We start from the raw sequence: 72089 nt of genomic DNA, 5'->3' as shown, positions 1-72089 counted from the left end.
TCCTTCTTCTTATACTCGTTCCGCCGCTTACCTTTCCCTGTATTATCGCTGTCTTAGCATTTCATATCGCTGTCCCCTCGTTAAATGTCCCAAATACTGTAGTTTAAAAATTTAAGAAAATTTAACATGTTAATTTCCTCAAAATAGACAAAATGCATGGTTATAACAGCAGATCCAATAAGATGTAAATTGGAGCTGGAAGGTCAGATAATAGAACAAGTGATGGAGTTTAAATACCTAGGCATCACACTATCTAGCTACGGAGGGCTCGAAACAGAAGTGGAAGATCAAGTGAATAGAGCAAACAGAGCCGCAGGTTGCCTGAATGACACAATATGGAGAAATAAACATATCAGAAAAGAAATGAAAGGCAGAATTTACAAAACAGTGGTCAGACCAATAATGACATACGCGGCAGAACACGACCTGACACAGAGAGGACAAACAGATTGCTTGAAACAGCGGAGATGAAAACCCTTCGAAACATCGACGGTAAGACTCTATGGGACAGAGCTAGAAGTACAGATGTACGACGGAGATGCAAGGTGGATAGCATTAATAACTGGGTAAGAAACAGAAGATAAGAATGGAATGACCACATAAGCCGAATGACTACAAATAGGGTAGTCAGGACAGCGAGAGACGGTTCCCCAATAGGAAGACGATCAGTGCGAAGATCACGAAAACGATGGAACGACAACTTACTAGACATTGAAAAAACAGACAGAGTCATGTCTATACAAAAAGAAGAAGAAGATACTGTAGTTTTCTTATTTTTATTGTGTTTATTATTTCGTATTATTTGCTTATTTCTCGCAAAACTTCCGTGTTCGTTTTCTTCTGTGTCCATGCTATTCTAAACATCCTTCTGTAAAAAGGATGGCTACATCCTTTTGTGGAAAAGGACCACATTTCAAATGACTGTAGCTTATTTACAGTCGGAAAAATGAAAGAATACCCATGAACGAACATATAAAACACGCTGTATTTTCCTGTCACCGTGTCACAAAGAAAATTGTCCAGTGCAAGTACATGTAACAAAAATTTTTACATGTACTTGCGCTAGCCAAGTTTTTGTGTGACACGGTGACAGAAAAATACAGCGTGTTTTATATGTTCGTTCATGGGTATTCTTTCATTTTTCTTACTGTATGTGTTCTTGCTTCAATATCCAGCCTTCAAGTCCATTAGATTAGATTAGATTATGTGAGATCGTTAAGGCTATGCAGCCTCTTCGCACTTCGACTTATAGAGATGTGCATACCTTAACCTAGTTAAACTCTAGGATGTCAATACTTCTGATGAAATTGATTAGCATCCTAGGTGATTTGTTTCCTGTGTCGGAGGGCGCCAGGCCTCTTCTAGGAATTTTATTCGTTTGCAGAACAGTGCTACGCAGTTATATAGTATATGTATAATGTAGAAACTCTGGAAACTCGGGACATAGACTAAACACCGTTTTTTCTCCTTAAAGAACAAAATTTATTAATTTTGAATACAATTATGACAAAATATTTACATACCTTAAAGAAAATCGGTTTTATAAGTCTTTAACATTCTAATCTTTAAATTAACAATAACAAATAATACATTAACAAGTTTAAACGAAAAAAATTAACAAATATGTAAGAAAATATTAAATTAGATTTTAAAATTGACGGAACAAGATTTATGTCAATTTTGTGTCGGAATATTTATTATTCTTCTATTTCTTTATAAATAGCCTTTTAGACTTTTACATACCAGGTTTTCATTATTACATCTCCCCCCCTTGAAAAGGCAAGAGCTTACTGCTATGGACAAAATTTTTCTGATTCCGACGATAGCCTCCATTTATTTCATAAATTGATGACGAAAACCTGTTTAAAATTTTGAATGGCCCCTTTCTTACCGGATCAAGTTTGTTTCTGTTAAGACGGTTACCCATTTCGACATAGACTAAGTCTCCGACTTTAAATTCATAGTCTTGCTTCTTCTGGTCAACTCTAATTTTATTGTTATTGTGAGCTCTTTGTGAATTTTGGAATGCCAGAGTTTTGTTCTGAGCCAAATCTTGGGGCTGATTAAGATCTAAGGGCAAAATTGAAGATTGTTCACCCGTGAGTAAATAAAGTGGAGAGAATTTTGTTACGCTGTGTGTTGTCCGGTTGTATTCTTCTGTACATTCAATTGCGATATTGGACCATGGATGTCGTGGTTTCTCGTTAACCTTGCAGCGGATACGATTTACCAGCGTTTGGTTGAGACGCTCATTTAATCCGTTTGAAAAAGGACAGTCAACAGCCGTAAAAATTAAAGTTATGCCACAGTTTCGTATGAAGGATTTGAACTCATTTGAATTAATCGCTGCATAACGATAAGCCAGGAGAACTTTCACCTTATTCTTCTCAAAAATAGGACGTAAGAACCTGATTAGATCCTTAGCTTGTTGGCCTTTAGAAGGAAATGTATAAGCAAACCTACTAAAATGATCTACCAAAAGATGAAGATAACGTTTAGGTGAATGGTTGCCTGCAAACCCACCAATAGTGTCAAGTGACATGATTTCATATGGTTCCTTGGCTGGCCCTAACTGTGATAAACGACCAATGTCTCGGCTTCTTCTTGACTTGTTTTTCTTGCAAATATCACATTGGTTACAAAATTCTGCTATAACTGCATCCATATGTTTAAAATAATAAAAAGGTCGTATCTTTGCTATCATATGACCAGTTCCAATGTGGCCATAGTGAGAATGAATTTTTTTTACCAACTGTAAACCGAAGTTCTTAGATATAAAGATGCGTTCTTTGTTTCTTAGTTTTTTATAAAGAAGTTCGCCTTTTTTAACTATACGTTTGTCTAAAGAGAGCTCAGTGCTATTATTTTGTTGATCTTCTTTTAGGTCTTCGATGGTTATCAAATTAACCACTTGTAGTATATCATCAGTATTCTCAAATGATTCCAAAACAGGGTTTCTCGAAAGAGCATCTGCTTCTCGGTTCGTTTTGCCTGGAGAATATGTAATGGTAAAATCATATTGAGACATATAGTACACTAGGTCTCCAAGTTCTTCATCAGTTCGTGCTTTTATTTTAAGATTTTCTAATGGCTTATGATCTGTGATTACCTGAAACTTAAGCCCTATTAACCAATGCTGCCAATAACGTAGCGCTTCTCTTATTGCGAGACACTCCAAATAGACCGCTTTTTTCTTTGCTTGTGATGGCGTGAATTTCTTTGAAAAATATGCTACTGGGTGCAACTCACCATTGTCTTGTAACTGTTTCAAAACTGCCCCAACTCCTAAAGCACTAGCATCTGTAAATAAAAAAGTTCTTTTCTCTGGGTCAAAAATTGACAAGATGGGACTCTGGCAGAGATATTCTTTGATTCGAATAAATGTTGCCTCGCATTCATCTGTCCATTTAAACTCTGTTTTATTACGTAGAAGATTATGGATGGGCTCAAGAAACCTAGTATGATCTGGAATGTATTTATGGTAAAAATTTATTTTTCCTAGGAACTGACGAATATTTTTCTTATTTTGAGGTCTGGGAAAGTGCTTAATAGATTTTAAGTTATCATTATGTGGTCTAACAGAATTGTAAGAGAGAACATGGCCTAAATACTTCACAGAAAATTGAGCAAATTTACATTTTGATAGTTTCAGCAGGAACCCTTCTTGTTTAAGTGCATGAAGTAACTGTTCTATGTGATGTATGTGTTCTTCGAAATCAGAAGAAAAGATTAGAATATCATCAATATAATTTATGCAAAAGCCCTGAAGTCCGTTGCGTCGAATAGTAGTGGCTAGTATTCGTTGAAAAATCGCTGGAGATATTTTTAAACCAAAAGGTAATTTCTTCCATTGATAATGACCGCACTGTGTAACAAATGCCGTCTTATAACGATCTTTTTGCCTTACTGGTATTGTCCAAAATGCTGAATTAATATCCAAAACTGTATACCATTTGCAGTTTCGAGCCTTTACTATAATGTCTTCGATTCGTGGGAATGGTTGTGATTCCGGTACCAAAATTTTATTCAGTTCACGAAAATCAACACAGAGTCTCGATCGTCTTCCTTCATCTTTCTTATATGCCAAGGTCACTGGTGCAGCAAAAGGAGATTCAGATTCCTCTATCAATCCTGCTTCAAGTAACTTGGTTATCTGACTTTCAATTTCACGTTCATCAGGAATGGAACATCTATAAGGTTTCTTTGAAATATATTTATTTTCTAAGAGTTTAATGTGAGCTTCCTGATTTTTTACTTCTCCTACATCGTACTTGTGTTTTGCAAATATCGATAAGTTTTCATCCAAAATTTTAGAAATTTGTTTTATTTTAATGTTGTCTAGATGTTTTACTTTATCTAAATAGTCATAGGAATTTTCTTCGAAATGTCTTATCTGAACTTTATTGTTATCTAAAGTCTCGGTTGTACTATTATGACTATATCTTAAATTTTCCTCTAATATCTTAATATCTTCTATCTTATTTTCATCCACTCTTTGGAGAATATTCAAATTTTCATCTTGCAGCAAACGAAACTGTTTAATGGCATCTAATCCTAGCAATACGTCATAAGAAAAATTATCATTTTTAATCACAAAAGCATCTATTTCTTGTTCTATTTTATGGATTTTCATAGGTAACTTTATTTTATTATAACTTTTTTCCACACCACTAATTGTTCTAAATGTCTGTTCATTTTCCAACATATTATGTTTAACATCTTCAATAATCTTTGAATTTATCAGTGTTATATTAGATCCACTGTCATAAACTCCAGTAACTTTATTATTGTTTATTGTAACAGTTAATTTAATTAGTGGTGTATAATCTAGTTTTTTTGTTGTTCTTCCTCTTGAGCATTAACAGCAACTTCACCCACATCCGCTAGATTTACCCTTCTCGCCTCAGCGCTACGGGTTTTGTATCTGCAAATTTCAACTGGATGAAAACGTCCTGGGTACCCACGAGCCTCGCAGTTACTGCATGGTCGTTTTTCTATCGATTTTTGATTTCTACTTTCATTCAAACCAATATCAGTCTCATTAGTAACACTTAAAAATCTTCCTTGTCTTTTTTTGAATCTAGGAAATATTGATGTGTATCTACGTAGCTGATTCATAAGCTGTTCAGTAGTATTAATGGTCTCTTTGTCCAAGCGATCTTGAATGTCCAATGGCAGACCCACCACAATGTGATTTATGCGCGATTGATCTGACATAGATGGCTCAGTCTCTAACAACATCCTTTCTTTTTTTAGCGCATAGTCTAGAAAAGAACCGTTTATATACTTATAAGTATATGCTAGATATACTGTTCGCCAACTTTTATCGCCGTAAGTTTCTAAAAAAGAATTTTGCCATTCCAACCATGCTCCATGCATTGTTAATTTACATAAAGTTGAGCTATACCATTCTATAGCATTATGTTCCAGAAATAGACGTAATATTTGTATTTTAGCTTCATCTATTACTATTTCATGTCTTTTGCATTCATTTTCAAAATTACTCATCCACTGTCTAGCATTTTCTTTGCCTTGAAATTTATTTAAAACAAACTGACTTTGAATTTGGGAGATATCCAGCCCCCTGTTTACTTTTGTCTCGAGTTTATTACTTAATTTATCAATTAGTCTAATTAAATCTACTTTAGTTTTATCTGTTGCTTCTAATGAAACCGGAGTATTTATCAGCGTGCTATTCTCTACTAATTCCTCTAAATAACAATTTTTAAAAACAAAATTACAATCTTCATCTAAATACAAAGTAACAATCTCAGGATTTAATGTAATCGTGATGTTCCTATACTGACCTACTTTTGTCAAAGCTTTACTTGCCATTTTGACAGTACTACTTGTGTCAAATAAATCTTTATGATGTTTTAAATTTTGTAAATTTGTTGGAAAGAAATAAGTGATATCATCTGATAATAATCTAATTGTTGTTAATTTAACTACCTCTAAGCTATTTTCTTCACCAAGTTCCAAATGGATTCGTACCTTCTTTATCGACATCTTCCTGTTTTCAAGGTGACCAAAAACCGATTTATAATGTAGAAACTCTGGAAACTCGGGACATAGACTAAACACCGTTTTTTCTCCTTAAAGAACAAAATTTATTAATTTTGAATACAATTATGACAAAATATTTACATACCTTAAAGAAAATCGGTTTTATAAGTCTTTAACATTCTAATCTTTAAATTAACAATAACAAATAATACATTAACAAGTTTAAACGAAAAAAATTAACAAATATGTAAGAAAATATTAAATTAGATTTTAAAATTGACGGAACAAGATTTATGTCAATTTTGTGTCGGAATATTTATTATTCTTCTATTTCTTTATAAATAGCCTTTTAGACTTTTACATACCAGGTTTTCATTATTACATATGTTCTGTCGTTTCTTTTACGTTGTCATAGATTCTCACTATCTGATTTGCCCATTTTTGAAGTTATACTCTTAGGCGTGATATGAGGGTGAATTTTAATATGATTAAAACCTTCAATCTTGGCGCAGTCGCATTATAACTATGTTCTGATTGGATGTTCAAATGACATGTCAAAAATTATTCAATATGGCGGCTGTGGCACAGCTGTGGTTTGATTATTTATGGTTGTTGCGTTTTGAAATTTGTGGGAAAAGAAACAACAAACAAAAGTTAGTTAATAGTTATACTGCCTTTTTAAATAGTTTTCATATATATTTTTGGACTTTTGGACTATTTTGGACAAGGAAAACTCATTCTAATTTGGTAAGTAGTTTTTATTATAATCATATTGTAATTATACATTTGGATTACGTTGCAATAAATTTATTTTCTCAAGAATGGGGATTTTAGAGAGAAATCCGAAATTAGGTCCGATTTTTATTTTTAAATTATGATTTTTTGGCGTAGATTTATTTATCTAGTAGGTATGTAATGCTTTGATTTACATACTTAATTTGATTACCAACAAAAGTTCTACCAATCTTCATCTAATATATTGTTTTCTTACTGTTTTGTTATATTTTAATATTTTCTTCCACAAAAATCAAACTACATAATTTGATTAAATTCAGAACAACTGTCAAAAAGTAAAACGTTCAGTTGCCCTATTTTTCCACACGACAAATAATGTGTAATTGGATGAGTGAGTCTAGGCTTCGATTACGAATCAAAGCGCCCCCAAATTCGCGGGTTCGAATCCCGATGCAAGTTTTTATTTTTTTATTTTTTTATGCATTTTGTGATTGTAAGCATATTTGTTATATAATTTTTTTTTCAGAAAATGCGTATTTAAAGTTTTTGCCAACAATAATTATTATATCGTTCAGAAATAATTTTTTCTTTGTGGCATTTTTCAATGTGTTTGTGTGCGTTTTATTCTTTTATTTTTTTAAATTTTTGGTATTGTCTTAATAAAAAATTTTGGAAAGTAGTCAGTATTAAAATTAGTTTAATATTTAAATAAAATATAAATAAACTGTTTAAAGTACATTAAAATCACATAATATGTAATAGAAGTATAACTTCTTACGTGCGTACAAAGTACACGCACATTCTTTTTTTTTGAGATGATATACCAAAGGGCAGTGACCAGTGAGAAGGCCAGTGACCATTTTTATATATTTTTTACTCATTTCGAAAAGGCGGTTTGTTGCAGTAAGCGACACTTTTATGAGCCTATTTGCTTGCCTTGGTGTGTCCACCACTTGGTTGTCCTGGTGTGTTATATCAGTACAGTTGAAGTTGACTGAGTTCCCATATTCGGAGTTATTCTCTGATGTGTTTTTTTTTATAGTTCAAAGAAAGGATCTGAACCTTTGAATGAGGTATTGGCCCCTTTATTTCGCGAGGCTATCAGCTTTCTCATTTCCTGCAATTCCCTTGTGACCTGGCACCACATCAAAGTCACTTCGTTGCATTCCGCCAGCTTCTTGAGGGATTGTTCACAGTCCCAAACCAACTTTGACTCACAAGTAAATGACTTTAGAGCCTTTAAGGCAGCTTTGCTGTTTGATAAAATGAAGGATTTGCCTTACGAGTGTCTCGGTTGAGACATTCTTGGGCACTAATATGTATGGCATGTATTTCTGCCTGAAATATAGTTGGGGCGTTTCCAAGAGATTTGCATAGCCTGAAAATGAGCCCAGTAACTCCCACTCCTGCCGTTTCATCTATCTTAGATCCATCAAGAGTGAACCTTTTTCCAGTTTCAGTTCAACTGCTTCACCCATTTGGTGGTTTTTATGACCACTTCAAATTGTGTTTCGAAGTCGAATTTGACTGGCATGACATTAGGTCGGCTTATCCTTAGAATTAAAAGAATTTCTTTCAAGATTTTTAGATGACCCACTAGATAGCCAGGTTTTATTATTTGTGTCTGTCGCAGCTTTAAGGCGGTGGTTACTGCCTCCCTTCTTATGCAAAACTACAGGGGTGGAAGGTTCGGCATCGCCTCTAAATCTGCTTAACGATAAACTACTATGCCCCTTCTAGATTACCCCACTTTGCCACTACCCACATTGTAAGAATAATGACAACACTGTCTTAGCTTTTACATAAATACGATTTTCGTGGAGTGTATGTACCACTTTTTATTTTTATATATTTTTTATGTAGAGAAAAAGTAAACACACAAGTTTTAAAACGAGCTGCTGTGGAAATATTATATTATGTAACTCGGTTTGTTTAGAGTCAAAATAACCTCAAAAAAATGACAGCGTGATATCACACTAATGTGGCGTATTATAACATTGACTGTATCCACTACGTTACGCTGCTGTAAAGATAAATATTGAAACCCTGCTGAAACACGCTGACAACTGATGGAGTCTAGTCTATCGACTAATTGAGTGTAAATTAAATGTTGCTTTCATTACAGTAGAGAAATGTATGACAGAATCTTTGAATGCTCGTAGTTTCATATCAAGCATTTTTCTTTGTCTTTGAAAGCGAGTAGTATGCGGAAATGTTTTTGATACATTAGGATCTAAATATACATCAGTTTGTGAGTTGCTAAAATCAATCACTCTGAAGACAGAAGACTGTAACTAAGTAATTTCAGTTTAAGGTTTAACGGAGGTTTATTAATAGAACAAATTAATGCAGAAACTGAATCGATGGGAGGAGCACATTAGATGGTGAAAAAACGATCGAGTATACTTACTATCGTGGACTACAAACCAATACAGAACAGGAAGTAACACTGAATCGTATATTATTGTAAGGACTGTTTGAACAAATAAAAGAAGGCACTTCAGAAATGTTGGAAAATATACACAGTACCTATACAGTGTGAAAAATGAGAAGTGGTTTGTTGATTGTCAAGCGGAAGAGATCGACTTCCTAACGTTAAATTCACTGCAGTGTTGTCAAGTATTTGAATATTTCTTTGAAGCGGATCCCGCACATTTTGGAATTTACATAAGTAGAAAGTTCAGGGAAAAAATGTTTAAAATCTCAAGCAAGAGAAATTATTTTTAATGTAAACAAACTGAAAAGTCTTAGATTCAGAATTCACTATTATAATAAAAATTAAAATGGTAAATAGTTATGTAAATCTGAAACTTTTCTTGTTGAAAGTCCTTTCTGGTACATCCTTAATCTACGACTTTTACAATTTATAAGACAGCAGACGATGAATATAGAAAACAAAAGGGACTCCGTTATATGCACTCACATTCCGTTTTCCTAGACGAATGAAAACGGAATCTGACTGCATATAGTAGAGTCCTTTTTGTTTTCTATATTCGTCGTCTGCTGTCTTATAAATTGTAAAAATCGTAGATTAAGGATGTACTAGAAACAACTTTCAATAAGAAAACATCGATTTTTGTGTAAAGTGTGTTAATTTGGTGGCCGTGGAGTGGAAGCAGATTCGTGTTGAGACGAAATCGTGATCAAGTCGAGAAGTACAAACTCCTTGTGTCCGAATAGATTCCAGTTTCTGTCTGGAACGAGTAGCCGTTTTATACAAACTTTGCACGAGATACCGAGCTAAGAGAAAAATCTTGGAATTCTAAAAATTGATATTGTTTTTATCGAGTCAGAGATTAATTAAGGAGAGAATTCGAGCGAGTGCTGTTTTTTTTAACCGTTTGAAGGAGAAGGACAATTGCAGCATCCGAGGAGCACATTGTGGGAGAAATGAGGACAACACAATCCAGGAGAAAAAATAAGGACGATAGTAAAGGTTACTCAGATTATTTGTGAAAAGAGATAGTTGCTTTGTAATACATAGCATATTTGTTTTTTGTCAACTTAACAGTTTCACAGCATAAATTATTCATTCATAATTGTGACTAAGACGTGGAAAATTACATTGAATGAAAGCAAATCAGTACATGTTAATTTCACTAATAAAAAAATTCTCTACGCACCAATAAAAATTAATGGACAAGACATTCCTTATGCCAACACAGCCAAATACCTGGGCTTAACCCTAGACACGAAGCTTCGCTGGAAAGCACATGTAAAGAAAAAGAAAGAAGAATTAAATATCAAATATAAAAAATTGTACTGGCTACTGGGAAGATACTCAGGGTTGTCAACGTATAACAAGATGCTAATCTACAAACAAGTTATAAAACCAGTATAAACGTATGGTATCCAACTATGGGGATGTACAAAAAAGACAAACTTGAAAATAATACAGACTTTTCAAAACAAAGTATTAAGGGGCATAGTTAATGCACCCTGGTACATCCGTAATGACGACCTCCACAAGGATCTACGAATGGAGCCCGTCGACAACGAAATCAGAAAACACGCCGAAAGTAATGAAAAAAGACTTCTTCTCCACGAAAACATTGAGGCCATCCAGCTCCTGGATAACTCAAACCAGAAAAGAAGACTGAAGAGGACCAAACCTCACGAGTTGGTGTAGTGCGGTGCGACAAAGCTAATAGCGGAGCATTGGGCGACTAGTGTGCAAGCAACGTTTTGGTGCAGTGCGTGATAAAGTGAAAAGCAGCGCTTTGTGTGATGTTGCGCAAGCAAAAAGTGCCCCAGTAATAATAAAGACAACTAAGAAGACATCAAAGGGTGACTCTTAGATATTAAGTAGTTAGTAAGATAGGATAGATAAAAAGTTACTCATTGGTCAAAGACCAGATTGTAGCACTTAGCAAATAAAAAAAAATTCATAATTGTATAGAAGATATACGTAATCTATTTAAAAAGTGAAAATTAAATATTGTTTTTTTATAATAATAAGAAGAGTCTACCGATTGATTTGAATGAATTTTTGTTCAAAAAGGAGATAGTAGAATTAAAGATTTATTGTTGAGTAGATAAAAAATTTTTTTCAACAGAATAAAGTTAGCATAAATTTTTAACCTTTTATATTTATGGTATAGTATATAAATAAATAGTAGTTATACAATTTATATGATTTTGAGTATATTTATGTTCCCTGTTTTGTCCTGGATAAAGTAAGCAACGAGAAATACTAGAAGCCACAAAATGAAGGTAATACATCCAATCAATTAGCACGGAGAATATTTTTTATTGAAAAGTTTTATTAAATTTTGGTTTTGTTTTCATGGGTAGCAATTAAAATAATTAATTAATCGAATTAATAAGATGCTTATCAATCTCATAACAAGGAGAAATTACAGCGGATAATAATAATTATGTTGTAAATGCATATTTGCTTGAAACTCCATAGGATGGATAATATTTATAAGGAATTGCCCTTTGCCCTTTGGCAAAGTATGACTTTTACATCACGTGGGTTTTCAAATTGAGTTGTGTCTCTACATGACAACAGTTGCCATCTAGGTCAGCTAGGTCACCATTTATAACATAATTGTATGCCATTTAAAGGGTTCTAACCCTGGTATTTCTTTGGTGGCTCAGAGAGCATTTAACCTGTTAATTTTTTAACATTGGTGACGATTTTGTAAAAACGCGAAACTGTGCTGTGATGTAGCCCTTAAAGGGATTTTAATAAAATGCATATTTGCTTGAAATGCAATAGGATGGATAATATTTATGAGGAATAATTATGCCCTTTGGCAAAGTATGACTTTCCTATCACGTGGGTTTGCAAATTGAGTTGGTGTGTCTCTACATAACGACAGTTAGATGGCAACTGTTCAGATGACATCTAGGTCAGTTAAGTCACCATTTATAACATAATTATATACCATTTAAAGGGTTCTCATCCTGGTATTTCTGTTGTGGCTCAGCGAGCATTTAACTTGTTTATTTTTTAACACTGATGATGATTTTGTAGAAAATTGAAAACGTTCTGTGACGTAGCTCTTAAATGGATTTTAATAAAAGTTTGTATACCTTTTACAATGGATTTTTCAAAAAAAAATTTGTTATTGACGGTCAGTCAGCTACAGGAAAAATTATTTCATTTCCTTGTGAATTTTTAAATATTACCTAATAATTATACACTGTTCGGATCTATGATTTCTGATTGCATTTACTGTACTGTCAGATAAAAATGTTATTTATATTTAGAATAATAAATTTTACATATACATATATAGTCCATTTAAATGTTACATTTTTTAGGCCGTACCTTGCATTTCTTAGAGGAGTCAATTTTATTTCTTTAATGTGTAGGGGGATCAGTAGAAGCTTAAGTTCAAGTTTTTGGGGCGCCATCCTTGTCCCCCGGTCGCCATCTTGGAAATGGGGTGCAAAGGGGTTTCGCGCTATATCTCGTAAACTACCAACCCTACGGAAAATCTAATTAAACATAAAATGTAGCAAATTAAATTTTCCATAATTTTGTTTCTATTACCTTTTATCATCAAGTGACCAACAAAAAAGATATAACCAAAAATATGTAAATTTTTTTTAACAAGTTTCCTTTTGGATGTTATAACTTGTTTTCAGTTCATTTTAAAATAAAATAACATTATAGCAATTTTGTAGAGGGTTTTTCAGCGAACAATTTTCACTATAAAGTTGTTTAATTCTATTTATTTATATAGGTTTTACAGCGCTCCAAACTTGACCAGATTCTCGAACGCTCATAGGGATACAATAAAAACAAAAGTTAGGCTTACTTTTCTATCTATATATATATATATTTTTTATTCATACAATTTGTTATGATTTTAACATTCCTATGCTATTATTAATCTGTTTTTGAACTTTCTTCCCACTATAAAACTTATAACTTTAAGCATATATAGAAAAGGCCCAAGAAGTTGTTTGAGGACAAATTCGCCGCTTCAAAAGAAGAATGACGCAACCGCAAAATGAAAAATTCTTAAGCAGAGCAAAAAAAAACGATTTTTGATATCAAAATCATAAAGTATGATAAAAATTAGCCATTCACCACACCGTGGTCAGGATCTCGAGATATAAGCGTTTTTTGGAGTGTGCCGCTTGTATATGAAGTAACATAACTTTTTTCCTATTATATATTTTGACTTAAAATTTTCCAAAAAACTTCTTCATGAACTATATTTTATTGTTGTGTTGGTTAAAATTATAAACTAAAAAGTTTGTCACTCAACTTTTTTAAGTAAGTAAACATGAAACTAACGAAATATGATGACAAAATGTTAATAAATTAACAACTCCTTTTTTAATGTGTATAAACATTTGGAACAAATTTCATTGTTATCTACATACTTCAAAGATGACACAGTAAAATTTTTGAAAGGAAATATTTACAGCGACCAGAGATACAGCGAGGTAAATTTGAAAAATCATCAAAATTGATTTTTGGCATTTTTGTATAAAATTTATTTTTTTAACTTGTTCCACCAACTCTAGATAAAAATAAACTTCATATTCGGATTCAGCGACCTCGAAAACATAAAAATAGACCAAAATTGATCATTCACCTTAAGTTTGATTTTCGTGGTTGGCATAACGGTTAATGCCGCTCGTCTAATTTATAGATAGAGAAAGCATTATTTTTCTACGAGAATTCGAGAATCTGGTCAAGTTTGGAGCGCTGTAAAACCTAGATAATAAATAAAATTAAACAACTTTATAGTGAAAATTGTTTATTGAAAAATCCTCTACAAAATCGCTATGATGTTATTTTATTGTGAAATGAACGTAAAAAAAGTTATAACCTCCAAAAGAAAATTTCTTACAAAATTTTCTCTTATTTTTATTTATAACTTTTTTGTTGGTCACTTTACGATAAAAAGTAATAGATATAAAATTGTAGAAAATTTAATTTGCTTCATTTTATGTGAGATTAAATTTTCTGTAGGGTAGCTAGTTTACGAGATACAGCGCGAGAGCCCTTTGCACCTCTTTTTCCAAGATGGCGGCCGGGGGACAAGGGCCTCAACCCCAAAAACTTGAACTTAAGCTTCTACTGAACTCCCCTACACATTAAAAAAATAAAATTGACTCCTCTAAGAAATGCACACTAAATGTAACATTTCAATGGACTAATACATGTTTGTATGAAAATAATTGTGGGAGTGCACGTGCACATGTACACTTATGAAGAAACCGCCACTACCCTTAATTGAAAAGCACGGGTCCTAATAATATAGACCCATTCTTGGTAAATAAAAAATATTTACTTTCAGTAAAAGGAGCAAATAAAATAAAGCACGCGCGTTCCCAGAACCAACATCTCTCGGTGCAACAAAGATCCGATCTAAGAAATGCACCATAAATAAAGTTTCTTGCTACTGTCACGAAGATTTTACTGTTTTCACAACGAGTCGCTTGCAAAAATGTAGTCGCGAATTCTAACTGCGGATTATTATCGCAAAAAACACATATGCCGATGAAGAAATATTTGCGTACGTGCATACAAGATATTTACTTATACCAAAGTTATTCGAAAATTTTGAATTTTTGAAGTTATACTTCTTTACCGGCGATATGAGGGTGAATTTTTATATGTTAAAACCTATGATCCCGGCGCATGCGCATTTTAACTTTGTTCTGATTGGATAATCAAATGACATGTCAAAAATTATTCAATATGGCGGCTGTGGCACAGCTGTAGTTAGATTATTTATGGTTGTTGCGTTTTAAAATTTGTGTGAAAAGAAACAACAAACAAAAGTTAGTTAATAGTTATACTGCCTTTTTAAATAGTTTTCATATACCTATATTTTTGGACTTTTGGACAAGGAAAACTCATTCTAATTTGGTAAGTAGTTTTTATTATAATCATATTGTAATTATACATTTGGATTAGGTTGAAATATGTACATTTATTTTCTCAAGAATGGGGATTTTAGAGAGAAATCCCAAATTAGGTCCGATTTTTATTTTTAAATTATGATTTTTTGGCGTAGATTTATTTATCTAGTAGGTATGTAATGCTTTGATTTATATACTTAATTTGATTACCAACAAAAGTTCTACCAAATCTTCATCTAATATATTGTTTTCTTACTGATTTGTTATATATTAATATTTTCTTCCACAAAATTTAAGCTACATAATTTAATTATATTCAAAATAAGTGTCAAACAGTAAAACGTTCAGTTACCCTATTTTTCCACATGACAAATAATGTGGAATTGGACGAGTGAGTATAGGATTCGATTACGAATCAAAGCGCCCCAAAATTCACGGGTTCTATTCCTGATGCAAGTTTTTATTTTTTTTATTTTTTTTATGCATTTTATGATTGTAAGTATATTTGTTATATAATTTTTTTTTTCAGAAAATGCGTATTTAAAATTTTTGCCAACAATTATTATCGTTCAGAAATCATTTTTTCTTTGTGGCATTTTTCAATGTGTTTGTGTGCGTTTTATTCTTTTATTTTTTAAATTTTTGGTATTGTCTTAAAAATCACATAATATGTAGTAGAAGTATAACTTCTTACGTGCGTACAAAGTACACACACGTTCTTTTTTTAATAATTAAATTAGTTAACCAAATTTTGACATCGTTTTCGTGAAAACTCGAATGAAAATAATATAATATTAATTCACGAAAAGAATGTCAAAAAGAGACAGAAAAAGTACTTTTACATGAAGAATTTTACAGAAAACCAGTTGAGTTAACAAGACACAGTAACAGTAATGGTCACCAAAATAACAAACATAGTCCAGAGAAATAAGGTTTTTCTCGTGACACATCCCCCTCCAGGCCGAAACCAAATTTTTTGAGTAGTTTGGACATCTATAATATTAACCTATATGTTTCCTGCAGCCGATTTTGATGATATACATAGTTATAAACAAATGAAGATCGAAAAACGGTAAATTATCGCTTTTTTCGACTATTACCAAAAAGTTAGGCACTTTAAACAAATTTGAGAGTAAGAAACTCATAAATCGTATAAAAAACTTCAATATGGCATTCGCTGAATATGTCCAACCTTATTGGTTGCTTAGAAAATTGCAAAATAAATCATAAATATTGAGTTTTTATAAATATTCGTAACTTAGGTAAAAATTAACTTAGAATCTTCTTATTAAGCGGAATGCCGAGACTTCTTGTACTTAAATTATATTTTAAATTTCAAAGCAATTGGTCAAATAGTTTAAAAGTTATTTAATTTATTTTTCCCAAATTCATTTTTTTTTGCAACACTATAAGTCAGAAAATTATGAGGTTACAATAATACTTCGGACAGTTTATGAAAGAAGAACATTTATACTATTACCTTAATTAAAAATAAATGACAAAAAATTATTTTAAACAGTGTAAAATTATTTTGCAAAAACATGTCCATTTTTTGCTTACTTATAAACAATTAGAATAACGTTTTAACCGTTACCCGTAGAAAAATTATTTTTTCATATTTAGAAAGACTGAATTTTTATACACATTTAGAAAGAAAAACAACTGTTCTAGGACACTTAGGGACAAAGTTAGCCCCCCCATTTTTTTAATTCACATGTTTTTGCAAAATTATTTTGCAATATCTATAATTATTTTTTGTCATTTTTTTTAAATTAAATTAATACTGTAAATTTTCTTCTTTCATAAACTATCCAAAATATTACTGTAACTTCATCATTTTCTGACTTACAGTGTTGCAAAAAAAATTAATTTTGGATAAACAAATTAAATAACTTTTAAACTATTTGACCAATTGCTTTGGAATTTAGGGTGTAATTTAAGCAACATCAGTCTCAGCATTCCATATAATAAGAAGGTTCTAAGTTAATTTTTACATAAGTTATGAATATTTATAAAAACTCAAAATTTATGATTTATTTGGCAATTTTCTAAGTAACCAATAAGGATAGACATATTCAGCGAACGCCATATTGAAGTTTTTTATACGGTTTATGAGTTTATTACTCTCAAATTTGTTTAAAACGCCCAATTTTTTAGTAAGAGACGAAAAAAGCGAATATTTACCGTTTTTTGATCTTCATTTGTTTATAACTATGTATATCATCAAAATCGGCTGCAGGAAACATATAGGTTATTATTATAGATGACCATATTACTCGAAAAATTTGGTTTCAGCCTGGAGGGGGATGTGTCACCAACACGATATTTTTTTTCCTTATTTCTCTGAACTAACAAGGAAATGGTCCAAGCACTTCCAATAATAAAGAGAGGTAGAACAGTTGGACCAGCAGATGTGATGATATGATTCCATGAGAAGTGTGGAGAACATTAGGAGAGACAGGAGCAAGTTGGCTAAGAGGTTTATAGAAGTTGGACAAATGCCAGACAAATGGAGAAACTGTATATTAATGCCTGTTTATAAAAACAAGGGAGATTTACAACAATAAACAAACTACAGGGCCATAAAACTACCTAGCCACACCATGAAATTATGGGAAAGAGTAATTGATAGACGGATACGTGAAGAAACCCAAATACCGGATAATCAATTTGGCTTTGCAGATCAAGCACATATCCAATTTTCATTATAAAACAGTTGATGGAAAAATACAGGAATAAAGAAACAAACGCTCATATGGTATTCATTGATCTTGAGAAAGCATATGATAGAGTTTCTCGAGAGATTCTGTTGTGGGCAGGTAATAAGATAGAAGTTCCTGGTGAATATTTAAAGATTGTGAGAGGTAAGTATGAGGGAGCAACAACTAGTGTTCGGACAGATGTGGGGCGGATTGGTAAATTTCATGTAAAAGAAGGATTGTAGGTACCAAGGCTTGGTAATTAGTCCTTATTTATTCTCACTAGTTTTAGACCAGATAACAGTGAAACTAAAGAGTAACATTCCCTGATGCTTAATGTATTCTTTTGATGTGTTTGTGAGAAACAGTGAAGGCGACTTAGACCAAAACTGGAACACTGGAGATAAGCTCTCGAGAAAAAAGTTTTAAAGCTTAGTAGGACAAAGACAGAGTATTTGGAATGTTCGTTTAAAGATAGGATTACTACAAATAAAATGATGTCTTTTGATGGTGAATTGATTGTGAAAAATGAAAGTTTTAAATACCTAAAATCGGTATTACAGAGGAAAACCTTTTCTTGGCCATCAAAAGCCAAGATTTCATGTGCCTTATCTGCCCATATCACACAAATTATTGTCTCTAATTTAATGAACTACAAAATTGGTGTCACAAGTTAACCTACACCACACTGTTATGCAAGAATATAAATTAGGCTACGGTTCTATTTGAGATATAACATAAAGGATCTAATATTTTATCGAGTGGCGGCTTTTCCGTTTGTCCAACATCGGTTTGCGTTAGCGATAACTGGTCCTCATATGACTTCCAACTCTTACTTATGGCTCCATGTTCCACAGTGGCGCAGTTGACTGTTACAAAACTGATCATGTAGCGTGAGTGTTAGCCACAGAAACGGCACTTTACAGCGTTACAGAAAGCAAAGGCAAAGAGAACCCTCTGCACTATATAATCCCAAGAGAATTTCTCCCAATACGACAGTAACAGAAAATGAAGATATAATATATAGTGACCTGACTCATTCGGTTCATAATGTATGGTATCAGCTGCCTAGGTGTGAGGGATCAGACACCTTGCGGAAACCATAGGCGTAACCAGGATGGTCCTAAGGGGGGTTACAACTGCTGGAAAGGGGGGGTTACAACTACTGGAAGGTCTTTGAGGGGTATGGTGTTATGTCTATAGAGCTCAAAGTTCATCCCAATTGGGGGGGGGGTTATAACCCCCAAAACCCCCCTGGTTACGCCTATGGCGGAAACTATGTAACTGAATCCAAACCTAAACTACATAAATTTAAGAAAGTGTCAAAGTATTAGAATATGAAACTTTCATGGATATATCCAGTTGGAAAGCTACAAATAGTTGAAAAAAATGGCAAACCACAATATCCTATTAGTATTGTGCCTATCAGAAACTCACTGGAGCGGTAACAGTCATTTTAAAACAACTGCATCATCGTCTACTTTTCGGGCCCAAATAATACAAGTAGGTACAAATCTGTACCTCGGGGAGATACAACACTATGTCTATTTTTTTCAATTATGACATTTTTATACACTAATAATCAACTTTTATTATTTTAATAATACCCCAGGCTGTGGGTGAAAAATAGGTCGATTTCAGGATATAATTCAGGAATTTTTGAAACCTATCAGGTGTTGTAAAGGACGAAGCCAGGAATAACTTCTACTAAAATGTAACCAAAAATATTGTGCGCTTTTTTTTTAATTGCGATTTTCATTTGTCAAATTTGCAATTTTTATTGATTTTTAATTTTGTAGCTTAGGATATTGATTTTAGAGAAAAACTTTTTAATAGAAAGTTGTAGTAAACTAAAAAACCTACAATTTGAGCTATGGTAAGTTTAATTTAGTTAATTGGTTATTGCAAAACAGCCTGCGAAAGGTCCAAAATGGCCGTTTTTTACAATTGCATTATTTATTGTACAAATAACTTTTTTTATTTTTTAAAGCTTTAAAATGAAGATCTTTCAATTCCAAACATAAAAAAAAATTGTAAAGCCAGATTAACGAATTTGTTGCTTAGATATTATAAATTGTTTATCACAAGAGGTCAAATGTCGAAGGCTATAACTTTTTGAAAAAAAATTGTAGAAAGTTAGTGAAACATCCAATCTCCTTCGAAAGATTTATATTTTCATATTCTGATGTAAATAAATGGGTAAAACATTTTTAAACCTCTAATTTTTGGGTTTGAAAATAAGGGGGCAAATTTCGTTATAAACATTTAGAGCTGAAGCGGCCCTGTACATCCTATGGGTTTTTAACTTACAGATTATTGTTGCTAAAGACAAAACTAAGATTTATAAAAAAATAAAAATTTTCTACAACCAACTGAAGCCGAGATAATTGTTTTTCTTTTCTTAAGTCGTAGTGCCTTTATTTATAATAATTAAGAAATTATTTTACAGTCATTGACTAAAGAAAGACTTATATTATCTTAAAATAAAAATTATTATAAAATATAATTACATTTAATTATTAAAAATTATTTTTAAAATCGGTGCTTTTGCGAGCGGCCGAATTTTGCAAATCGCCCGGCTCGCTTCAAATCCGCGCGGTCGGAAAATTTTCACGTAACTTGTATTAAATTTTGACAGAAAACAATTTAATAATATGTATTACCGTTATAATATACAATCTATTTACTACTGTAAATAATATTACAAAAATGATACATATATATATGAAATAGGGTAACGGGTACAGTTGTTGGCCGGTCACTAGTGATTGGCCACTTTCACAAAAATCTGAAATATTAAGATTTTTAGAAAGTATAAGGAAATAAATGTATTCGCATTGCAATTCGGCAACATTGCTATATATTTGGTCTAGCCATTATCTCTCTCAGGTAATATTGTCTAGTTGTGACAGCGTGTGTTGTTCGAAGCTTAACAGGTGCATCCAGTTTTAAGAGTTTTTTAAAGAATTTGTTAAGGAAGGCCATTGATGAGGTGAGTTATCTTGGCTAATAATATTGTGTATCTGCTTATATTAATGTTTTGTGATGATTTAGTGGGGTATATCTTACGTTATCGGTGGTTTTAATAGTAAGGTTATAATTTTTTGGCGGTAAATTTTAGTGGCCAAGCACTGTATCTTAAATATGTCCGCATTATAATGATTGGCCTACCGGCCAATTACTGTACCTACTTTAAATAAAAATATTTATTATAATTTAGGCTCTTTTAGCTTAGTTTGGCCCAACACAACATATTTCAAGCATTTTTTCTTATTTTTTATGGCAATAACTAGTGGTTGGCCGACTGCCAATCACTAAACCACAGGGTGGCCAATAACTGTCAAAAATATACAGAACAAGATCTTCAGTCTGCTTTTCAGGCCATAGAAAATGGCATGAGCCAACGGAAAGCCGCTGAACAATTTAATGTGCCAAGAGCAACACTGCAGTTTAGATCAAGCGAAAAATTTAATGAAAAAACTAACCTTGGTCCCAATCCTATTCTTTCTTTGGAGGAAGAGAATCGTTTAAAGAATTGGATCGTAGCATGCCAAGACAAAGGTTTTCCAGTAAGAGTGGAAAATATACAAGACTCGGTTACAGGTTTTCTTGATGCAAATCCACGTGCTAATCCTTTTACTGACAATCGGCCCTAAAGAGGTTGGTATAGATCCTTTTTAAAGAGACATACAAATTTAAGCGAGCGAACTCCAGAAGCGGTAACAGCAGCAAGTTCAGTTGTGTCTGAAAAAGATATAAGAAAATGGTTCACCGGTGTTCAAGAATATTTACATCGTAAACGTTACATTGATATTCTTCAAGACCCTTCACGTGTTTTTAATGGGGATGAAACCTGCTTCCTCTTGTGTCCCAAAAATAAACGAGTGTTGGCTTTAAAGGGAAGCAAAAATGTATATCAAATAGAACATCACTCCAAAGTTAATTTGACGGTTATATTTAGGTTTGCAGCATCTGAGGAAATAACAGCACCGATGAATATTTATCCATACAAACGACTTCCTAGCAATGTTATAAATTCAGTTCCTCGAGAATGGGGCATAGGCTGTAGCGATACGGGATGGATGAAGAATGAAAACTTCTATGAATACATAGGAAACGTCTTATATAAGTACCTAGTTGCAAAAAACCCTAAATTTCCAGTCATTTTGTTCGTTGATGGACATAAATCTCACTTAACCATTCAAACCAGTGAATTATGCTCAAAGTTACAAATTATTTTAGTGGCATTATATCCCAATGCGACCAGAATTATGCAGCCTGCAGATGTTGCCGCATTTAAACCATTAAAGGCAAATTGGAACCGGGCAGTATTAAAGTTTATACGAGAAAACCCAAAGAAAAAGATACTATTGTCACAGAAGATACAATGACTTTAGATATTCAATCGACATCCGATAATCTGCCTTTAGTAAATCAAGACAACTCATTATATAAAGAAATTGACACCTCAATTGACAAATTCTTTTTTGGCCAAAAACCCCAGAAAGATAGGGTAAAAAGCAAACAGAACGGTTGCCTTTCGTGCTCACTTCTTCATATCGTCAAAATGCAGAGAGGCGTCAAATTGAAGAGAAAGACGAACAAGAAAAAATAAAATTAGAACGAAAACAAAAGCGAATTGACGCAAAAGCAAACAATAAAGGTAAACAAAATAAAGAAATCAAGAAGAAAGTAATAAAAAAAATTGCCACAAGAGTAAATTCCGAGAGCAAAAAATGTCAAAATGTTGTGAAGAATAAAGAAAATGTTACACAGGTGATATTGTAGATACAAATACTTTTAAATCAGACACACTTCTTGATCATACAATTAAAAGCACTACTTTGATTAGTGGAGTTAGAGTACATATACCAGAAGTGATTAACGCCAAAGAAAACCACGAACTGTCACGGAACTAATTTCCTGATTTTGTAGAGGAAAACGATATTCTGCCCTCAATTGATAACGTATCTTTTGATGTCTCCAACAATAAGAATTCATCAAATTTGAGGAATACTTCCCAAAGCAAATGTACAAATTTGGAAACAAGCAAAGAAAAACGTGCTGGTGAGTCGGCTAAAGGAAAGTTGTTTTTCAAAACAGAGGGATATCCAGAACATGAAAAAATACAAATTCTCTCAGATATATTGGTGAAACAATCAGACAACAACAAAATATCTGTAAATAATAATCTTTTGTATACAGGATTGTGTTATTCTTGTTCCTAAAATATTTCTAAATCAAAAGTTGGAATAAAATGTTTGTTTTGTGTCAGAGGCTCCCATATTGGTAGTTGTATTAAAAAACAACAAGAAATTGAAAATCTAAATAGTTTTGTGCCCTAACTGCACAAACAAAAAGAAAAAATTAGGAATTTTATGTGTGGCCAATAACTGTAATTCTATAAGCCAATAACTATGTTTGCATGGCCAATAACTGTGTAATTTTGTATGTTTTTAAATTTATGTTAATATTTTATGTACATTATTATTTTTACTAAAATAACCTGAGTTTTTATAAAATTTGATGTTTCATTGTTATTAAAAAACCCTTACAAATTATTTCACATTAAAATATAACAATTTACAATTTTAATTCAATTTGAAATCCCTTAAGAGGCCAATCACTGTACCCGTTACCCTATATAACTATAGTTTAAATTTTTTCATTGTTATATAAATATAATAATAATAATGTTACTTCTTACTATAATATACATAAAACTTTTTCTTCTTGTAGTGACTATTCTTTTTGGATTTCACATATAAAAGTTTATAAAGAAAAACAAATACAGTGGTAAATAGACTGTATATTATAATGGTAATATTATTAAATTGTTTTCTGTCATTTAATACAAGTTACGTAAAAATTTTCCGAACGCGCAAATTTGAAGCGCAAAAGCACCGATTTAAAAAATAATTTTTAATAATTAAATATAATTATATTTTATAATAATTTTTATTTTAAGATAATATAAGTCTTTCTTTAGTCAATGATTGTAAAATAATTTCTTAATTGTTATAAATAAAGGCACTATGATTTAAGAAAAAAAAAACAATTATCTCGGCTTCAGTTGGTTGTAGAAAATTGTATTTTTTTTTATAAATCTTCGTTTCGTCTTTAGCAATAATAATCTGTAAGTTAGAAACTCATAGGATATACAGGGCCGCTTCAGCTCTAAATGTTTATAACGAAATTTGCCCCCTTATTTGCAAACCCAAAAATTATCTCGGCTTCAGTTGGTCGTAGAAATTTTTTATTTTTTTATAAACCTTCGTTTCATCTTCAGCAACAATAATATGTAAGTTAAAAACTCATAGGATGTACAGGGCCGCTTCAGCTCTAAATGTTTATAACGAAATTTGCCCCCTTATTTTCAAATCCAAAAATTAGAGGTTTAAAAATGTTTTACGCATTTATTTACATCAGAATATGAAAACATAACTCTTTCGAAGGAGATTGGATGTTTCACCAACTTTCTACGATTTTTTTTCAAAAAGTTATAGCCTTCGACATTTTACCTCTTGGGATAAACAATTTATAATATCTAAGCAACAAATTCGTTAATCTGGCTTTACAATTTTTTTTTATGTTTGGAATTGAAAGATCTTCATTTTAAAGCTTTAAAAAATAAAAAAAATTATTTGTACAATAAATAATGCAATTGTAAAAAACGGCCATTTTGGACCTTTCGCAGGCTGTTTTGCAATAACCAATTAACGAAATTAAACTTACCATAGCTCAAATTGTAGGTTTTTTAATTTACTACAACTTTCTATTTAAAAGTTTTTCTCTAAAATCAATATCCTAAGCTACAAAATTAAAAATCAATAAAAATTGCAAATTTAACAAATGAAAATCGCAATTAAAAAAAAAGCGCACAATATTTTTGGTTACATTTTAGTAGAAGTTATTCCTGGCATCGTCCTTTACAACACCGGATAGGTTTCAAAAATTCCTGAATTATATCACGTTTTTTCACCCACAGCCTGGGGTATAAGAGGAAATAGAGTACTATTTCACTAATAGGATAATAGAGATAGTGACCTTTAAAAGAACACCATTTGTTCCTATTGTTGAAAAAAGTTTAAAACTGATCTCCTGTAAAGTTATGAAAATAGACATAGTATTGTATCCCTCCTACGTACAGAAGTGGAGTCGAAATAATTGTACCTTCTAAACTAAATGACTGCATGATTGGATATTATTCTGTCGGCGAAAAAATAATATCCAATAAAATGCAAATATTCACCAATACTCTACACTCTACACTCTACACCAGCGTTTCTCAATCGGTGGGTCGTGACCCACTAGTGGGTCGCGGGCGAATTCCAGGTGGGTAGCGACACTGACGTGGTTCTTACAGTAGCTGATTACCGTACAGTGACGGTGCACAACCTGGCAACGGCACCAGTCCGTGGGTGATTGATGGGTCACGAATATGAAAAATCATCAGAAGGTGGGTCGCAAGACATAAAAGGTTGGGAACCACTGCTCTACACCATAAAAGTACGCTCCTATAACAGCTGCGCAAGATTTACAGGATCTATCTATCTATAGTCCGACAATAATTTCAAGAAGGCGATGCAACAATATTTTGATCAATATTGAACGTCGAATGACAATTAATCACCGTCTTGTAAAAGTTGTCAGCGTATAGAAAAAATTGTTGACGCTATTTCCAATCATAAACTAGTGACAATCCTAAAGGCAAGAGATGTTAATTCCAAAGTAAGGTAATCTAACAAAAATGCTGAAGAAGCATTAGGCAACAATGGACTGGGGCAGAGTGCTATGAAGGGAGAACGTCTTGTGGAGTTCTGTGTAGTATAGATCACCATTTTACAATTACAAACACGTTTTATCAACACCACTTATATTACGAATCAACACCACTTATATTACTTTATATTACGAATATTGTACACATGGTATAGTCTAAATAGACGAAGAAAAATCAAATAGAGAATCAAATAGAATCCTAATAACATCAAGATGAAAATCCTCGAGCATCAACTGTAAAACATCCTGGGTGCAGATTGTAGAAGTGACCATCAACTCCTAGTATTAAATACTGGCTTAAATAAGAGAATACTCATAAGAGTAATATTCTGTAAATATTTTACAGAATTTTATAAATATTTTTTACAAAAATATATTTAATTAAATAAAGCAAATTTATCCCCCTATCTCTACATATATCTACCTACTTAAATAATATACAGTATAGTGCAAATGAAAGGAAAAATTCGTTATTCCGTAAACCGGCGACTTTAGGGAAAAATCCTGAAACAGGTCGATTTTTATTTTCATATATCGCATACTAGTGACGTCATCCATCTGAGCGTGATGACGTTACCAATTATTTTTTTAAATGAGAATAGGGGTCGTCTGCTAGCTCATTTGAAAGGTAATTTAATTCTCTATTCAGTAATATAAACATTTACAAAATTATTTATAGGTACAGGGTTTCACAAACAGAAATTATTAAATTAAATTATTTGACAAAAAAGAAGAATTTATGTAATTTATTTAATTCAAAATACATTTTACTGCTGTGACAAATCATAAAAAACGTTTATTTCACAAATAAACATTGCTTTTCTCTTAAATTAAATGTTCAAACTTCTAAGAGGCATGTGGCATGTGGCTGGCGGGAGCTGGCTTGAACATTGAATTTAATCGAAAAGCAATATTTATTTGGGAAATAAACATTTGTTTTTCTGTTTTCGGGTAACAGTAAAATATATTTTGAATTAAATAAATTACATACATTCTTCTTTTTCTTTGTCAAATAATTTTATTAAAAAAAATTTTGGCACCCTGTTTAAATAATTATGTAAATGTTTATATTACTGAATACAGAATTGAATAACCTTTCAAATGAGCTAGCACATGACCCCTATTTCCATTTAAAAAATCATCGATTACGTCATCACGCCCAGATGGATGACGTCACTAGTATGACATATATGCCAAAATATCGTAATTTAAAAATAAAAATCGACCTGTTTCGAGATTTTTACTTATAGTCACCGGTTTACGAAATAACGAATTTATTCCTTTCATTTAGAGTACATAAAGAAGTTATACTTAATGTGCGATTGGGAAAATGTTAAGAGTGATTTTTTATAAAAACGACAGTATGAACTACGCACACATGGACAGTATGAAGTTAGTTGCTAAATCGTTCGAGTTACGTATTATATCAGTGCAAATAAAGTGTGAAAAAAATATATTGGAGTTTTTAGTAAATATATTTACTTATTATAATTTTTGCGTCTTTGGATTTGCCTTCGTCGGAAACAGAATAATAAGTACCTATTAAAATATGATGAAAAGGGGATTAAAAATTAATCTTAATAATATTTGTACAATCTGTCAAAATAATTCATTTTGGTATCAATTTTACTGCCAAAGCATTCTGACTTACACGGTTGTTGCCCGATAACCGTAGTCAAGCAATGTTTAGAGCGGTTATGTTGTGGATGAGTGACCGCTTAGGAACACCTCAATTAATTTACTTTTTTTTAATTTTTGGTATTGTTTTAATACAGTTTTTTGGAAAGTAGTAAGTATTAAAATTACTTTAATATTGAAATAAAATACAAATAAATTGTTTAAAGTATATTTATTTTGTTGAAATCATATAATAGAAGTATAACTTCTTACGTGCGTACAAAGTACACACATAGATATTCTTTTTTTTTATTTAGCTTAATGCCTCACAGTCAAAACAATATTATATTGTTGACCACAATAGATATTTGTAGTGGCATATAATAATCAGTAATAAATAAAGCACTGATACCATCAAAAATATCTATGCTTCTTTAGATCACAATGCGTGTGGTCTTTGAATTTCAAATAGAGTTATCACAAGGTACAAAAGTACCATGGGTGCTCATATTACATCCGTAAATATTTATATTAGTGGCATGTAATTGTTGCAAAGGGGACTTGTATTTTGTGCCAGTATCTTACATCCCATCAAGAAGCGCGCCCGCAGGTGGTCAAGATATGGATCTTTTGTCGCGTTGAATTTGAACATCCATATTGTAGAGTAAAATTATAGATTGGGAATAAAACTATGTAGAGAATTCTCATATTTTTAAAATTGGAAACGTATATATTATGACCCTCCGACAAAATAAACACATCTATAGTCGGTGCGGGGTGCAAGGGGGTGCAGCTGCACCCCCTGTCCGAAAAGAAAGTACATAGAAAAATTACATATTTTTTATCCCAATGAACTAACGGGAGGGTAATTCTTTAAGTATATGTAAATACAGTCGGAAAAATTAAAGAATACCCATGAACGATCACATCAATCACTTATTTTGTATTTGCTGTCTTTTTCTGTAAATAACAAACGTTTGTTATAGAAAAAGATAGCAAATACAAAATAAGTGATTGATGTGATCGTTCATGGGTATTCTTTCATTTTCTATAAATAACAAACGTTTGTTATAGAAAAAGACAGCAAATACAAAATAAGTGATTGATGTGATCGTTCATGGGTATTCTTTCATTTTTCCGACTTGTAGTTATTGTATCTACGTATGTATGTTTGTATGTAGATCTAGAAATTCATAGAAATTCGAGGGGCCAAAGTTACCGAAAATATTATTATTGTAAACTAAAAATATAAATATATCAATAAGAAGCAAAAACAGAGAAGCGAAAGAAAAAGAAGCACTGGAGAGATGTCAAGGAATTGAGACTCTACAGTCAAAGTACGATAGTCACAATGTACATAGGAAAGTGAAGAATTCACAGGTGTACTACGACGAAGACAGAAAGGGAATCTAAACATCTAAACATCTAAAATACGAAACATCATTTTAGACAAATAGAGTAAAATAAGAACGTGGAAAGAATACCAAGAAAAGCTATTTGAAGACAAAAGAGATAACATTTTTGAGCTAGAAGGAGAGGTAAATGATGAACCAAGAATATTACAGCAGGAATTTTATTCACCCATGTTGAGCTGCCCCCCCCCCACTTGCAAAAATTAAAAAACAAATAGCCCTGATTTATGAGCTATTTATGAGCTTTCATATTCCGCAAACTAAAAATTTTGAGCTCGTTCCACTGAGCAGGAATTTAATACTTTAGTGGGGGGGGGGGGGGCTGAGTCAGCTCCACTTACTTAAAATAGGAATATTGAATCGGTTTTTGCGGCAGAATTACGAGCTATTTATGAGCTCTTGAAATTATATAGTTTCGATTTTTGAGCTCATCCCCTTCACCCCCAAACAACCCTTTAATTGATTTAACTTAAGAGAAAAATGCTGAGAAAACTTAAAATATATCGTATTGCGGATATAAATCCTATAGCTTATATACTCTAAGAATAGACTATTAAATTACGTGCATTTCGATTATTGAGCTACAACCCCTTCGCAAGAAAACCACCCTATCTTCCCGGCTTAAGAGAAAGTTGTCCTTAAAATGCATTAAATTAATTATTTGGCGACTACATATCATTTAATAATTTAAAAGCTCTCAAATTACGCGCATTTAGATCAGTAACTTCCAATTTATTTTGTATAGTGCAGTCACTGAAGGTAAAAATCAACGATTACCTTCAATTTCGGTGAACCTTCATCGATTTTCACGTAAATGGGTCAGTGGTTAGAGGATACGTCAAGAAACAAAGGTGACATGGTACCACCTTGCGCCTTTACCCTGAGTGTGGATACCGCGAATACCGCCCCTTCTCGGGAGTGAAAATTATTTTATAAAAAATAATTGCACAAATCTATAAAAGAACAAATTATAAGCAAAATTTATTATAAAAAGTTATTAAAATAAGTCAATACTTTTTAAGTTATTAAACATCAAAAAATTTAATTATTCATGAAAAAAGTGCATGTTTTGAAGCGGTTTTTCGTAAATCACTGAAAAACTGTAAGTTTTTACAAAAAAGTTAATAGTAGTTTAATTCGTATAGCTTATATTCTAAGAATAAACTCTTAAATTACGCACGCGCCTTTCGATTATTCAGCTACAACCCCTTCGCAAGAAAACCATCCCATATTCCCGGCTTAAGAGAGTTGCACTTAAAATAATTTAAATTAATTATTTGGCGACTAGATATCGTTACTAATTTATGAGCTCGCAAAATATACGCATCTCAATTATTGAATTGCCATTTTCTTTCTATAGTGCAGTCACTGAAGGTAAAAATCAACTATGACCTTCGATTTCGGTAAATCTTCATTCATTTTCACGAAAATTGGTGAGCGGATAGAGGATACATCAAGAAAGAAAATTAACAATAACAACTTAGCCGGGGGTATATGTGACCCCTTCTCGGGGGTGAAAATTACTTTATTAAAAATAACCCCACAAATCAAGAGAGGGACAAATTCTAAGCAAAATTTGTTATATAATGTTATTAAAATAAATCAATACTTTTAGAGTTATTAAAGATCAAATATTTTAATTTTTGTGAAAGAAAATGCAGGCTTTAAAGCGATTTTTCATAAATAACTTAAAAACTGTAAGTTTTTACAAAAAAGTTTTCATTACTAAAATTGAAGCTAATAAAAAATATAATAAATTGCTGATTTGAAAAACCCTTTAATGTAAATTTAAAGTAAGTTATAGGTAATTAAATGTATAGTTTTTTCTGCGATTATTCAAATCTAAGGATTCAAGCTTAAATAACGGGAAAGATGCATTTTATAACACTTAATAAATACTTGTCAAAGTACTTAGAAATACATATCAAATGAGCTCCAGAAAAAGTTGATAGCATCAAAATTTATACTCCAAAAATTTTTACAAAAAAAAGGAATTTTTTTTTAATCAGTCTGTTAATTTTTATGATATCAGGCACATCCAACTACATATTTGAAACGTAATTTCAAGAGCTATAAAACTGTATTACATTTAGGCCCGATACTTTATGTCTCGATTAACAGCCGGATTCACCGGGGTTTAATCGTGACCTCTTTAGGGTCTCTTGCGTTGTAATAAATGCAATTATAAGTATTATTATTATTCTTATTTATAATCATAATAATACTTGTAATTGCATTTATTACAACGCAAGAGACCCTAAAGACATCCCGATTAAACTCCGGTTAACTAACCGGCTGTCAACCGAGACATAAAGTACCGGCTTAATCTTTCAAATACTTTATTTTTTAGGATAATAGGTTAAAGGGCTAGAGTTACATTGTTCTCGTAGTAAAATTTAGGCTTAAACGTTTCTATCTTCGTTATTTTGATTCATACATAAATCAAAAGACAAGTAAAATCTTTGCTAATAAAAAAAACTCAAATTTCGTTATCTATCATTTTTTACGTCAATCGAGTATTGTTGGAGTTATTATTTTAAATATGATCTAAAAAAAATAAAGTATTTCAAAGATTAAATGTTTTAGAGTTTTATAGCTGTATACTTTATAAGTATAAATTTTGATGATATCAACTTTCTCTGGAGCTCATTTTTGATAGGTATTTCTAAGTACTTTGACAAGTATTTAGTACCTAAGTGTTATAAAATGCATCTCTTACCCGTTATTTAAGCTTGAATCCTTAGATTTGAACAGTCGCAGAAAAAAATATACATTTAATTACCAATAACTTACTTTAAATTAACATTAAAGGGTTTTTCAAGTAAGCAATTTATTATATTTTTTATTAGGTTCAATGTTAGTGATGAAAACTTTTTTGTAAAAACTAACCCGTTGTCCTAGGTGAGCGACGGAAAACGACGCGACGCGATGCGATGCGTTGCGATGCGATGCGACCAGTAATTCATGCGACGTGTGGCTTATGTAGCGTCGCATCGCGTCGCTTTCCATCACTCAAACCAGGACAAACGTGACGATGTCAATTATTTATTCCTATTCTTAAGTGTGGGGAAGTATACGGTAGTGTTACTAGAAAATTCATATTTTAAATACTTAGCTAAAAAATTCCATAAACGAAAAAGAAAGACAACAAATGTCATATATTTAGAACTAGAACGAGTAAATTTGGAGAGTTTAATCATTTATATCCGAAATCAATGAAATAATCCACGTTGGTTTAAAGAGTATTGTGGCTTATTCACTTTCGATTATATCATTGCAGCTGTTAAACTCAGTATTAATAACTGAGCTATCAATAACTATCAATAAGTAATTTTCAAAAACCAAATTCTATTGAGGAGAGGCTGTTACTGACTTTAATGTATGTTAATGAAAAACACTGACTGGTACTATATAGTTATTATTAGTTTTTATTTATTTAATAAACTATTGCGTGCGCAGCATAATTTGAATTGAAAAAAGCAATGGGGCGTCACACTGTGTCGTGTCTCGTCGCGAACAAATCAAGTTCGCACTTCGTCGCGTCTTGTCGTAGACTGATTAACTCGAAAACGTAGGCCATACACAAATACAACCATTACTTGATATTTTCGCGTCGCGTCGCGTCGTGTCGCGTTGTCGCGTTTGTCGTTCACCTAGGACAACGGGTTACAGTTTTTGAGTTATTTATGAAAAATCGCTTTAAAGCATGCATTTTCTTTCACAAAAATTAAAATATTTAATCTTTAATAATTAAAAAATTATTGATTTATTTTAATAACATTATATAACAAATTTTGTTTAGAATTTGTCCCTCTCTCGATCTGTGGGGTTATTTTTAATAAAGTAATTTTCACCCCCGAGAAGGGGTGACATATACCCACGGCTAAAACCGCAAGTTGTTATTGTCAATTCGTGAAAAGTGAAAATGAATGGAGATTTACCGAAATCGAAGGTCATAGTTAATTTTTACCTTCAGTGACGGCACTATAGAAAGAAAATGACATTCAATAATTGAGATGCGTATATTTTGCGAGCTCATAAATTATTAAACGATATGTAGTCGCCAAATAATTAATTTAAATTATTTTAAGTACAACTCTCTCTTAAGGCCGGCCGTTGTATGAAAGAGAGGTCCCCAAGTCGCAGTGCAACAGAGAGAAAAGATTCTTTCCCGAGAGATGCTGCCTCTATCGGAGAAATAACGCAATAGATATCTAAGCGAAGCCGCGGACTCCAGACTTTATAGTCAGCTGATAGTTTAGTATCAGTACAGAGAGGTATGCAGGTGCGGTCTCGCTAAGATGACTCGAAATCGTTTTATATATGAGGTGCGAACTTTTCGTTTTCTAGGAGGTTTAAGGACGGGGTCTCGCTGAAAATTTTACTCGGATAAATACTGTGCTCGTATCTCGTGGTAAAATCTAAACCAAAAGTATTGGAAAAATCTATTTCGCATATTGGTTCATCATAGTTTGTTACCTACTTCTCATGTCCCAATATTATAAAATTATACCAGGGAAGAACAATTATATCACTCAAATTTGTCTAATTGTCTAATTTAGAATGAAAATGTAATTAATGTTTAGAACATTTAATGAAAGCTTATAACCAAGGATGGTACTAAAGATGAGCAATTTGGTCCGTCGGTCTGCCTGACCGCGAATATAACTCCTCCGTCACTGTACCAGGTAGAATAGCGAATGAGGTGTCGAATGAAAGCCTATAATCCAAGGATGGTACTAAAGCTGATAAATTTGACCAAGGCTGTCTGTCCATCTGTCCGTCCGACCGCGAATGTAACTACTCCGTCATTATGCCAGGTAGAATGACAAATGAGGTGTCGAATGATTGGTTATAATCCAACGATGGTACTAAAGATAAGCAATTTGGTCCGTCGGTCTGCCTGACCGCGAATATAACTCCTCCGTCACTGTACCAGGTAGAATGACAAATAAGGTTTCGAATGAAAGCTTATAACCGAGGATGGTACTAAAGATGAAAAATTTGACCAAGGCTGTCGGTCCATTTGTCCGTCCGACCGCGAATGTAACTTCTCCGTCATTATGCCAGGGAAAATGACAAATGAGGTTTTAAATGAACGATTATAATCCAACAATGGTACTAAAGTTGAGCAATTTGGTCCGTCGGTCTGCCTGACCGCGAATATAACTCCTCCGTCACTGTACCAGGTAGAATGACCAATAAGGTGTCGAATGAAAGCTTATAACCAAGGATGGTACTAAAGATGAGAAATTTGACCAAGGCTGTCTGTCCATCTGTCCGTCCGACCGCAAATGTAACTTCTCTCCGTCATTATGCCAGGGAAAATGACAAATGAGGTTTCTAATGAACGATTATAATCTAACGATGGTACTAAAGATGAGCAATTTGGTCCGTCGGTCTGCCTGATCGCGAATAGAACTCCTCCGTTACTGTACCAGGTAAAATGACAAATGAGGTGTCGAATGAAAGCTTATAATCCAAGGATGGTACTAAAGATGAGCAATTTGACCAAGGCTGTCTGTCCGTCGGTCCGTCCGACCGCGAATATAACTCTTCCGTCACTATACCAGGTTGAATGACAAATGAGGTGTCGAATGAAAGCTTATAATCCAAGGATGGTACTAAAGGTGAGAAATTTGACCAAGGACTTCCGGTTTTACAAATGGGACCGGAAATACTGTTTTAAAGTCACCGGAATAGTAAAAGTGATATATTATTCGACGAGCCTTCGCAAGGCGAGAACATATATATACTTCCGGTTTCATGAGTGTCTTTCCGTCTGTCCTCCTACATACAACTCCTCCGTATTAATACAGATATAATGACAAATAATGAGGTTTCGAATAAAAGATTATAACACAAGGATGGTATTAAAGATGAGTAATTTAACATCGGACTTCAGTTTTAGAGTTGCAACCGCAAGTATCTGTTTTAAAGTGACTCAAAGTATGATATTAATGTAAATGAATATGATCCAAAATTAGTAAAATCGTATATGAATCGACGCAAAGTTACACGAAGAGTTAAAATATCGACTTCCAGTTCTACTTTCGATTACTTTGGATGAAAACCTAGGACTTACGAAGTCCAATTACTTGTTAACACATGCTCTTGTGAACATGAACGGAAAGAAATAACACGAGTAGCGTTCATCAGCAAATCATCAACGGCTGATAGCAAAACTCTACGAAACTATATATACGTTATAGTCTAAGATCCGAATATAGGTCGACCTGCACCCATCTGCTTTCCGGATGAGACATTTTTTTTATTAAATTTCATACATAGACAAAAACGACTTGCATGGCTTGCCTATCAAATTCGTGTCATAGCTATCCTTAAGGTGGGGTGAGCTTAGAGTTTGAAATAAATATTTCAAGCATATTTTTTTGAATTTTTTTTGAACTTATAATAGAATTCTTAAAATCCCATGGACTGATCGGGTCACAAATGAGGAGGTCCTTACAGAAGAATGGGGAAAAACCGAGAAGTATTAACCACCATCAAATCTCAAAAGTTGGAATACTTTGGACACATTATGCGAAATGAATCCAGATATGCCTTCCTACAAGCCATTCTGCAAGGAAAAATATTTGGAAAGCGAGGTCCAGGAAGAAGAGGAACATCCTGGTTAAAGAACCTCAGAACCTGGTTCAACTCAACATATGTGAAGCTTTCCTGCATTGCTGCAGATAAAATAAAGATTGCCATGCCATGGTGATCGCCAACATTCGTCACGGACAGGCACAGCAAGAAGAAGAGGATAGAATTATTTTATTTTTAAATTAAATAAGCATATTCACTATAATCGTTGATTGATATATTGGACGGACTCTAATATCTCAATCAACGCTATAATTCAATGAATTAAAAAAAAATAAGGAAAAATATTAAAAAATAAGCCAACGCTCAGTGGATCATGTGAAACGAAAAGATCAAAAATATTTTATTAGCTTTATGAGTATTATGAGTTTATCGAGCATAACTCTGTCGAGTTTTTTCAGTTATAACGATTTTTGACTTTTTGGTATTACTCAGAAGTCAAAACAACCAAATTTTTGCTCACGAATGGGTGAAAATCAACATATTTATTATAATAAAAAATAAGCATAAACAAAAAAAAATTGTATGTGCAATTTGTTAGCACGTTAAAAATTCGGTTAAAATTCACATTCTTATTCCAGTCAAAACACAATAATTAACAAGTCGCTGATGTGGCATTTCGATCATCGACCGAGAAACACATTAAATTTTTATTACTGGTGTTGATAACGTGAACGGTATCAAATATCACATCGTGGGCAGCTGTATTGATTTTAAATAATAAAAAATGTGGCAGAGTCTCGAAGAGTTATAACGCCATTGATGATGATGATGAGCAAATACTTTTGAAATTACAAAAATGAATAGGTTTTTTTGTATTACAATCAAGATTATCGTTTTCAAGACAAGCAATTATCATCACAAATAGGATGTTTTGAACAGGGTTATTCAAAGCAGAGTGCTGCATGCACGATTTTTGAAAGAACTCACAATTGGAATTCGATATTTGGTAATCGAAATTACAATTCATGCTTAAATTTAATTGCTAATCACTATTTTCGTACCAAAAACCGGTTTAATGGCGATTGCTATAATAGCCCTATCTATACCTATAACCCATCTGCACACTAATGGAACGCAGATTCAGATAGAGCGCGTTAAACAGTCTTGCTACCTGGGAACTATTATAAATAATGAGCAGTAGAGCAAAAAAGTTGAAAATGGTGGAGGTATTTAGCATCAACGGTTCTCCTTTAAAATCAATATGACGGCTAACCCTTCAGCGGAATTCAGTCGCAATTTTAAATTTACACCACTATTGACCTCCCCTAAAGGTTAGAATTATAAAATTTGGGGCAGCTCGGAAACAAGATTCAATTCAATAATTATGCTCCCCCACCCCTTTTTAATATATTCCCGCTAACTCGGAAAATATCAACCGCACGAAAAAAATTGTCAAAAAGAAATAATTGTAGGAAATCATATTTGAAACAATTTTAAATATTCGTAAAAAAAATGAAAGAGATCAAAATTCAAAATTATGTAAAAGTTAATTCTATCTACTAAGTTCTATTTTTGTATTATAGGTACCTACATTTTTGTCGTAAAACTCATAATTAACGAGACAATTCAATAGTTATGCTCTAACTCTAACCTCTAACTGTCACTATTTCCCCCCATAACTTGGAAAATATCGACATCATAAAATAGTTATTTTCCTAACTAGTGCGGAAAGTGATAACTTCACGCACGAGACTGTCGTTGACCCGAACGACGCGATAGCGGAGTTCGGGCAGGCATTCGAGTGCGAGGAACACACTTTCCGCACGAGTTAGGAATAATATTTATTCTAGGGCCTACGTTTGGAAAAAGCCACAACAAAAATAGAGTTATATCAATTTTTATTTAGAAGTGAAAATACACAAATCAATTATTTGACAAGGTTGTCAAAAACAAACTTTCAATATTAGTTTATTGCATGTATTATAATATATTATAATGCAATATTACAAGGTATTTTACTTTCCCGCAAGTCGTATGGTCCCGCATGGTTGGATTATAACCGTTCACTGTACACTCGTCACCTCATCTGTCATTCTGCCTGGCATAATGACGGAGTAGTTACATTCGCGGTCGGACGGACCGATGGACAGACAGCCTTGGTCTAATTTCTCATCTTTAGTACCATCCTTGGATTATAAGCTTTCATTTGACACCTCATTTGTCATTCTACCTGGTACAGTGACGGAGGAGTTATATTCGCGGAAAGGCACACCGACGGATCAAATTTTTCATCTTTAGTACCATCGTTGGATTATAACCATTCATTCGACACGTCATTAGTCATTCTACCTGGCATATTGACGGAGTAGTTACATTCGCGGTCAGACGGACCGATGGACAGACAGCCTTGGTCTAATTTCTCATCTTTAGTACCATCCTTGGATTATAAGCTTTCATTCGACACCTCATTTGTCATTCTACCTGGTACAGTGACGGGGGAGTTATATCCGCGGTCAAGCAGACCGACGGACCAAATTGCTCATCTTTAGTACCATTGTTGAATTATAATCGTTAATTCGACACCCCATTTGTCACTAATCCTGGCATAATGACGGAGTCGTTACATTCGCGGTCGGACGTACAGATGAACAGACAGCCTTGGTCAAATTTCTCATCTTTAGTACCATCCTTGGTTATAAGCTTTCACTGGACACCTTATTGGTCATTCTACCTGGTACAGTGACGGAGGAGTTATATTTGCGGTCAGGCAGACAGACGGACCAAATTCGTTGGAATATAACCGTTCATTCGACATCCCTTTTGTCAATCTATCTGGCATAATGACGGAGTAGTTACATTCGCGGTCGGGCGGACCGATGGACAGACAGCCTTGGTCTAATTTCTCATCTTTAGTACCATCTTTGGATTATAAGCTTTCATTCGACACCTCATTTGTCATTCTACCTGGTACAGTGACGGGGGAGTTATATTCGCGGTCAAGCAGACAGACGGATCAAATTGCTCATCTTTAGTACCATCGTTGGGTTATAACCGTTCATTCGACACCCCATTTGTCAATCTACCTGGCATATTGACGGAGTAGTTACATTCGCGGTCGGACGGACCGATGGACAGACAGCCTTGGTCAAATTTCTCAACCTTAGTACCATCCTTGGTTATAAGCTTTCATTCGACACCTTATTTGTCATTCTACCTGGTACAGTGAAGGAAGACTTATATTCGCGGTCAGGCAGACCGACGGACCAAATTGCTCATCTTTAGTACCATCGTTGGAATATAACCGTTCATTCGACACCCCATTTGTCAATCTACCTGGCATAATGACGGAGTAGTTACATTCGCGGTCGGACGGACCGATGGACAGACAGCCTTGGTCTAATTTCTCATCTTTAGTACCATCCTTGGATTATAAGCTTTCATTCGACACCTCATTTGTCATTCTACCTGGTACAGTGATGGAGGAGTTATATTCGTGGTCAAGCAGACCGACGGACCAAATTGCTCATCTGTAGTACCATTGTTGGATTATAACCGTTCATTCGACCCCTAATGTGTCATTCTACCTGGCATAATGACGGAGTAGTTATATGCGCGGTCGGACGTACCGACGGACAGACAGTCTAAATTTCTCATCTTTAGTACCATCCTTGGATTATAAGCATTCATTTGACAACTTTATTCGGCAAAAATATTTCTTGGGGATTTTTTGCGGGGATATTTTGTCAAAAAAAATTGTGGGGATTATCTGTCCGGGATTTTTTGTGGGGATTATTTGTCCGGGGATTATTTGTGGGGATTATTTGTGAAGACTATTTGTGGGGATTTTTTTTCCTTGGATTTTTGTCCGGGGATAATTTGTGGGGATTTTTTGTCCGGGATTATTTGTCCGGGGATTATTTGTCCGGACCCCTAATAAACTCATATTTGTCAAGTACCGAAATTTCCTAAGGAAAGTTTCAAACGGGCCATTACGCTCCTGAATTTTTGATGTTTGTTTAATTTTTTTCGTAGCGCCATCTTATACATAATTGCTACATTAACATAGCTTAGATTCTTACAGATTCCTATACTTTTTGTGTATTATATGTACAAGATTTACGTTTCACATGCCAATTTCTATTAATTCCAGAAATTTATTTTAAAAGTACACCACGCAAAAAGTACTTTATTAATTCACATTTTTTTAACGTTACATCCTTCCGTTACATATAGGCTAGTGCTAAACGGACTTTTATCATGAAATTCATTTAAATACTTGAGTAATTTAGATATAAACGCTCTTATATTTATTGATAAAAAAGCAAAACTTTCACATTTTTTTATAAACAATACACAACAGGTAGGGTAGCAAAAATATGGCTGTAATTAGCGAGATATATTGTTAGTAGGTTAAGCATTTTTCGGTATACATATATGCTCTAGATTATGAGTGGTGTACTTTATAAAGGTGATGTGATCGCCTATACTTGTAACATTACCAATGGCCGGCCTTAAGCCGGGAATATGGGATGGTTTTCCTGCGAAGGGGTTGTAGCTCTATAATCGAAAGGTGCGTGATTTAAGAGTTTATTCTTAGAATATAAGCTATACGAATTAAACTACTATTAACTTTTTTGTAAAAACTTACAGTTTTTCAGTGATTTACGAAAAACCGGTTCAAAACATGCATTTTTTTCACGAATAATTAAAATCTTTGATCTTTAATAACTCAAAAAGTATTTTCATTCCCATTTCAGAAGCCAACGAGTAAAGTACTCCTCGCTTATCGTCTCTGCTAATAGTGTTTCATATAAAAACTAGTTAGTTAATGTGCTGTGTTTACCAACAAAAATACTGGTAAGGCGATTTTTAATTAACAGCAAATATCGACAACCAAAAAATTAGGCCAGTTCTTACTGGCCATACACATTTAATATTTTGGCATCCAGAATATTAAAATCAAATTATGGCATCAACATCAGCTCAAACATCATCACAAACAGTACAACCCAGCTTCGCCGCAGTAACAAAAATCACACCAAAAAAACCTACAACAGCAATATCATGTCCCAGTAGAAGTTTCGCCATCGTTATGAACGCTCTTCCTGACGTCGTGCTATTTGAATACATCAAGGCAATCGGCGAAATTGTTACCCCTAAAGAAATAACCTTTGCTTCACGAATTTCTAACCAGCGTATATGCATATATCTTTCTTCCTTATCCGTAGTGGATAATCTTCTGCAAAATTATCCGACCATTACTGTTAGAAATCAAACAGTATCTATTCGCAGACTTATTACACCTGCAAAGAGGCTACTACTGTCCAACGTGAGCCCTTCGATCCCGAATTCACTCATAGAGCAAGCACTTAAAGAAGAACTTCGATTACAACTTGCTTCTCCTATCTCTTTTATCCGATGCGGCTCACCTGAGGACGAATACGCTCACATTTTCAGTTTTCGACGCTCTATCTATATTATACCGGATAAAGAAAACTTTGAATTAAATACCTCAATTTTAATATCGCATGAAAATAACAATAATAGAATCTTTATCACTTCGGATAAACTTGAATGTTTCTTATGTAAACAATCTGGACACACTGCAGACTCCTGTTCTAACCCTCAAGAAATATCTACCAATCTTTCTCAAAATACAACTTCTAGCCTAATCCCATTTGAAACTCCTTCTACTATGTCTCGTCCTTCCTCCTCCTCAAAAGAAGAAATCAATCCAACTAATAACGACTTAATAATTCCAAATGAACAGTCTCTAATGTCAGTGTCCTTACCTTCAAATCCTTGCATCAAAAGAACTTATTCTACCGACACAAGTCTCGAATCACCCACTTTATCGGTTACTGATAACCCCCCAGACTTAAACCCTATAAATGATAAATCTTCCACAGCCTTTGCAACTCCTAAAACAGCTCCTAAAAAGAAATTAAAAACTGATGACAAAGAACTTGGTAAAATTACTCCCTCTGCTCAATCAACTATTGAACAATTAATTAGTGCTAACCCAGAGAGATTTTCTTTGTCAGCATTACAGCTTATTGCCTTCCTGGAAAATTCCTTTGGTAGCAGTGATCCTCTCAAAGAAGCTCATAACTTTACCACCAACATTAAGTCTCTTTTAGAAGACCTTACGCAAATATATCAAGCTGTATCTGATAGATCGCTTAAAAATCGAATTACAAGATTATCTAAAAAGCTTAAGATCACATTAAATCCCGTAGACGCTGACGAAGTTGCAAGCCTTTCATCCAATAATTCATGTACCTCCAACACCAATGATACCGATCTTTTCTAAAAATAATACAAAAGTCACTTTATTATGGGTACCATCCCATGTTGGCATTAGTGGTAACGAAAAAGCCGATTGCCTTGCCAAAAAAGCTGCATCATCGATGGATACCATACTTAATGTACAAATCTGTAATGATCTAAAAGCCAGACTGAAGAAGCACACTCTATCCACCTGGCAAATTCACTGGAATAAAATTACTTCAGTGCTGCATAAAATTAAGCCCTCAGTGAACCTATTTACCTGCCCTAGTTTATCTCGGAAAAACATGGCAATCTTACGAAGACTGCGTATAGGACATACCCGTAACGCCAACAGCTTGGTATTAGTCATAACTTCAAAGATGTCCTCAACAGTACAGACCAAATCAACAAGGTTATCAAATTCCTCGAGAAGAATCAACTGTTAAACAAAATATAATTATTGTTAACTGATCTTTTTTTACTTATGTTAACTACTACTAATGTTAACTATATATTTATAATTTGTAATTTATAATATTACCATGTAAACTGTAACTCGTGCTAATGGCCATAGATGTCACATGCACGTTAATTTAAATAAAAAAAAAAAAAAAAAAAAAAGTATTTTAACTATTTAGAATGGGAAATAAGCCACAATATTATTAAAAAATGATTTTTATTAACGTTTTATTTTTATTAAAAAGTATTGACTTATTTTAATAACTTTATATAATAAATTTTGCTTTTAATTTGTTCTTTTATTGATTTGTGCAGTTAGTTTTTATAAAATAATTTTCACCCCCGAGAAGGGGCGGTATCTACCCTCAGGGTAAAGGCGCAAGTTGGTACCATGTCACCTTTGTTTCTTGACGTATCCTCTAACCACTGACCAATTTTCGTGAAAATCGATGAAGGTTCACCGAAATTGAAGGTAATCGTTGATTTTTACCTTCAGTGACTGCACTATACAAAATAAATTGCAATTTACTGATCTAAATGCGCGTAATTTGGAAGCTTATAAATTATTAAATGATATGTAGTCGCCAAATAATTAAGTTAATGCATTTTAAGTACAACTTTCTCTTAAGCCGGGAAGATAGGGTGGTTTTCTTGGGAAGGGGTTGTAGCTCAATAATCAAAATGCACGTGATTTAATAGTTTATTCTTAGAGTATATAAGCTATAGGAATTATATCCGCAATACGATATATTTTAAGTTTTCTCAGCATTTTTCTCTTAAGTTAAATCAATTAAAGGGTTGTTTGGGGGTGAAGGGGATGAGCTCAAAAATCGAAACTATATAATTTCAAGAGCTCATAAATAGCTCGTAATTCTGCCGCAAAAACCGATTCAATATTCCTATTTTTAAGTGGTGGGGGAGCTGACTCAGCCCCCCACTAAAGTATTAAATTCCTGTTCAGTGGAACGAGCTCAAAATTTTTAGTGTGCGGAATATGAAAGCTCATATATAGCTCATAAATCAGGGCTATTTTTTTTTTTTATTTTTGCAAGTGGGGGGGCCAGCTCAACACGGGTATTTTATTCTGCAATAACACAACTAAAGGATGACAAAGCCGCAGGTCCCGATAGTATAGAATCAGTAGCAATAACCACAAAGATATTCAACAACATATACAACCCTGGACAAATACCAACACAATGGCTGGAGTCTGAGTTTATTGCGCTTCCAAAAAAAAACAGGAGCCAAAAAATGCGAAGAATATCGTACGATAAGCTTGATGATTTATCTTCTAAAATTGTCTCTAAAGATAATCCATAAGTACGAAAATTTACAAGTTATGTGAAAGGCAAATTCCCTCCAACCAGTTCGGATTCATAAATGTTGTTGGTACGAGAGAGGCTTTGTTTTCAATACAAGTCTTATTCCAGAGATGCAGAGACGTCAATTGCGACGTAGACGCATGTCTGGTTGATTACGAGAAAGCTTTTGATCGAGTACAGCACGCCAAGATGATGCAAATACTAAAAGAAGCAGGAATTAACAACCAAGATCTGAAAATAATTAGAAATTTTGACTGGAATCAGACTGCAAACCTCAGAGTTAAAGGTGAACATACCGAATATGTGAAAATTATGCGTGGAGTGAGGGCTGCATTTTGTCCCCTCCAATTTTTAATCTCTACTCTGAAAGAATATTTATCGAAGTTTTGCACTAAACTGAAAAAGGTATTCTACTAAACGGGTACCCACTAAATAACATCAGGTATGCAGATGACACCATAGTATTTGCGGACAACCTAGAAGATCTACAAGTCCTCATGAACAAAATCACGTATTACAGTCAACATTATGGACTCAATATAAACGTAAAGAAGAAAAAGCTTATTATCATTAGCAAGAAAACGATAACAGAAGGTCAACTCTACATCAACCAAACAACTGACACACTACAACTACCTCATTTTACAAGAGACGTGAGAGAGGTGTTTTAACAACTCAGGGAAGAAACAGGTAGTCTGGGCTTTCGAATAAATAAAGAGAAGATGAAATTATTGCTAGTAACCAAACATCCAAGACCAAGAGTTTGACAGAACCTAACAAATAATGACAACAACTTCGAACTAGTAAAAGATTATTATTATAGACGAAGTAGTTTTCAATCCTAATAGTAATAGTAAATTATTAATATTGAAAATATTAAAAATATTACTAAAAGATTTTTAAATTGAAAACTTATTGGTACACTTTCCTGGTGACACCTCCAAGACTTCTACAATTTGCAAGTCAACTGGATGCTGCAGTGAAGACGAGAGGGAAGGAATTCTACACTATGCAATTCACATCCCCCGTCTGCAGCTGGTAAAGTTCCAACGGAAAAATGCGCCTAGTTACTCTACGGAGTAATACGACTAAAAATAAAAATGTATACCATTTTTATTCAGTTGCAATGCGAAGGCAAAACAATCCTACTTTTCAGTTAGAATACGGAGTGCAGTCCAGTCCCTTGATTGGCGATTTTCGGCTCTTATTGGAGCCTTCATCGGAAGGAACGTAGGCACTGTTCTCCTTATTTTAACTGATTCGTATCGAGAGGTTTTCCCACCCATTGCAACTGAAGTGATGATAGTAGGTGGCTAGCGCCATCTGGCATTGAAAGACGAAGTAGGTTTCAATCCTAATAGTAAATTATTAATATTGAAAATATTAAAAATATTACTAAAAGATTTTTGAATTGAAAACTTATTGGTACACTTTCCTGGTGACACCTCCAAGACTTCTACAATTTGCAAGTCAAATGGATGCTGCAGTGAAGACGAGAGGGAAGGAATTCTACACTATGCAATTCACATCCCCCGTCTGCAGCTGGTAAAGTTCCAACGGAAAAATGCACCTAGTTACTCTACGGAGTAATACGACTAAAAATAAAAATGTATACCATTTTTATTCAGTTGCAATGCGAAGGAAAAACAATTATACTTTTCAGTTAGAATATGGAGTGCAGTCCAGTCCCTTGAATCTCAATTTTCGGCTCTTATTGGAGCCTTCATCGGAAGGAACGTAGGCACTGTTCTCCATATTTTAAGTGATTCGTATCGAGAGGTTTTCCCACCCATTGCAACTGAAGTGATGATAGTAGGTGGCTAGCGCCATCTGGCATTGAAAGACGAAGTAGGTTTCAATCCTAATAGTAAATTATTAATATTGAAAATATTAAAAATATTACTAAAAGATTTTTGAATTGAAAACTTATTGGTACACTTTCCTGGTGACACCTCCAAGACTTCTACAATTTGCAAGTCAAATGGATGCTGCAGTGAAGACGAGAGGGAAGGAATTCTACACTATGCAATTCACATCCCCCGTCTGCAGCTGGTAAAGTTCCAACGGAAAAATGCACCTAGTTACTCTACGGAGTAATACGACTAAAAATAAAAACGTATACCATTTTTATTCAGTTGCAATGCGAAGGCAAAACAATTATACTTTTCAGTTAGAATATGGAGTGCAGTCCAGTCCCTTGAATCGCAATTTTCGGCTCTTATTGGAGCCTTCATCGGAAGGAACGTAGGCACTGTCTTCCATATTTTAACTGATTCGTATCGAGAAGTTTTCCCACCCATTGCAACTGAAGTGATGATAGTAGGTGGCTAGCGCCATCTGGCATTGAAAGACGAAGTAGGTTTCAATCCTAATAGTAAATTATTAATATTGAAAATATTAAAAATATTACTAAAAGATTTTTGAATTGAAAACTTATTGGTACACTTTCCTGGTAACACCTCCAAGACTTCTACAATTTGCAAGTCAAATGGATGCTGCAGTGAAGACGAGAGGGAAGGAATTCTACACTATGCAATTCACATCCCCCGTCTGCAGCTGGTAAAGTTCCAACGGAAAAATGCACCTAGTTACTCTACGGAGTAATACGACTAAAAATAAAAATGTATACCATTTTTATTCAGTTGCAATGCGAAGGCAAAACAATCCTACTTTTCAGTTAGAATACGGAGTGCAGTCCAGTTCCTTGAATCGCGATTTTCGGCTCTTATTGGAGCCTTCTGGCGCTAGCCACCTACTATCATCACTTCAGTTGCAATGGGTGGGAAAACCTCTCGATACGAATCAGTTAAAATATGGAGAACAGTGCCTACGTTCCTTCCGATGAAGGCTCCAATAAGAGCCGAAAATTGAGATTCAAGGGACTGGACTGCACTCCATATTCTAACTGAAAAGTATAATTGTTTTGCCTTCGCATTGCAACTGAATAAAAATGGTATACATTTTTATTTTTAGTCGTATTACTCCGTAGAGTAACTAGGTGCATTTTTCCGATGGAACTTTACCAGCTGCAGACGGGGGATGTGAATTGCATAGTGTAGAATTCCTTCCCTCTCGTCTTCACTGCAGCATCCATTTGACTTGCAAATTGTAGAAGTCTTGGAGGTGTCACCAGGAAAGTGTACCAATAAGTTTTCAATTTAAAAATCTTTTAGTAATATTTTTAATATTTTCAATATTAATTTACTATTAGGATTGAAAACTACTTCGTCTTTCAATGCCAGATGGCGCTAGCCACCTACTATCATCACTTCAGTTGCAATGGGTGGGAAAACCTCTCGATACGAATCAGTTAAAATATGGAGAACAGTGCCTACGTTCCTTCCGATGAAGGCTCCAATAAGAGCCGAAAATCGCGATTCAAGGGACTGGACTGCACTCCGTATTCTAACTGAAAAGTAGGACTTTTTTGCCTTCGCATTGTAACTGAATAAAAATGGTATACATTTTTATTATTATTATACTTCCTATCATCATCTAAGCTGCTAAAAAGGCAATCTAAATTAAGAGTGCACATGTCAATTATTCATCCAATTGTTACATATGGAAGTGAAACGTGGACTCTACATCAGAGGGAAATAAATAAGCTGCTGGTTTTTGAAAGTAAAGTTCTCATAATGATATTTGGCCATCAAAGAGATGAATTGAAAGGAGAATGTAGAAAAGCTTAGATAAGATGGGCAGGTCATGTGGTAAGATCAGAGGAGGACAGAGTGTTAATGACAGTGTTTTTTGAGAGAAGATAGGTCAGTAGGCCGTCCCAAGATGGAAGGATGATGAAGAATCGAAGTATACTGAATTAGTAAAGGCTGTTTGTAGACTTATTTGCATATTTGAAACAACGATGTGAACCATTTTATTTTATTTTAAAGTTCCTGAAATCCAAACAGTGAGAGAAAAATTGCCGCTCGCGAAAAATTTCAAATTTTGAAAAAATGGCCCGGACTCGGACTGTGAAGGAGCTAGGCCCTGTATTATAATATGATTAATACATATTTCGCTCATTACACCACAACTCTACGATTATACAGGGTGTCCCGAAAAGATTGGTCATAAATTATACCACACATTCTGGACTCAAAAATAATTCGATTGAACCTAACTTACCTTAGTACAAAAATGTGCTGATAAAACAAGTTACAGACCTTTGAAGTTACAAAATGAAAATCGATTTTTTTCAATATATCGAATAGAGATTTTTTTATTGAAAATAGACATGTGTCATTCATATGGCAGGAATATCTTAAAACAAAATTATAGTGAAGTTTGTCCACCCCATAAAAATTTTAGGGGGGTTTTGTTCCCTTAACCCGCCCCCCCAAACTTTTGTGTACGTTCCAATTAATTCATTATTGTGGTACGATTAGTTTAACACAACGTTTTTAAAACTTTTTTTGCCTCTTAGTATTTTTTCGATAAGCCAGATTTTATCGAGATGCAGCTTCTTTTTTGATATATTTACATAAAAATTTTAGGGGGGTTTTGTTCCTTTAAACCCCCCAAATGTTTGTGTACATTCCAATTAAACCATTATTGTGGTACCATTAGTTAAAACACAATGTTTTTAAAATTTTTTTGCCTCTTAGTCTTTCTTTGACAAGTCACCTTTTATCGAGATGTGGCTTCTTTTTCAAAATATACCTAAACTTGTAAATTATAAATAAATTTTCAGATTATTAACAGGTCTCTATAATCGTACTTAACCATATACAAATATATGGTGGATTCGACAAATATTCAAAATATGTCGATAAACACTGGCTTATCGAAAAAGTACTAAGAGGCAAAAACGTTTTAAAACATTGTGTTTAACTAATGGTACCACAATAATAATTTAATTGGGACGTACACAAAAGTTGGGGGTGGGGGGCGGGGGGTTTAAAGGAACAAAACCCCCATAAAATTTTTATGGAATGCACAAATTTCACTTAAATTTTTTTTTAAGATGTTGCTGCCATAAGGATGCCACATGCCCATTTTCAATAAAAAATCTCTAAGAGTTTTCGATATATGAAAAAAAAAATCGATTTTCATTATGTAACTTCAAAGGGCTGTAACTTTTTTTGTGTGCACTATTGTATATAGGTAAGTGAGGTTCAATCAATCTATTTTTGACCCCAGAATCTGTGGTATAATTTATTACTAATCTTTTCGGGACACCATGTATATTTCGGGAGTTCAAAAACAGTGATTGCAAACCCACAATTTTATTTTTAAAACCTTTAGAAATCATAAACTTTTGTTATTAATAGGTTTTAAATATGATCAAATATCATTGGATTAATCAACGTACAGTCATGATCATTTTAGATCTCCAGTGCCTTAATCGAATTAATAATCCAAGTAGAATTAGAAAGGGGATTGCGTGTAATAAATAAAAATAAAAGCTAAAAGCTCAACGAAAATAGCCCGTAGACATCGCTGCTTGAGTTGAATTACAGTTAAAATTAATTTAAAGTAGCAGAACAGACCGAGACGTTCATAACAGAAATTCTGGTAATTATCAAGTACTGTACCATAGGAAATTGATATTACCGTGTCCTTGGGGCAACGGAGCTGGTAATATTTTTTTGTTTCCTAACGATATCTTTGACGAAAAATTAATTAACGACAAAATAATATAAAAGCAGGACAGTGGCGGCCGGTCAGGGTCGGCAGGGTCATTTTTTGTATCTGTGAAATAAAAAAAACTGTCAGATAATACAGACTAAATTTTATTCATGGTTTTTAAAAGGATTCGACCAATCCGAGCGTTAAGAGATCCCTGCGCATAAGAGACTTTTCAAAAAATGAATGATCCGAGCCATTCATCTGACTGTTCGGCTAGCCGACCCCAGCTCATCTCTAGCTTGACGATTTACACGTAAAACTCAACGAAAAATAATACAAGTCGAGGAGCAACCGAACATACATTTATCCGTAAGTCCGTAGGCATTAGCAGCAGATACGGCACATTTAAATCTGCCGATTTTTCATTTGGAAACATCGGCAGAAATTGTAAAAAATAATCACGCCGTTTTACGTTGTTTAGTTGATATTGTAATTTTTTTAAGTTGTCAGGAATTATTATTTATTTATAGATATATAATATCGTATAATCGTTATATCATATAATTATAGATAACTAATAAAATTGTTTAAGAAATACGATTTCGAATTTTCTAAATTTACTTTCTGATTCTAAGATATTTAGCGGCATGTCTAAAACAGTACAGACAGAATGAACTAGTATAATCAATTAGTTACATTTTGAATAACGTTATTGGATCTGAGATTCAGAAAACCATTAATTTGCTTTTCGCTAGAAGTACATGAAACTTCTGATTATCAGGTCATTCTCAATAATTATCATTATCAATTGTTGCCCGATACGCGTTACGTGGTAATATTTGTGAGAGGTTTTTAGGTTTTACAGACGTGAGTAAAAGTAATAAGGCAGAATATATTTTTGGTGTTTTAAAGAACAGATTAAAATTTTTTGATATTAAAAATAAATTAATAGGGCAAACTGGGGCAAACTTATGACGGCGCTGCCGTGATGTCTGGTGAATTGAACGGTCTCGAGGCAAATTAAAACTATCGCACCACAAGCTTTATTTACTCACTGTCATGGGAATAGAATGAATTTAGTTTTGCAGGATACGTGTAAAAAAAGAAAGAATATCGTCTTTTCTTGCCAGTTTAGCTCGCCCAAACGGACTACTGTTTTAGAACAGTTTGTCAGACGCGATGAAATTTTAAACCTCGGTTAGTTTGCACTGTAGCAGATTTTCGTGAACAGTTTTTTTAAATTTATTATCGAAGGCGACGATTTTGAAAGTTGTGATGTGATATATCAATCCGTGAAGCAATCGGTTTGAGAACTTTCTTAAATGATTACTCTTTTAATATTCTTTTAAATATTTTTAAGAAAGTGTTTGCCCAAACCGATTTGATATTCATTGTTGTTCAAAATCAGTTAACTGACATTATTTATTCCAAAGATAGAATAAGAAAACTGGTGACGTTTTGGGTTCGCTTGATATTTCCGAACCACCCCAAAAAGACACAGGCATAATACATATCTCGAAAAGCGAGTATATTTTAAAATTTTGGATACCTACTATTAGTCCATGTGGTGAGACCGCTCCCGTCTGAAAAAAATTTCTGATTCGGTTTCTTTGTGGAATTCTATTCAAAAATGGCCACTTTAAACAAATCTGAAGGGTGCCGGGCGGAATTTTTGGGCAGAAATTGTTTAAACAATTTTTTTAAACAAATACAGAAGATCACATTTTTTGTCCTGCAACATGTATTTTTAGGTTTTTTGGGTCATTCTAAATAAGAAAGGTATCTTGTAATTTTTCTGAAAAATTGATAGTTTTCGAGTTATGGGCGATTTAAAATCTGAAAAATGCGAAAATACGCATTTTCGAGGCTTAAAAACTCATATTTAAATTAGTATTTTTGAGGTTACCAGATACTTAAATTGAAGATTCAACATTCAGCTTTAAGATTCTGCCAGAGTGATCGCGTCTAGCCTTAATTTATACCGTTGTTTTTTAATTGTTAAATATGCGTGTTTATCAGATTTCTTGGCCGGTGCGGCGCGCTCTATTTAAAAAATCTCCTATTCTCCTCCGAAAAATATTTTTTCTAGATTCTTTGGGATATTCTAAATAAAAGAAGTTTCTTGACATTTTTCTTAAAAGTCAATAGTTTTAAAGTTATAAGCGATTTAAAATCCGAAAAATGCCAAAAGAACGCATTGACCCAAAAAAACCTAAAAGTATATGTTTCGAAGCAAAAAAACGTGATCTTTTGTATTTGTTTAAAAAAATTGTTTAAACAATTTCTGCCCAAAAATTCCGCCCGGCACCCTTTAGATTTGATTAAAGGGGACATTTTTGAATAGGAATCCACAAAGAAACCGAATCAGAAATTTTTCCAGACGGGAGCGGTCTCACCACATGGACTATATCTATTATGCAAATAGATACTCGTTTTTCGAATTTTGAAGATTTGCAAATTTTTTACCTCTGACGATTCAAAATTAAAAAGTTACCTTCGCCAAAGAATTTTCAAGATATGTATTTATTACAAATTACTTAAAAATTACGCTGATCCAAATATTTTCAGAAAGTTGGATAAGTTACAAAAAATGTGTAATTTTATATAGTAAGTACTGCATTTTATTACAACAAACTGATCATCAATTCCCTTATTACCACCAACTTCTGCTTTAAATGAACGGGATTTCACTCGTCTCAAAAGAATCAAAGCATATTGTCGAAACACCATGAAACAAGAGAGAATATCAAGTAAACCAAACAAAAAAATCTCCTATGATGATTTTGAGCCTTTTAATTAGATGGTATACCTATATGAGGAGACAAAAAGACCTTGCCGACCCTGTCTCTAAGGCCACGAGCCACCACTGAAGCAGGAAACTTTTTAGTAATACAACAACGAAAAACAGTGTTGAATTCTCGAACTAGTCAAATTTCACTTGTATTCTCTATTCTACCGATATTGCCTGCCAACTGAGCTCTCCAAGTACTCGCAAGTACTCCAAAGTTCACTGAAAATTACCTTCACTTTATTAACCTACCTCGTTCTGGATCTACCTCTTTAACCGATTAGTTTTCTGGCATAAGTAGTTTGGGCATTCTGTTCACTGCCATTCTTTCTACATGTCTTTTGGTTCTTCTCTTCCACCCATCTTCTATTTTCCGTCCTCCGAATACGCGTCTCAATATTTTCCTTCCCTATCTTTCCAGAGTATCCTCTTCCTTCTTATTTAATGTCCATGTCTCGCGGGGATATGTTACTGTGGGTCTAATTACTCTTTTATAAATTCGGAGTACTTGTCTAGAAACGTATTTTGAGTTCATTAGAACTCTTAAACTACCTGATTTTTATTTCCTTTTGCTATTTAGGAGATTTTTTGCCATCGAGCATTTATTTTCATCGAATACTACACCCAGGTATTCAAAGTTGTCCACCTTTTTAAAACTACAGCTTTTATCACGTACAGACCTCACATTAAAGTCTTATTTTTGTTTTTTTTTCTTCTGTCCCTCCCATGATCATATATTTGGTATTGTCTTCATTTAGCTCCAATCCGAATTTCTGTGCTTCTTCAATAATTATTTTCTTCACAACACTACGTAATTCTTTGGAGGTTCTTGCTAGGATTGTTACATCATCAGCAAATGCCAAGAACTGGTGCTCACTTTTCATGATTGTTTCTTTCACCTTCATTCTGTATTTCTGATTACAGATTTTTAACACTCAGTTGAATAATGTAGTGAATAAAGGATATCCCTATCTCAAGCCTTTTGCAACTCAACCGTAATTGATGTGAAATGTGACCGTGCCAAGCAATTTTATAGGTAGAATTATTTAGTGTGATTTTAACTAGCCTGATCAGTTTTTTGGTATACCCAAATGTTCCATTGCTCGATACATTTTGACTCTACCGACTCTATCATATTATGCTTGTCTAAAATCCACAAACAAAACATGCAGAGGAACTTCATAACAAGTTGTCTGTATCTCCTACAAGAAGAAGATTTGGTCTATAGATATGTGTCCTTTCTAAAGTCGGCCTGACACTCATATAGGATTCTTTCAGTATACCAATTTAGTATATTTCTTAATATTCCTGCCGAGATTTTGTATACAATATACAGGGTGTCCCGAAAAGATTGGTCATAAATTATACCACAGATTCTGGGGTCAAAAATAGGTTGATTGAACCTCACTTACCTATATACAATAGTGCACACAAAAAAAGTTACAGCCCTTTGAAGTTACAAAATGAAAATCGATTTTTTTTTCATATATCGAAAACTCTCAAAGATTTTTTATTGAAAATGGACATGTGGCATTTATATGGCAGCAACATCTTAAAAAAAAATTTAAGTAAAATTTGTGCACCCCATAAAAATTTTATGGGGGTTTTGTTCCCTTAAACCCCCCAAACTTTTGTGTACGTTCCAATTAAATTATTATTGTGGCACCATTAGTTAAAAATATTATTTTTAAAACTTTTTTGCCTCTTAGTACTTTTTCGATAAGCCAGTGTTTATCGGGATATTTTGAATAATTGTCGAATCCACCACATATTTGTATATGGTGAAGTACGATTATAGGGACCTGCTAAAAATCTGAAAATTTATTTATAATTTACATTTTTAGGTATATTTTGAAAAAGAAGCTACATCTCGATAAAAGGTGACTTATGAACAAAAGACTAAGAGGCAAAAGTTTTAAAAATACTGTGTTTAACTAATGGTACCACAATAATACTTTAATTGGAACGTACACAATCATTTGAGGGGTTTAAAGGAACAAACCCCCCATACAATTTTTACGTAAATATATTGAAAAAGAAGCCGCATCTCAATAAAAACTGACTTATCGAAAAAATACTAAGAGGCAAAAAAGTTTTAAAAACGTTGTGTTTAACTAATGGTACCACAATAATGAATTAATTGGAACGTACAAAAAAGTTTGGGGGGTTTAAGGGAACAAAATCCCCATAAATTTTTTATGAGGTGGACAAATTTCACTAAAATTTTGTTTCAGATATTCCTGCAATAAGAGTGATACATGTCCATTTTCAATAAAAAACCTCTAATAGTTTTCGATATATTGAAAAAAATCGATTTTCATTTTGTAACTTCAAAGGGCTATAACTTTTTTTATGAGCACATTTGTACTAAGGTAAGTTAGGTTAAATCGAACTATTTTTGACCCCAGAATGTGTGGTATAACTTATGACCATTCTTTTCGGGACACCCTGTATATGTTTCCGGCCAAACCCGATTTCAAGACAAACTAGTTTGGCCTAGCCCTAGGCCAAACTAGTTCATCCTGGTATTAAAACGGATACTGCAGAACTCACTACCCACATAACAATTTCATGTTCTTAGTAGATTCATAAAACATACTTTTTAGAAAAAGTATATATGTACTGAGAATATGCGTAATTACAATTGCGAATGTGCAGAGCAGATACTGAGTATACACTACATTACAGTACTTAAACGTTCTATGTATATACTTAGAATGTACTACCGCACTTCTTTTCAGTATATACCAAGAATATTCTTTTTAGAACATTCCAAGGAAGTGCTATAAACCTTCTATTTATATACTTAGAACGTACTACCGCACATCTCTTTAGTTTATACCAAGAACGTACTTTTTAGAATATTCCAAGGAAGTGCTATAAACCTTCTTTTTATATACTTAGAACGTACTACCGCACATCTTTGTATGGGAAGAATATATTTTTATGAATATTCTAAGAAAGTGCTATTCCCCATGATCTCTGTTATTTTTTATTTCTTGTATTGCTGTCACCACTTCCTCCTCCTTTGTAAGCTGTCTTTTAACTATATCACTTTCTCAAACCGCCCAGTTGTCTACTGCATCGTACTCCACCTCACCATTTAATAATTCTTCGAAATGTTTTTGAAGTTATACTTCTTTAGGCACGTTGGGAGTAAATTTATATGTGCGCGAATTCATCAAAAGTCTTGGTCCTGGGCGCAGCTGAAGTGTTATACGTGCTCTGATTGGGTGTAATTACAATGACCTGTCAATAATTGTTCAATATGTCGGTAATGGGTAAACAAATGTTGTATATATTAGTTTTTATTGTTGTGAGGGTAGAGAAAAAAGCAAGATTATGATTGTAGTGACTTTTTAAATAGTTTTTAAAATCAACAGGTACGTAATTCTAAATGTTTCAGTATCGTAATAAAAAATTACATAGTTACCTACCTACCTATTTGGAAAATGTAAAATAAACTTACCTAGTATGTAATGCTTTGATTTACATAATTTGATTACCAACAAAATTTCTACCAATATTTATCTAATATTGTTTTCTTACTCTATATTTTGTGTATTTTAATATTTAAATTCCACAAAAATCAAACTAAATAATTTGGTTAAATTCAGAACTGTCAAAAGTTTAAAACGTGCAGTTGATCTATCTTCCAACATGATGCATATGTCTCCGTAGCCCAAATCTAAAGATGATTGAATTTCAAAGCTAACCGCGCCAATGTACGCGGGGTCAATCCGCAATACAAACTTTTATTTTTTTATTTTTTATACATTTTATGATTATAAGTATATCATTATATAAATTTTTTTCAGCAAATAAGTATTTGGTACATTCCATGTCAAATCACTCAGGCAAAAAATTTTGGATCTCCGATTTGTCTGAAAATTGGTATATAGCTTCTGCGGGACGTAAAAATAAGATATTTAAGGTCAAAAAATCTTCTTCTTCTTTTTTTCTCTAAATGTTATTTTATGCGATTTTACAGTGATTTGGTGTTTATTTAAACAAATTTGCATTTTCTGTGGTAAAGTATCGTTGAAAAACATAATATTTTAATAGAAAGGACTCAAAAATGTCATTATATGGCATTATAATAAGTTATTTTGAATCAAAACAAGTTTTTGATCAAATTTTATAGTGTAAAAAAGGTTAAAATACCGTTTTTTGCATTTTTCTCCATTCCCAAACTACATTATCATCGATTTGGCTGAAAATTTGCCCACAGATAGCCAAAAGATAGGACTTTAAGTGGTTAGAAGTATTTGAATTATATTACAATACCAAAAAAGTTACATGCAGTAATATCAGACTCAAAAGTATATATTAGTCCAGTAGGGATAGCATTTGACCTTGAATGCCGAGCTGCCCAAAATTTTATTTTTCTGATCTTTAGGGGAGTCAATAGTAGCCTAAATTTAAAATCACGAATGAATTCCTCCGTTACGTTAGCCGCCATCTTGATTTTAAAGGAGAACCTGTTTTGCTCAATATCTCCGCCATTTTTAAATTTTCGACAAAAATGGTAGGAACTGAAATTGTTCCAAATAAATCGTATTTACAATTATTACAATTTCTTTTTAACAATTTTTGTCGTGAGGTCGATATTTTCGAGTTAATTGTACTTACAGTAGACGCCTATATTTTTGACTATAATATTGCATGTAACTTTTTTGGTATTGAAATATAATTCAAATCCTTCTCACCACTTAAAGTCCTATGTTTTGTCTATCTGTGGGCAAATTTTCAGCCAAATCGATTGTGATGTTGTTTTGGGAATGGAGAAAAATGTAAGAAACGGTATTTTAACGTTTTCTACACTATAAAATTTGATCAAAAGCTTGTTTTGAATCAAAGTAACTTGTTATAATGCCATATAATGACATTTTTGAGTCCCTTCTATTAAAATATTATGTTTTCCATTGATACTTTACGATAGAAAATGCAAATTTGTATAAATAAACACCAAATCACTGTAAAATCGCATAAAATAACATTTTGAGAAAAAAAGAAGAAGAAAATTTTTTGACCTTAAATATCTTATTTTTACGTCCCGTAGAAGCTACATACCATGGTTGGCCAAGCTCCTTGACAGTCCGAGCCATTTTTTATAAGTTGAAATTTTTTGCGAGCCGCAAAAATACGTATTCAAAAAGTATGTAAAAAAGATAGGCCTGAATCCCGCGTACCAAAAAATGTTGATTAATAGCAAGCTGAAAATTTGTTAATAGCTTAACGGTGTCTAGTCGGACAAACTTTGATGTATGGGAACACTGGAACAGGGGAAGATTTACTTGTACTTGGACGTAAATGTCCCATGAATTTTGTCGGACATAACATCCAATTGATTTCTTACCCTTTCATTAAACTCTCATGCAAAAATCAGACTGCTATTACTAACCAACGTTATTCCTGTCATTTGACATGTTTTTCGTGTTGCACTCATTAAAATGCCCAGTTGGTGGTAAATACCAGTCTGATTTTTGCATGAGAGTTTAATGAAATGGTAACAAATCAATTGGAAGTTCTGTCCGACAAAATACATGGAACGTTTTCGTAGTCTGACGTTCCCAATTTTTAACCTGTTCCACAATTAAAACTTCCCCTGTTCCAGTGATCTCATACATCAAAGTTTGTCCGACTAGATACTGTTAAGCTATTAACAAATCCAGGACTTATTTACAATTTTTTAACAGAACTTTTATTTATTGAAAACAGAAATAAATTACGAAATATTAAAACTTTTACATTTTTGTTTTCCTTCTTTTGATAATTCTTTAAAATTTGGTGAGTAATTTACTAATTTGTGACAACACTTGTTCTCAGTAATTCTTTCAACTTCTGGTTAGTTAATACTGATCGTTGTTAGGATTTCACGAATTTTAAAAGGGAATAAAATGGTCCACACAAGTACGTTGTTCCTAATATGGAAATAATTCGACAAGCAACCTTTTTTAATTTAGGGTACTTCGATTCTGGTACAAATTTCCAAAATTCGGTAATCAGTGTCGACTTATAGGTTTTATTTTCGGGTTGATCTTCTTGCGTCTCTATTAATTTGTTTTTTCCAAGTGTTGTTTGGGTCATATATTGGTAATTAAAATTCACCTTATGAACTATGTTCATTTCAAATGAATTCAGAAAAAAAAAGAAGAGACGGATTATAATTTTTTAAATCTTTAAAGCTATTTTTCAGGTTCGGTCAATCCTTCTGGCTTTTTTATATACTGGTTTTTCTAATTTAATATTGTAACAAATTTGTTTAAGTCGAGTAAAATGACTAAAATGTGTAATCAAAATTACAAATTATATCCACAGCAAGACACAAATCGGTCTGGAGTCGGTTGATTTCTGACTTTTTTTGTCGCACCGCTCTTAATGTTCGATCTTGCAGTATTCGATGCGCCATATCATTCTTAGCTTGGATGGAAATGGAATTTGTTACAAAGTTACATTTGTTCTTTCATATTAGTTGTCAGTAATTTAAAAGACATTCGGAAACACATATGGAATGATAATAACTTTTTATAAATAACAACACAAAATTGAAAAGGAACTCGGGTACATTTATCGAGAGCCACAAGTAATCCTTCAAAGAGCCGCATGTGGCTCGCGAGCCGCAGTTTGGCCACCCCTGCTATATACCTACCAATTTTCAGACAAATCGGAGGTCCAAATTTTTTTTTTGCTCCAAAATTGAGTGATTTGAAATGGAATGGCCCATTTAGTTAAAATTTTTCCAACAATTATTGTTCAGGAGTACGGTCCTGACAGTGATAATATACACCACGTTGTAAACCGCTGCGAAATATATCAGTTTTTAAATGATAAAAACAAAGTTGAAAATTATTTTGTTAGTTCCTCCACATTGTTATAGTGGAAACACCATGTAAACCTCGCAAACCTGACGTGAGTACCAAAAACCACATCATATTATATTTATATTAATAATAATATAACCTATAAAATATCCAAGAAATATAAATAGGACCAGTTTTGGGCCAAAATCCACACCGGTTTTTGAACCGGCGACAGGGCCGGCCTTGCAACGTCTCCAAAATTAATCAAACATGACTTCGAATAACACCATGAACACTACCCAAACTACATCTCACATCTCATATTCCAGTGTTGCTAACACGTTTAAACAACCAACAAAAGACGAAGCCATAGTTCTTTCTAGTATTGAAGGAACCAAAGTTCAAGAGTACATCATAGCCGTCGGTTCAGTAGTTGGTCCACGTAACGTATCTTTCGCTTCCAGAATAGCCAATAATAGAATATGTATATATCTCTCTTCTAAAAATATGGTTGATTCATTGCTGCATTCCCATAAATACGTCAATATAAAAGAAACTCAAGTAGAAATAAGAAGACTTATCACTCCAGCTCAAAGACTGATAATATCAAACGCTGGTCCTTCTATTCCAACCACGTTAATTGAACAAGAACTACGTAAAATGGGTATAAACGCCGTCTCTAAAATGACTTTTCTTAGGGTAGAAATGCCTGAAAGCGAATACAGCCATGTCTTGAGTTTTAGAAGGCAAACATTTATCACACCTTTAGAAAATATGTCCATTCCCGATTCTTTCATGATATCTCATGATAATACCACTTACAGACTATACCTTTCTATAGAAGGATTCAACTGTTCAAAATGCAAGACTCTTGGTCACCAGGAAACAGAATGTCCTGACAATACTAATACAATCACTTCTAATGCAACCACTTCTAATACAACCAATCTTGACTCAACCAGTTCTAATCCACCCACTTCTAATACAACAAATCCTGACCCAACCAATTCTAATCCAACCACTTCTAAAGCTCTTCCAGAAACCTCCCAAAACACGCAATATATAACAAATCTACCTTATAACCAAACAGAACAAAAACCTTCTGACAAAGCCTTAATATCCACCTCTAACGATCACCCAGCATCTCCCCAAAACATATTAGATCAGATCCCAGACGTACAGGTCTCTAATAACCAATTAGAATATACCATAGAAACTGACGACATGTCAAGACCTACAAATAATACAAATGAAACAAACACTTTAAAAATCCCAACATCATCAACTTCCAACAAGATCAGCAATCTTACTCCATTAGAAATAACACAACCTAAAATTATTCCAAACGTCACAAAACATCTAAAAAGGCTCATCTCATCGTCTCCAGAAATCAACGAAAATACCACACAGACCGATTCTCATATCTTCACTTCTCCAGTAACAAGGAAATCAAAGAAAAAAACAAAAACGTCTAAAAGAAATTCTCGAGATGAACTTTTACTTTCCCTAGAGACAATTAAAGACAAAATCGCAAACAGATCACCACCATTTGTCCTTAACTTCGACGAAATATGTGACTTTCTCGAAAACACATTAAACGCAAAACATCCCGAAATAACCTCAAAAAACTATTCGAACGAAACAGCCGAATTAATTCAGATCCTTAATTTTGTTCACGCTTATACCCACAATTCAAAATTAAAAAATAATATAACTCGATTAAGAAAGAAACTAAGCCCCAATAATTTCTCTTCCACAGAAGAGACCGATGAAACACATTCTCAGTCAGAACTCGAAAATGTCTAACCCCTATATATTACAGTGGAATATCAATGGGTTCGACACCCATTTAGAACAATTAAAACTTCTAATTAATGAAACATGCCCTAAGATCTTATGTCTTCAAGAAACTCATTTTAAGCAATCCAATATTAATCTTCAAAACTACCAATGTTTTCCAAAAAACAGAATAGCACAACAGGCAAGTGGCGGAGTGGCCATCTTTGTAAGAACAGACCTAGAAGCTAAGCCAATCACATTAAGAGTGTCCTCAATTTCAAAAGAAAGAAGATCCCATAGAATCACAGACGATGACCTCAAGACAATCCTCACCAAAAAAGTTTCATCAGTGTTAACATATTTAAAAGACATCAAATTGTATAACTATATTTAATGTAATACTTTGTATTGTTATATCCACTAATAACCCTGCGCGGTTGATGTGGTTTTGTGTTTTAAATAAAAAAAAAAATTATTGTTCAGAAATCATTTGTGGCATTTTTCAATGTGTTTGTGTGTGTTTTATTCTATTATTTTTTTAATTGTTGGTATTGTTTTAATAGAAATTTTAGAAAAGTAGTAAGTATTAAAATTACTTTAATATTTAAATAAAATATAAATAAACTGTTTAAAGCATATTAATTTCATTGAAATCATAATAATGGAAGTATAACTTCTTACGTGCGTACAAAGTATACACACATTCTTTTATTTATTATTAAAACAATTGAGTCAAAAAGAGGAATGTAGGTATGTAATTTATTTAATTCAAAATACGTTTTACTGTTTTCAGAAAACAGATGTTTATTTGACCAAAAATATCGTTTTACGCTTAATTTCAATGTTAAAGCTGCCACCCACCTGCCTCTTGGCAGTTTAAACATTTCGTTTAAGGGAAAATCAATGTTTATTTGTCAAATAATTTTTTTCCACTCCGCCAGTATTTCTAATTAAATTTCCGTGTTTGCCTTTCATAACTACAGTGGCTTTGGTAATCTTTCCCCTACTTCTTAACTTCTTAATAGAACGACCTCACCTCTTCGTTTTTGAACTTCGCTTCCATCTTTTTTAATTTCAATGCATAATTCTATGCTCTTTTTCTTTCTATACGGAGCTTTCAGTTTCCTTTGAATTATTCGATATTCTTGTTTTTTACACTCTCTATTATCTGTTAATACTTGTTATCTTATCTTCTTTTTTTCCTTTGCTATCGTCTGACACTCTTCGTCAAACCAATCTTTGTTTGTGTTCCAATTAACTATCTAGAAACTTAATTTGTTCCCAGGCTAGCTCTGTTTGCAAATTTTATTCAGAGTGTTATAGTATGTTCAAGTATACATATATGGGTGGACAGTGGAATGAAATGAAATCCCTTTCACACTGTGACAATTAAAGATTTCAATAAAAAATGTGGAGAAAGAAAAGCCAGGTTGTTATATTATTCCATATATTAGCGGAAACGTTTCGTTTTGAGTTTTTGAAAACTCAAACTCAAAACCAAATTTTGGTTAGGGATCACTCATTCCCGATTTTTGGAACACCTTTTAAAAATCTGTATAGCTTATTGCCACCTCTTGTATTCTTATATTAACAACAAAATAACAATTTTACCGCTAGCTCTTCGTGGAATATGTAATATGTGCTGATATTGTGTTTAGTCCTAGATAAATATGCACAAAAATTCTTGGCACATGATATATAGCCTATATCAGAGGCAGTTACTCATAAATATTACGTGTACGTATAGGAAAAACGTTCTTCCGCCATTTTATAATACACGGCGATGCATACGTCCATAAACTATGATATTCTATGAATATATCTGAGTGGTTGAGTTGTTTATGAATCTAGCAAACAGCGTATCATTTAAGCGTTCGCAGAAAATAAAGTTCCATGTTTTTTATTTAAACGACTCTAAATAAAAACCGTAAGGAATAGTGTTCGACAGGATGAAACAAGTGTCTAACGCCCGCGTCATGAAATTGGGACCTCCGCGTGCTCTAATCTTGTTTATTCTTGAGGAGCAGAATTTCAAAGCACAGTTTGTCCATAATTTAAATTGTTCAGTAAATAAGGAAAACTGCCACTCCGTATTATATATAGTGACTGTACAACCCGATGTGGGCCTACTATTTCTTGGGCAGAGCAGTCCCTTTTGCTTCTCTGACTTCTGTGTTTTTTAAGTCTTCTTCAACTTCTTGCGACCATTTTGATCTTGGTCTTCATCTTTTCTTTCTTCTTCCTGGATTCCATTCTATCATAGCATATGTCACTGCTTCATCTCCTGCCCGCCAGATGTGACCTAACCATCTAACTATGAATTGCTTTATGCCTATTATTGCTAGACTATGCAATTTGCAATTTATTTAAATTTTCAACGAAAACTTTTCGTTTATAAATTTGCAAAAGTCTCTGTGTTATTGCGTTGCCGCTCCTGCAATACTTAGAGCAGATGTATCGATGAATTATTATGTAGTTTTGTCTTCTGAATCCAAATCTGAAAACGGCATTTCGATATCTCTAATCGTCTTCGAGATAATCGACCTCAAAATCTAAAATGTGACGTCACAATCCGGTTATTTCCTACCACGCACTAAACGTCAGCTGAAATATTTGATTAGGAAGTAGGCTACTTTTTTAATTTAATCTGAATTTGTTAAGCAAAGCAAATGTTATTATTTACATTTGAGTTTGACACTTCGTGAATGTCAAACTAAATTTTAAATTATTTAGCTATAGGGCTTTTCATCGACTGTCATTTGTTTCGAGCTTCTGTCATGTGTCACATAATATTAATATATCTACGCCATACGTCTTTGGTTTGTATCATTGTTATAGACCAATAACGTATGACGTAGATATATTAATATTATGTGACACAAGACAGAAGCTCGAAACAAATGACTGTGAATGAAAAGCCCTATTAATAAAATATAAATGACATTTTATAGTGAATTTAATTATTATATAAAATAATATGTGTAATAAATGTATAAAAATACAATTTGAGTATATTTTGAAAGCAGTAATACATATTATACTATATTAATAATGAATCAGTAGAAACGATTATATTTAAATTTGGTAAATTATAACTCCACTCGACCAGCGCACGACCACACAACTCGAAATACAAGTACGCAAATACGGTTGCGTGAAGCGTGGCGCAAAGCCGTGGAATTTACGAGACTCGCTCGGTCTGTAGATCCAAGTAAAGTTCATCAGTAAAAAGTATCTTTATCATGTATGTATTATTTATTTTACAATATTGGAAAATTGTTATTTAAAATGTGGTTTGGAATAAAAAACTAGGTATGTTCTGATATATGAAATTACATCCTTCTAATGGAAAAAAATATTTGACGAATATTCTCAAATTATGGATACCAACATCATTTTCATTTATAACTCTTGTATTTTTAATTTGACGAAGAAAAGTTATTTATTCTTCATAAAAATCTCTTCTTGGCCTAAGATTTATGATGCAACCATCAAATTTTATTAATTTTATACGAGGTATGTAAAAAAATATGAATTTCGAGTAAAGTATCTTTATAGTTCACAACATTTAAATTAGAATGATGTACTTGCACATTAAAACATAATTTTTAATCCTAAACAGCTTTTCGTAATAGCAATTTTCTATATTATGAATTTAAATACGTATATAAACAAAGTTTTCGTTATGATAATTCTCGCATTTTCAGCTTGTTAAATTTTGCAATTGATTGTTTCTGTTTTACTTCATTATTATTTTTTTTTAATTACATTGACGATTTATGTAATTTTAATAAATTGTATTGTTATTGTTTTGTTTTCATGCCTGTATAAGCTTTGTCGAGAAAATTGTACAATTTTCCTTGACAGTAAAGTCTATTCTATTCTATTTATTTTGGTCACGATATCTTCTTTCAGTACTTTCGTAATCTCTGCATTTGTTCGGCTTCTATATTTATTTTGCTCTGTTCTGATTGGTCCCAGTATGGTTCTCATGATCTTTCTCTCCATTATTCTTAAGTTTTCTTTATCTTGTTTAGTCATCATCATTGTTTCTGCTGCGTATAATAATATTGGTCTAATTATGGTATATATTATACATTCTCTTTTTGGTTTTCATAGTCAGTATTTTGCTTTTAAGTAGTGTTTTATTTGCAAAATAAGCTGTATTCGCTGCCAATATTTTTTTAATTCTGGTATTCTTTCACCCGTTTTGCTTATTGTCACTCCCAGGTATTTGAAAGGGTCATTCCATTTCAAATCACTCAATTTTGGAGCAAAAAAAATTTTGGACCTCCGATTTGTCTGAAAATTGGTATATAGCTTCTGCGGGACGTAAAAATAAGATATTTAAGGTCAAAAAATCTTCTTCTTTTTTTCTCAAAATGTTATATAATGCGATTTTACAGTGATTTGGTGTTTATTTATACAAATTTGCATTTTCTATCGTAAAGTATCAATGAAAAACATAATATTTTAATAGAAGGGACTCAAAAATGTCATTATATGGCATTATAACAAGTTACTTTGATTCAAAACAAGCTTTTGATCAAATTTTATAGTGTAGAAAACGTTAAAATACCGTTTTTACATTTTTCTCCATTCCCAAAATACATCATAATCAATTTGGCTGAAAATTTGCCTACAGATAGACAAAACATAGGACTTTAAGTGGTGAAAAGGATTTGAATTATATTACAATACCAACAAAGTTACATGCAATATTATAGTCAAAAATATAGGCGTCTACTGTAAGTAAAATTAACTCGAAAATATCGACCTCACCACAAAAATTGTTAAAAAGAAATTGTAATAATTGTAAATACGATTTATTTGGAACAATTTCTGTTCCTACCATTTTTGTCGAAAATTTAAAAATGGCGGAGATATTGAGCAAAACAGGTTCTCCTTTAAAATCAAGATGGCGGCTAACGTAACGGAGGAATTCATTCGTGATTTTAAATTTAGGCTACTATTGACTCCCTAAAGATCAGAAAAATAAAATTTTGGCCATCTCGGCATTCAAGGTCAAATGCTATCCCGACTGTTCTAATATATACTTTTGGGTCTGATATTACTGCATGTAACTGTTTTGGTATTGTAATATACTTCAAATCCTTCTAACCACTTAAAGTCCTATCTTTTGGCTATCTGTGGCCAAATTTTCAGCCAAATCGATGATGATGTATTTTGGGAATCGAGGAAAATGTAAAAAACGGTATTTTAACGTTTTTTACACTATTAAATTTGATCAAAAACTTGTTTTGATTCAAAATAACTTGTTATAATGCCATATAATGACATTTTGAGTCCTTTCTATTAAAATATTATGTTTTTCATTGATACTTTACGACAGAAAATGCAAATTTGTTTAAATAAACACCAAATCACTGTAAAATCGCATAAAATGACATTTTGAGAAAAAAAGAAGAAGAAGATTTTTTTACCTTAAATATCTTATATTTACGTCCCGCAGAAGCTATATACCAATTTTCAGACAAATCAGAGATCCAAAATTTTTTGCCTGAGTGATTTGACATGGAATATACCGAAACGTTCTATATCAAACTCTGAATTTCCTATTTTGGTTTTTCCTTTTATTGCTGTTTTCCCTCGTCTGAATATTTTTGTCTTTTCTTCATTTAATGTGAGTCCCATTGTCTTTCCTTTCTCTTTTATTTCTTCTAGCATTTCTTTCATTTCTAGCATTTCTTTCAGCAGAATCTCAAATCGCACTTTGTCCATATTTTATATTTTTCAGGAAATAAGGAAAACTGCCACTCCGTTATTAATAAAGTTTAAAAAAACACAAAATTTTAAAAAAACGTACTTTTTTATTATTAATTTGCCCTATTTATAAGTAACAACAAGCTTTATTAGTTTTTTCAAAAAAAATATTTTTTGATGGACAAAACGGCATTTTATTGTCTTAAAGGTCAAAATGTAGTTTGATTGTCCCTAAATGATTAAAATAAAAATATGAAGTGAAAATGCATTTCTGCGTGTTTGGAAAGCAATAAAGTAAATTAAAAAACAATCATATGACATGTATGTCGTCCTCCAGAAGGGTGCAACATTCTTCTCCATCTTCACCTTGATCACAGGTCCGGTCTTTTTCAATTATATTTTCATGATACTGATCTTTCAAAATTGAATCTAACCAAGTTAACTCTGGATCTAATACCCATTCTTTGCCTGATAAACTAACTAAAAAGTGTGATAAGCTATCCAGTTCTTCTTAACAGAATGCTCCATTAGCAATTACGGCAGTATTATGTTACTTAGATTTTTCTTTGGTTGAAGTAGGTGCCTAAACTTGAAAACTTTTTAGAAGAATCCACAAGGAAGAATTTCCTGTAGCTGGCTGTATACCATTAATTACAAGTAAAATTTAATAAAAATTTTTTGTCCTGGTAAAAGGTATATTAGTTTAAAAAGCCCCTATAGGGCTACAAACATAGAAACAAAACGTTTTCGCTCTGTAACAAGAGCACCATCAGTGTTACCTAAAATAAGTATAACCATATTAATTAAAGCAAAATGTTAAAGTTAAAATGATGACCAAGGTAAAAGCAAAATTTGGTTATACTTACAAGAACATGGTGAGCCAACCAAAAAATACAAAGGTCAAAGCCTTTTAAAAACAGACTAAAAGTCTTACATAGATGCAATCATGGCAAAATCAAAAGGATGGATAAAATTCCTATGGCTACGGCCCTAGGGCAACATATGACTCCCACACCTGGTAAGTGGGTCAATAGGTAACAATTAGTTCATTATGTTACAAGAGGTGACAGGCAACTAAGAGATGAGACTTCAAAAGCGAATCTGTCTGATGTCAGGGCAACAATTGTCAATGAAACTTGAAGTTTTATGAAATGTTGGTTAAGCAGCCACTAAATTTCAAGTTGTTTATGGTACAAGCAATGATAACAGCTAACATCAGTATGTTGGAATTATAAAAATACAAGAGTTAGTGAAAATAAATTATCTAAGATGTAAAAAAGGGCGAATTTGAAAACCCGCAATCATCAATGAGGTGTACTTGAATTGATGAAGCAAAGATAGGCAAACCAAAATACAGAAGGTATGTTTTGCAGTTTGTATTGGAATATAATTAATATTTGTGAACCAACACAAATGATGGCTGATAAAGCTGGCTGAAATAAAGATGAGACAACTAAATAGGGGTTGTGATATCAAATGCTGAGAAATGTTGTAAATGCAAAACTTGTTTATGAGTTAATAGGATATAGATGGATTCATCAACACAAATTTAAAAGACGGGTTGTTTTAGAAAGCTTAGTCCAAATTTCTTTATTCTGTCCTTTTATGTTAAATAATATCTAGGGCAAGGAAAAATTAATACAATTGGATAAAAGTATCTAAGCTATGTCTAAAGTGAGGTCAGATGAAGATAGGTGTTGAGCAAAATTGTTGAGTATATGGGAAAAAAATTAAAATTGTGTTTATTTAATTAAATTAGAAGGTAAAACAGAATAAAAGAAAAGTGGATAGATAAATGAGGTTGTGGAATAAAATTAAATTTGATATCAGAATTGAGACTAATGATAATTATTGAGAGACTGGGAACTCCAGAGATCCGGCAACCAAACAAACCAGATGATGAGAGTAAAAGGTGGGCTGAATAGAATAACTTGATGTGTGAAACTTGATTGAATTATTGTATTGTTAGATGAATGAGTTGGGAATATGAAATGGTTATAATTGGACACTAAACGAAGACCAGGTTAAAAAGATGATGTGAAGAGAATGGGAGAGATATTGACTAGATATAGTTGTGTAAAAGTTGTGACAAATGGATGTTATAGATATCGTTAAAATGAATTATTTGGGATAAAATTTGAAGAAAGGATTAGATGATTATCGAAAATTGGGTGGAAGTGTGAATGTGAATAAAAAAAATTAAAAGAAAGAAATAGGAACAGTATTAATGCAGATAAGAATAGTTAGGGGAAGCAAGGGAAGCAAGTTAGGGGACTTTTAGAAGAGTCATCATTTCTGTACAAAACTTCTGTTTTATACAATATTTTACTTTTCCCGGTAGTTTGTTTGCCTCAAGTAATGATTATTCTTTTGTCTTCACTGATGCCTATAACTGAGCCCAGCTTGCGGACTTGTCCTTTCTTATATTAGATTTTATAATATTTGTCGGTGACTTTATAAAAGCATGGGCATGTAAATCTAGCTCAACTTGACCAAAAACTCGATCAGCTGGCATAAACGAATGGCCACACGAACGGGAAAAGTCATCGTAATTGTTTCAATAGTTTTTGGGGTATTATTCAAAAGCCACAAGGCGAGTACATGTGCCACGTGGAAATTTTTATTCTGGCCCCCATATCCGTCTGAAAATAATCCTAGATAAATGAGGATATTGAACAAGTAGACAAAATGAAATACTTACGAGTCTGGATTATGGAAGATCTAAATCCGAACTGAGAAACTCGATCAAGAATAGAGCAATCAAGAGCAGCCTTTTTGAAGATGAGGAAATTTCTGAGTAACTGAGTAACTGAGTTTTATATCTACTAATCTACTGTATTCTTCTTTATGGCGTCGCAGTCTGGACTATTAATGTTGACATAATGAGAAAGCTTGAAGCTTTTGAGATGTAGCTTTTTAGGAGAATTTTGAAAATACCTTGGACCGATTATATTACGAACGAAATGGTATACAGAATGGGAAGAGACAGAGAACTTTGGATTAAGATTAAAAGGTGAAAGACAGCATATTTATGGCACATACTTAGTAATGATAAGTACGAGTTGTTGAAGCTGATTATGAATGGTAAAAGTAAAGAGAAAAGGGGTCCTGGTAGACGACAAATATCCTGGCTGAGAAACATTCGCGACTGGACCGGGTTAAATATACAGACGCTTTTAAGAAAAGCAGAAGATATAGACGGATTTGCAATTGTTATAGCCAACCTTCATTAGTGGAGTCGGCAATAGAAGAAGAAGATTCCCATTTGCAACACCCAAACCAAAAACGACCAACAATATCTTCTCTTTCAGTGTTCTAAAGTTTTATATTAAAGTCTGTCATCATTATAGTGATTTCTGAGGTTTATGTGAAACGTAAGCAAACTGCAATATTTGTATTAAAAGCTACTCTGAAAATTCATATCTAGACTTGCTTCTTCTTGTGGTGCTCCTTTAGTGGAGGTTAGCGACTACACTGGCAAATATATCTCTGCCCAATGTGGCTCTAAATAAAGATGTTGAATCAAGGCCTGTCCAGTAAGTCTCTGGTGTTTGTAAGTCATGAAATCTGGCGCCTACCGGGATGCATATTTACAGACGCTAGCGTGTGTAGACACCAGTGGTGTCATGGCAAAATTAGCAGTGTGGGAACGCAGTGCCGGAACGCACTGCTAATTTTTGTTTACAAAACCTAAATTCTATATTATTTTTTTTCTTTTCTTAACCAGTGCGGGAACGGCGTTCCCACGCGTTCCCACACCATGACACCACTGGTAGACACCAGGGTGTTGAAATCAGTTAGGGTTTGGAAAAACAGTATATTCACAAATACTAACAGATCTGGACAGCAGAGTGTTGAAACCAGCTAGCTTTTTTAGTGGCTATACATGCATAGATGCCAACGGCTATTGACATTGATTTTATATAACTACTTCTGTGGAAAAATATTTAATTGATTTGGGTAGGTATTAATGCATAATTAAACGTTGTTGGGATATGAACAATATAAATATATTAACACAAAAGAACATAAAAATAATATTAGATTAATGAGCAGATCCATGCCCTGTAGCGTTAGGTTGGTTCTGTGTGATGTTTCTCATCAGGTTTCTACTTCTTTTTTGTGTACCAATTGGTATACCAATCTGTTAGTATTGTAAATGTCCTGTTTTTCCAAACCCTAACTGATTTCAACACCCTGGCGTCTACACGCGCTAGCATCTGTAAATATGCTACCGGGATCCCGTTTTCCTTCAATCATACCCTGAATGACCAGTTGCGTGAGGCGGTACTTTTCGTTTCTCATTATGTGCCCCAGGTAGCTAACTTCTCTAACTTTGATGATCTTCAGCAGCTTCCTATCTATACCTATTCTCCTCAGAACATTTTCGTTGGTGGTGTGGGTTGTCCAAGGTATTTTCAAGATTCTTCTATAAAGCCAGAGTTCAAAGGCTTCAAACTTATTCATCAGCGTTATGTTGAGTGTCCAGTTCTTTTGTTCATGGTAAATTTTTGTTCCTTGATATCTTCATAACTTTGGTTTTCGCAATATTGATCTTCATCCTTATTTTATCAGAACTGTCAGTACCTAACAATATTTAACAGTATCTGGAGACTATGATCCGAATCAGTCATTAAAACACTGTCATCTGCATAGCGGATGTTATTTACTCTTTGACGGTTTATCCTGATTCCTCTAGTCTTTATTAAATCGTATTTCAATAACAAAATTTATAGATATAGTCGGTTCGCTAAACTCAGACAAAATTGGCTAGTGAATTTAGTAGGTAATTTTTTTGTTTTTGGCCAATTTTGCCAAAATTGTCAAAATTACTAACTATTCAGTAATTATTAACTATGTAGTAATTATTTTTTTTGCCAATTTTACCATATTGGCAGAATTACTTAATAAGATCAATAGCCAGTTGTGTCGGAGTTTAGCGAACCGACTATAACAAACTGAGTAACTAATACGTATACGTATGTTTTTTAATAAATTTTTGCTTATTATTGCATTTTAAGATGCAAAACTTGTACTGGGATTCGGGATGGGAAGTCCAGAAATTGTAATAAAATCAAATATTCCTACCTTCGCTGAAATAGGCCCACCATTAAGACATCTATTGAACATTTATCATATTCATTTTCGATAATAGGTTGAACTGATTAATCAGATCTTGATTGTATAGTCACTGTTTCAGGCTACTTAATGTAATGATCATAAAAAGCCAACATAATTGGTAGCATGACACACGCACAATATATTTTGTTCTTCGACTGTGCAAGATGTTATCGCTCTAATTACTTTCATAATTTATTATCTTCTTACTGTGCAAGATTATTATTTCGCTTTCCTTTTGCCTCTTTGCCGGTAGACGCATATAAAACAATAAGATATATTAAGGGAGTGCTTTAAGATAGGATTTAAGAAATGTTGTATTGATGACTTTGTGCTGTCGTTTTGTTTTTGCCGACTTGGTGTGTTGCACGTGGGAGTGATTTTTAGTGTGTCTTAATTAGACCAGGGCATCTAGAAAAAAACCAGCAAAATAAATCGTTTTTAAAAAAGCACCTATCGTTTTATTTGCATTGTATTCGGATAACGTCAGGAAAAAATCTACAATAGAATGCATAATTCCATTTGAGTGCATAAAATGCATATAAAGGTGCATAAACATGTCAAAGTAAGTATATTAAGGGCCAGATTTTGTTACCTCGCTGAACATGAATACCCCATCAGAACCGACCCCGGAGCACCTGGAGCACCTGGTGCCCTGGGTTACTGCTAATGCACTTCATCTAAAGTTTCGAGGGTTTTCAAAACTTCAGATGAATCGGAGTTCGAATAATCTCTGGCAAGATGTCTCCAATTTGCAAAAGAAAAAGAAGCCTTTGTCATTCTCCAAGACATGCTGAAAGAGAATGTTCGAATATTCAAGTAGTCCTTGGCCTTCTTCAGTGGTATTGGTAGCCAAGAAAGATGGCTCCACAAGGTTCTGTGTCGACTACAGAAGGTGGCATAGCGTCACCAAAAAATACAGCTACCCACTGCCACGAATTGACGATACCTTGAACACCTAGGCTGTATCTTTCACAGTGAAATAATCTTCCACAGTGAATCTCAAACAAAGATCTTATATACATAGATTTGGCCAACTCCGAAAAATAGCGTAACGCGGAGAAGTTCTGGTCGGTGGTCTATCTATCTCTCTCTACCGGCGCTTAACTTTCTCTCTCTAG

This window comes from Diabrotica virgifera, chromosome 6 (assembly GCF_917563875.1).
Source record: "Diabrotica virgifera virgifera chromosome 6, PGI_DIABVI_V3a".
Lineage (NCBI taxonomy): Eukaryota > Metazoa > Arthropoda > Insecta > Coleoptera > Chrysomelidae > Diabrotica > Diabrotica virgifera.
The sequence above is the reverse complement of the archived record's forward strand: the minus strand, read 5'-3'. Positions refer to the sequence as shown.